Genomic DNA, 72089 nt, shown 5'->3' on the forward strand with positions numbered 1-72089 from the left:
GTGGGCCAATTAACTGCCCAGGCTGAACCTGGAGAAGAAGACAGGGAGCAGGGATTTAAATAGAACAGGCTCAGCTGGGCAGGAACAGATGAAGCCCAAATAAGCCAGGAAGCTGACAACAGAAGGGGCTGAAGGGAGAGTCTTCAGTCATTCCCTGGGAGAAGAGAAGGGTGTCTGGGGCTAGTGGCAAGTAGCCTACAATTACTCCCTGGGAGGAAGAAGTGTGGCTTGGCAAGCCCAGAGAAGGGAGAAAGTTAGAGAGTTAGGCAAGGTGCAGGGGGAAAGGTATGGGGTAAGTCAAACCTTGCCTGCCAATAAGAGGTACCCTGAGCTGGGACCCTGAGTAGAGGGTGGGCCTGGGTCCCCCTACCAGCTTCTGATGAAGTAGTGCTGGTGGGGCAGTGAGCAGGAAGACTGCCTGTGCTCATTCGCCAAGAAGGACTTTGGAAGTGGAGAACACATATGGTGACCTGGCCAGAGGGCCAAATCACAAAGAGGCAGCTACAGTTCCTGGAGCAAGAAAGTCCGTGGGATGATGGAAGGGACAATGCCAGAAGAAGCCACAATGCCTGGCTGGAGCTAATCCCCAGGATGGCCAAGAGAAGGTAACACCAGTGATGCGTGAACCCTGTGACAGACATACAGCAAATACTATGTAGTGTTAATCAGACTCTAAGGCGAGGTGTGTGTAACGGACATGCCATAGATCCAATGTTATATAGCAAACCTTCCTCTTTTATATGCATTTACATATACATACATTACATACATATACATTGCATTACTACATATTACATCATATTCTTAAGGATTCAATGGGTTACTTAACCAATCTTTGTACAACATGTGCCAGTTCCTAGACTATATATACCTAATCTACTCTCTGTCTCACTACATTTCAGGTTCAGCTCATCCACTGTAAGTGGTACCAGGGTGTTCCCCCTTATCTCAGCTAGTACAGCATAGCACAGACATCTTGTCTCTAACTAGATGATCCAGTTACCACCTTAATCCTTTCTCCAAAAAATTCCGAGAAATGAGGCCTCTTCCATATCCATTTACTCATGTCAAGCAAGCCCTAAAATGTCAAAAAAGCCTACAACCACAACCTTAGCTAAGTTGTTCCAATGGTTTATTTCTCTCACTGTTAATTCATACCTTATTTCCTGTCTGAATTTGTCTATCTTCCACTTCCAACCACTGGATCTTATACCTTTTTCTGCTAGATTGAAAAGCTGATTATCAATTTTTTTGTTCTTCATGTAGCTACTAATCAGCTGTGATAAAATCACCTTTTACCTTTCTCTTTGATAAGTTAAACACATTGAGCTCCTTCAGTCTATCATTATAAGGCATGTTTTCCAATCAGTCTTGTGGCTCTTTTCTGAACTCTTTCCAATTTATTAGCTTCTTTCTTGAATTGTAGATATCAGAACTGGACACTTGATTCTAGCCGTGGTCACACCTGTGCCAAATACAGAGGTAATACAACTTCCCCACTCTTACTCAAGATTCCGCTTTTTGTACATGAAAGGATCATATTAGTCCTCAATTAGTTGCTCTTCATTAAGGGTCCTGTCCTTTGGAATATACTCCCCCATCTAAAATATCCCTCATTCACTGATGTTCACGGACACAGGAATGAGGGATATTTTTGATGGGTGATGTTTACTGTGGATTGGCTTTTATTTGAGGTCTGTTATACATAGTGTAGATGCACCTGTCTCTCTTCTATGTATATAATTGTTCTGGAAATAATCTTTAGTGGTGTCAAAAGTGTAAGATATGTGGCTCTTTTGGTTTGGTTTTAAATATCTACATGAATACAAACAAACTTCTGTTGTGCCACTGCTACACAGAAAACAGATGGGAAAATTCAGTGGTGTAAATTAAATGTCTGGGGTGAGTCAGAAAATAGGTGCAAGCAGAGAAGTAATTTAATGTGGACAGGTTTGGCCTAATCTTGAGAAGTGCTGAACACCCAGACATTAATTACATTCAACAGATGATGTGTGTGCTCAATACCTCTGAAATTCAAACCCTAGGTATGCAATAGAAGTGTAACAAGATAAGTAGGGATGAAAGTGAGTGGCAACAGGAAAAGCAAATAATAGAAGAGTGGAAGATATGGTGGGGACAGGGATGAGCTTTTTTACACTTCTCCTTCCCATTAGTTCATTTTCCTACACTGTTCCCCAGTATTACATAGTTTCCATTTCATTTTATATATTCACTGAATTCCAAACCAGTATATGTGCCACTGCCTTATCACTTACATGCAAGTTATACCCATGTATGAATATTACATCACCATTTAGCTCACCTCTGAATTCGATCCAGAAATTTGCACAGCAGTTTCACCTGCTTACGCCACAATTAATTTGACCTAGCTAGTGACTTTCATTCCAAGATGAAATGCAGGCACTTTCCTAAGATTTCTGCTACATAGACTTTTCTGGAACAAAATGAATTAGGCTCCCTTGTTTACCCACCTTTGTTATCCTGCTAGGCATTACTGGGATCATATTTCCTTAGATAAAACCTAAAGCTGCTTTGCAAAACATGGCTTCCAGAAACATCATTTGAGTGCAGTATATGGCCTGGGGTAGAGTTCAGGAATAAATGAATATTCTGCACAAATCTTTCAAAGATGTCTGCCATCATTCAGTTAAAGCCAGGAATTCTTCTTGTGACCTCTCTTTGACCCAGTCAGATAAATGCTAGAGTCGACAGCATAGGTCAAAATAAGTTATGCACTCACGGACTATGCCAGGCAAATAACACCATTGTATGCCAATCTATCCTGGATCTGTAAAACTGTAAATCTTTTTTTTTTGTTCATTTCATTTAAAAATTGCAGATGTACAAAAAGAAATAAGATAGGAAGAAAGTGTCAAGCAGAATGAATGCTGACAACCCTGTCTAACTGGTTAGTGCCTTTAAGAATTGCTTCATGTGCCACTAAAAGAAAAGAACTAACTCAGTCTTTTGGGAAGAGGCTTATGGTGTGTTGTCCAACAGTTACTTGGATTTTTCTAGGCAGTACTCAATAAAGGTTTGCAACCTGTGAGGCTGCAACCTCTGTCAAATTTATTTACATTTAATAGAAGCCTTGAGAGCCCTCGAAGATGGAGGCAAACACATCTTCATATTGACAAATGCTAAATACACCATGTGTGAGCATTCTATGTTTACAATGAGCCTTAGTCCTTGGGAGAAATGTGAGTTACGTTAACTGGAAAGAGAACATAATAAATAGTCAATTAAATGAATACAGAATAACCCGTCAACAAAGCTAGGAGAGCTGGTTTCCTTCTTTAGAAATAAAGATCTGGATACTTGATTTAAATCACATTTCATTATATCACGTATGTGGGGTTCCAATACGTCATAGTGACATATGATGAGATGCAAGATACAGAACCTGATGCAACAAGGTAACTGCTCAAATCTGCTTTACCTCCTTTGGATATGCAGCATATGTCCTTTGGTAGGGCATTTGTGTAGCCCTATGGAGATAGTGTAGCAGTACATATTGCAGCTCCCTTTAAATCAGTGAGCCTACCTCTAAATTTATAACCCAGGAAATGCATTTGAGAGAATGTATGCCATCTAGAATTATATAAACTGATTAGCTAATATTTGGTCAAGATTTCTGACAGATGGTTGACCAACTGAAAGGTGAAGATATATTACGGTAGATGCACAGTATATATTGTGACTATACATATATTGGATCCATGTTACACAAACATGGATAACTCAGTTTTTTTACAAAGGTATTAATTTACTGTACCAGGCCTGCTCCAAAGTCCATTCAACTCATCCATTATCAAGATTGATTTCAATGTCCTTTGGCTCAGGCCCAATTTGAGCTCACTTTTTATATATGTTGTTTTTCAGTGCTTTGTATATAATTTGATTTCTTTCTATTTATAGTCATTAAGCTCTGCCAGGGACTCACTGAGCGATCTTAGGCAAGTAATGTCATCTCTCTGACTCTGATTTCCCATTTGTAAAGGGCAAGGGAGAGAGATTACAACTCTTGTGAGGATGTATTATTTGTACAGTGCTTTGAATATTTGAATAATTTATTACATATTCAATTGCTGTACTACATTTTGGGGGTCCTCATTCAATTTTTACTCAATCCTTAGTTCTATATACTTATGTGGACCAAGAAAAATAAATGTCAGTGAACTTGGGATAAGGCACATTATTTAGCATTTATAACATGGCATAGTTAAGCATCTCAGGATAAATCCCAAGAGTTGCTGGGAACCTGCTTTCCCATGGACTTTAACAGGAAGTGCAAGAGCTCAGCTTCTTTCAGTCTATGGCTGTCTCTTTGTTTGTAGGAAATGACAAAACAATTTAAAAGATCAGGAAAATAGTTTAGAAAGTCAGAATTAAAGACCTATCATTTGACTCAAAACTACTTGGTGTGAAATACCCATTTGTTTAGAGGACCTTTCTACAGCAATCCTGGAGGTAAATATTCCCATTTCTCATTAACCTGACAAAGTCTGTGGCCCTGGGGGATGGTATAGCTTAATTTTGTTTCCTTTCAAGACAGCATATACAAGCAAAAATGTAACATCAACCTGCTGTTGATGAAGAACATTCATCAATGTAACAATAGCAATAGGTATATTAGTTTCAACTAAGCTGTATTAGTGACTGACATACTAAAATATATTAAACGTTCATTTTAGAGTTTACACTTGCATATTCAGTCTATGGCTCCAGTTCTCAATATATTCACCTCTATTCTTTGTTTTTGCTGCCCATAATTTTCACTCTTCAAAGTCAAACCCCTTCCCTATTCTTATCACTGAAAGCAGAATTTAAAAAATAGGAGACAGCACAGATTTTCAAATATTGATAGAAGAAACCAGCTGTGGTTAAAGGGAGTCAGAATGTGCAGAAATGTAGATGAGAACAGCTGCAAAACTTGGACCTGGATTTCTAATAACAATTTAAGGTTTTTTGGAGCTGTCTAGAAAAAAAGCAACATTACTGAAATTAGCAAGCAGACAGTGTTCCAGAAAGAAGCAGCCATGCTCAAGGCAAGTAGAAAGCTCATGGTCAAAGAAGCAAATTGGCCAAATAATGAATAAAAGGAATATAAGTATTTATAATTACTTGCAGGATTAGGTTCTCTTCAGTGCTATTTGTCCAGTTATCAACTAATTTTTGCATCCATGTCCTTGTTAAATGTTATATAATAGCAATAATACTTCTGTGGCTGAAATAATCTTGAGTCAAGATTTTTATTCTCACCAATACCTTTACTCAAAACTGCTTTGTAAGGAGTCCCTCTGATTGTTGCACTTATAACAGTAATCTAAAATTCAACCTGTATCTCTTCAGAGAGATGTCCAGAAACTTAAGATGCTTTGATTAAAAATTACAATAGAAGAGGAATATATAATACCCTTTCAAATAGGATATATAACAAGTTGCATAAAATAAATTGCATTAAAATTATTGAGTGGATATGAATGGCCCTACAATGGAGAAATAGGCTTTTAGAGATTGAAATAATAGGAAATGCAGAACAGGTGAAGTTAAGGAAAATTCTAAAGAAAACCTTGGGTTGGTTCTTATTTTAACTGAAAATGAGACAGTTATTAAGAGAGAAATCATTTGAGTCAAATTCAGACATAGCATAAACAGGTCAGTTCCACTCATGTCACTGGAATTTAATTTGCTTTCACTAGGTCTGAATTTTTACACTACAGTAAAGTGAAACCATCTATTTAATGAACAAATCTTGCCAGACAAACTTGATTGCTTTTTTTTAAAAGAATGCAAAGATTATTAATAGATTAAGGGAATTCAGCAATCACACTATATTTGGATTTTAGTAAAACATTTGCTCTTGTCCTACAAACTCTTAATTGGAAAAATTAATTCAAATCAGTTTGGAGAGTAACACCGTGATGTGGTCTGAAAAGAAACGACAAAGAAAAAGTAATTACATATAGAAACATCTAGAGAAATAATCCAAAAGACACACTGGAAACAACATAGTTGGAAGCCGCTTGACATGCAGTAATGCTTCCTGGGGCTCTGAGGCAATAGTGAACAGTATATTAGCCTGATTTTATAATGTGATATGGCTGTAAAAAAGGCCTATTTTCAGCATTAGATTTAAAGACCTCACATAACACTGCATAGTTGTAATAATCCTTGTCTATATGTCTCTATTGTGACTGGATCCGATATTATTACATTGGTTTTGGGGTTCCACGCTATCAGAAAGATATTGACAAATTTGAAGGGAGATCAGAGAAAAGCAACAAAAATGTGTAGAGCACTGGAGGGAATCAGTTGAGGAAAGACTAAAAGAGCTAAACACACGTAGCTTGCTAAGGGAAAATTAATACAGTGGGGGCACAGATGGGGGAAAGGTAGGCTAACAATCTACAACCATTTAAAGTATTATTTAGCATTCTGCACAAGGGCAGAATGAGAAATAGGATGAAATTAAGAGACTATTTAAAGAAAAATTGTAGATGTCCTGACAAGGAGACTTACTAGGCTGTGCTATAGCTTCCCAAGACAACTGGTAGATGCTCATCACTTGAGACTAAAATTAAATCTACAGTGCACAAAACATTAATAATTATATTGTGGGGAATAATAATATAGTGTCTAATAGGTATCTCATCACTAGCTCCTATGAATCCTATGGAAACAAAACTAGGTTACCACAATTGAACTTTTTTCTAAGAGTAAAGAAAAGTTTCATTAATTTTTTGTCTAAAGTTTTGTGTGAGTTGTATAGAAGACAAGTATATAGAATTCAAAGACAGTAGGTTGGATTCAGCTTCCATTGACTTCAGTGCAGCCATTCCAGATTTGCACCAACATAATTTGTATCCAAATCTGGTGTAATTTGGATGTGTGTATTGTAAAAGTGTATCAGAAATGGTGGAATAAAGAAACTTTATGCAGGACTTATATCTGCTAGAAACCTGCTATATTGTAATTACAGATTTAATAAAATCCACTTATGGACAACCATTTATTTTGTAGATCTTTGTTGTTGGTTTTGGGTTGTTTTCTCAGTTGAGATAAATCCTGCAGGAGTGTAATGGAATAAATATGGGATCCATTTCTGATATAATACAGTGCTAGCAAAGTAGGATCATATCACCGGGTGGTGGAAGCCACTTTTTTCCCCTTATACTGAATGCAGGAATGAACTACTGCAATAAATCATCTTTTCTCAGTGTAGCAAGACCAATATATATATGAAGTCAAATGCATCATAGCGAATGCCACACAAAATACGGCTTCTACCCCATGAGACACAAGTGCTGTATATTTTGCCATTTTCAATCCAACTTTGTATCATTCTAAATTTGTGATGTGTAAACATATTTGATTAAGATCTCAGCAGTTTGTTGACGTTAAAAAAGTTAGATTCACAAGCCTCTTTGCCTTAATGAATTAGTTTATTTCAAATAATCATAATTTAATTTAGAAAACAGAAGTGAGTTCTTCTGAACAATCCTTGCTTCTTGATACATTATCTGGGGGCCAAATTCTGATTCCCCAACTTCAGTTTAGTAGTACATTTCTTTACAAATAATCTTTAACTACAATGGAGCTACCTGTAGAGGAGGCCATCAGTGTGAATACTCGCCAATCCCAAACTTGGAAAAAACATGAGTCAGGTCCCAAAAACTCAGGAGATTGACTTAAATAGTGCAAGATTGTTTTAAAAAAACAAAAAAATTAGAATTCTTTTTATTTGCCTACTCATTTATGAGCTTCCAGGATGCACTGTGATAACATATTCCAGCTATTCTCTGCGACCATGAGGACAAGGAATTTGCTTTTTTATTTAAATGGAAGCTGATATTTCCATATATTCATGCAATTTCAGAAGCTTCGGCTTCAAGGAAAACTTCATCTACTGTAAGATTCATGATACTGTTGTGGTAGTTTGAAACACTGCTTCCAGAATCTGACCCAAAGTGATTAAATATTCAACAAAGCAAATGTAAACTTTTTATTCTGTTGCATGAATATCTGAACACAATTTATTATATTAATCTCTCTCATGTTCTTGTAATCTCATGTTCTTGTAATCTGCTACCCTCTTTATAGTGTACATTACAAACAAGTTTGATTATTTTGGGTGAGATTTTCAAATGTGTTCAGCCTTTTGCTAATAGAAAACAGAGCTAGGTAATACTGATCATATTTGCAAATCCTACCCTTCAACTATATTTGCTGTTTACATTCCATAGTAACTCATAAGACAAGTTCAAACAAAATTTGTTAAAACTAATTTATTTCCATCATTGTTCATTACCTTTAGGAATTGCAAGATCACTGTCATTTCAGGGAAAACATCTTAGATATACTCATCAGATGATTTCTACTGGTATGATTAAAAGCAAAGATGCAGTCCTCAACAAGTGTGCATTTATTGGTTATCTTTGTCCCTAACAAAGCAATAATAGAATCATAGTCCTGTAGAGCTGGAAAGGATCCAGAGAGGTCATCAAATCCAGCCCCATGCACTGAGGATAAAGTAAATCTAGACCATCCCTGACAAGTGTTTGTCCAACATATTCTTAAAAACCTCCAGTGATGTCCAACCCTTTCCAGAGCTTAACTACCTGATATATTAATTTGAAAGTTTTTCCTAATATCTAACCTGAATCTGCAAATTAAGCCCATTACAATCGTTGGACATACAGAACAATTGATCCCCATTCTCTTTATAACAGACCTTAACATATTTGAGGACTGTTATTAGGTCTCTCCTCAATTTCTTTTCACAAGACTAAACATGCCTAGTTTTTTTAACCTTTCCTCATAGGTCAGGTTTCCTAAATCTCTTATCATTTTTGTTGCTCTCCTCTGGACTCTCTCCAATTTGTCCCCATATTTCCTAAACTGTGGCATCCAGAATTGGACACAGTACTCCAGCTGTGGCCTCATCAGTGCTGTGAAGAGTGGAACAATTACTTCCCATGTGTCACACACAACATTCCTGTTAATACATCCCAGAATATTAGCTTTTTTTTGCAACTGCATTACATTGTTGATTCATATTCAACTTGTGATCCACTATACGTCCCAGATCCTTTTCAGCAATACTATCACATATTCAGTTACTCCCCATTTGGTTTTTCCTTCCTCAGGGGCGGCTCTATGTATTTTGCTGCCCCAAGCACGGCAGTCCGGCTGCTTTCGGTGGCATGCCTGTGGGAGGTCCACTGGTAATGCGGATTCGGCAGCTTGCCTGCGGGAGGTCCACCGGTCCTGCACCTTCATTGTACCCGCCGCCAAATTACTACCGAAGTCGTGGGACCGGCAGACCTCCCACAGGCATGCCGCTGAAGGCAGCCTGACTGCCGCCCTCACGGCGACCGGCAGGCCGCCCCCCTCCCCGCAGCTTGCCGCCCCAGGCACACACTTGGTGCACTGGTGCCTGGAGCCGCCCCTGCCTTCCTACATGTAGTACTTGTCTCTATTGAATTTCATCTTGTTGAATTCAGACTTATTCTCTAATTTTTCAAGGTCATTTTGAATATTACTCGTCCTCCAGAGTGCTTGCAACCCTTCCCAGCTTGATGTCAGATGCAGATTTGATAAACAGACTCTCTACTCCATTATCCAAGTCATTAATGAAAATATTGAATATACCAGACCCAGGAGTGACCACAGAATACCCCAGTAGATATGCACTCCCCATTTGACACCAACCATTGATAACTATTATTTGAGAGCAGACTTTCAACCAGTTATGCACCCATCTTATAATAATTTCATCTAGTATTTTCCTAGTTTCCTTCTGAGAACGTCATGTGGGATGGTGTCAAAAACCTCACTAAAATTAAAATATGTCATGTCTACTGCTTCCTCCTATCCACTAGGCTGTAATCCTGTTAACAAAGGACATACGGCTGGTTTAGCATGATCTGTTCTTGACAAATCCGTGTTGGCTGTTCCTTATAACCTTATTCTCCTCTAGGTTTAAATGATTTTTTTGATGATTTGGTCCAGTATCTTTTCAGGTATTGAAGTTAGGCTGACTAGTCTACAATGCCTTAGTCCTATTTGTTCCTTTTTTTAAAGATAGGTACTATGTTTGCCCTTTTCCAGTCCTCTGGGACCTCATCATGCTACATGAGTTCTTGAAGATAATTGCTAATGGTTCTGAGATAACTTCAGCTAATTCCTTAAATATCCTAGATTAATTTAATCAGTCTCTGCTGACTCCAATACATCTAACTTATGTAAGTATTCTTTAACTTGTTCTTTTCCTATTTTAACTTGCATTCCTTACCCCCTTGTTAATATTTCGAGTATTTGGTCATCTTCTTTTAGTGAAAACTGAAGCAAATTAGGTGTTAAAGACTGAAGCATTCTTGATGTCATCAGTTATTAGCGCTCCTTCCCTGCTAAGTAGAGGATCTACACTGTCCTTCATCTTTCTCTATATCAGCCCCATTATATCATTTGTATATAATGATTAAATACCTTTTGAACCCTATACATAGTGGACCTTTCAGTTGGCTGTCAGTGGTCTCATAATCCTCATATTTACTGTTTACAAAGTCTATTAACATAATATACAAAAGTAAGGAAAGCAGATACATCATTTAATTTTTAAAACAAGAATAAGACACTCCAACTATGGTATTTTAAATAAGTTGTTGCATTATTCCAGATATTAAAATAATAATTCTTTTTGCCTGAAGTATGCTATAATCAGACAGAAATCTATCATATCGTATTGCTTAACTATAGAATGATCATTGAAAAGTTTACCCTTGCATACTTTAACTTATCCTCATCATTTTGCACTGTAAGTACATGTTTTGTTGCTACCAAGGGAAAGACATTTTTTATATTTCCTTTTTCAAAATAGCTATTAGGAGACAATGATGGTGGGTAATGGTCTATATAGTATTTCCTATACAAGTTTTTAGTTCAAATCCACCCCAGAATGGTGGTGATTGAAAGGTGTTCCAGTTCCTGGCTCTTTGTGATTCTTTCCTCTCCATAAATGTGGATCAAAACCTGTGTTTGTGGCTCTCACTCTGGTATATTTCATAATCAGGACACTGAAGACATTAAAATAAAAAGGTAGAAGGAAGTAATCTGTGATTTCCATTCCTTCAACTCAGCAGAATGATCAGTAATCCCTTGTCCAGTCTCTTATAAGAAGAACATCTTGTAATAAAATCTCTTCAGATGTGAAAAAATTCAAGTGCTGTTTGCTTTCAAACTCTCACTAGTTCCACCTGCTGTAGTTTATCTTATTCACATATTTCATCCTATACTTTGTGTAATCATTGATTCATTATTCACCCACTGACATTACTTGATGCTTTGCGATTTATTACAAAGTTTCCTTGGTCTAAATAGTTCTGAAGGACTTAAGTAGTTACATCATTGTGTTAAATTCCCTCCGCTCATTTTTGTTGGGAGAGGTGGCATTAGGAATTTTGGCAACCTAAGCAGAGTTCAGCTGAGTAGCATTGAGAGAAAGTCTAAATATTCTTGAAAAAGAGTATTATTAAGATTTTTTAATTTCTACAAAATGAATTACTATTCTTAGTTCTTCAAGTTTGATCTTTTGTATAACCTGCAAACATTGATCTTACAAACAAGACATGTGAGTTCAGTGGGACTACTCATATGCGTAGTTACCCATATGTATAGGTAGGAGTAGAGCTTACAGTGCTTTTTTTGGGTGGACGTACTATGTTGCCTCAGGTAACTAACTTAACTTTTCTGTCCCTCTATTTACCAATCTGCAAAATGGGTAAAATACTTGTCAACTTCCAGGCATGTTTGGGACTTAACTAATAATTGTAAGTGTCTTCAAGTCTTAGGAGCAATCAAAATTTAAAATAGTTGTTGTTTTTTCTTAAGTCCACTTAGAAGGTAGTATTCTATGAACTTTTTTTACTTTCTGAAAATTTTTAAACCTGAACCATAACAAGAACTGTCCACATTAAATGCCAGCACCCCTGTATTATTCTTCCACTGCATATATTAATTGAGCCTTTATAAATTGTTCAATCAAACATGACTTATAGTAACTCTTAATAGGAGCAGCTAACTGAAAAAACTAGATTTCTTTTAGAGAAATAGCAAAATGTTCTGTGTATACTTGCTAAATGGCTAGTTCATGGCTCCTAACAGACATTAAAGATCACAGTTCATATTCTGTTATATCCACTTTAATCAAGAACCAAAATCCAATTATTAGAGGTGAATTGGCTGATGTACACCTCTGGATTGAAAGGATAATAACCAGGGAAAGAGAATAAGCTTGAAAAACACGATGTTGGGGAGACTTGGAGGGAAATACTGGGGAGATTTGGCAAACTTTCTGCATCAAAGTAAATAGTGTACAGCTACCATGAGTGGGGCAGTTCTATAAAACAATGTGGAGACTGTGCATTTTAAAAGTTGTATGCAGTGTTGTTGTTGCCATATTGGTCGTGGGATATTAGAGAAACAAGGTGGATGAGGCTGGACCAACTCTCCTGGTCCAATAAAAGATATTACCTCAGTCACCTTGTCTCTCATTTTAAACATTGACAGAAATTGTCAATTGTCTTAAATAGATTAGAAAGGAAATTTAAATAAAAAGGATTGTTTGAGAAGATTACTATAGTTCACATTACAACCTAATGTGCCAACACTGGTCACAATGCTGCATCTACCAATAAGGGAATTTGGGGCCACTAAACACATTTTTCACCCACTCATATGTGGCGTGATAACAAAACCTACTGTACTAAGCAGACTTGTATTAATTCATTGTACAAGTTTCCATGGCTGCAGGCCACCTGGGGATTCCACCTAGTGCTAGAAAAAACTACCTGGTGGCCAGTTCTCCAAGTTTTGCCATGGTAACTGGTACTGTTATAGTTCAGGCCTGTACTCCCTTGCAGTCAGATTTGGTGCATCTGGTGAGGCCTACCTTGATTTCCCTCACCCAGAGGTATAAACAAGTCCAAACAAACTCCAGGTTTTAAGAATCACCCTCCCCTGGAAGTCTTATTTATTTACAAGAAGATTGCTCACAAAGCACAAACAAAACCCTCCGTTTCCCAGCTGAGAACTCAGTCAGACCTAGTCTGTTTGCCCCCAGCCAAGTCTGCTATTTGCATCTGTTCAAGCTCCTTCTAGGAGCTCATCCTCCGCTTAACTCAGGATCACAGAATCTGTCTAACTCTGGCTGTCTGGTTACTTCCCTCCTCCACAGCTTCCTTTCTCTTCTGGAGTCTCTCTAACTGAGCTGCCATGAGCTTTTTATTAGTCCCAGGTGCTTCCTTGCTTAATTGGCTAACAATTAAACACCTACCTATTCCCATGTGCAGTTTACAGGATCGTCATGGCCAATTAGGCCCTAATTCTCCATGAAAGGCTACTGGCCCCACCACAGGACCAGTAGTGAAATGGAGGATCTGGCTTGTAGAGTTTTCAGTAAATGGATTTCTATGTAACTCCTTAAGGTGGATATATAGCTATATATGTGGAGGTGATATGTAACTAATAAATTGTATTTATCACATGGTCCTCCTACTAATTAAATCTCTGCCCCATATCTGCCCTTGTTTGGACATCTTTCAACACTCCCTACTACTACACAGCTTTAACCAGCTGCCTTGTGTTTAAAGCAAATGTGAGCACCTTTGAGGCTGAAGGCAGACATGGAGAGTCCAATATATATGGACATTAGCTTTGCCCTTTTCACTCAGGTCAAAATTTAAACTTGCGTGCAGCAAAAGCTGATGATACTGGCTGGCCTTTAACTCACCTACCTTTATGAATGAACCAGTTTTAGGTACTCTCTCAAGTCTTCATGCTTCCCTGTGTTTTATATATTTTTTCAATTCACATCTAGTGGTGGGGGGATAGAGTTTTTGCTTTTGGGGAGTGAAAGCAACTAGGGCTCAAAAACAGCCATTTAATAACCTCTCTCCTCCACACTTCCTCTTTCATCTCCCTAATATTTTCTCTTCTCTTCATATCCTTTTTCCCTCTCCTTTTGTTTTTTAATCCTACTCTTCCTTTCCCCACTTTTTTCTTCTTTTCATCTATCTACCTAACCTATCTGACCCTCATTACTGTCATATCTGAGTGCCGCACAATCTTTAATGTATATATCTTTGCATTTATCCTATACTTATCCTTCTACCTTTCTCTTTTAACTTCCCTTCCCTTTCTCTTTCCAATTTACTCTCTCATGCTTAAATTCCATTGATTGTACTCTGATGTTTTTCTCAGATATATACTCGTTTTCTGGCCTTTGGAGCTAACCAGTGGAAGGTACCATAAGTCTCAGCACCTATAGGGCAAAATGCAAAACTTACTTTTAGCATTTCAGAGATGATGCCTCAAAAATCAAAGCCTAAAGTTCAACCCCTGCTGACTGAATGAGAGATAAATCTATCTTCCTGTGCTTGCTTTAATAGATGTCTTACATACTCAAATTCCACAGTAATGGGTGCTGGTATAAGACCCAAGATACAACACCATTGTATCTGAAATGGTGGTGTATATATACTGTGCTTTATACATAAAACAGCCCTTAAGCGCTTCCAATCTATGGGGAAATAATTAAAATACATTATACATCACAAAATAATTACAAACATAAGTGGGTAAATAGCATTTGTATGGATATAAACTTTGGGAGCTTGGTAAAATAAATGGACTTTGTGAAGGGGGAAGGAGTTTTGTGAACAAGAAGTCAGAGACTACATAAGAAGAGGAATGAAAAAAGGTGCCAAACAGAGTGTAGGAAGCACAAAAAGGAACAGTTAAGAGAGGTGTAAAAGAAGAAAGGCAATGATAAGGAGGGAAATCAGAAATGTGAACAGTGATGCGACATGGAGCTAAAAGGTTGAGGCTAAAAGATACATGCAAGAACTACCAGTAAACATGTCACAACATAGTGTTTCTGGGCATATTAACCAGTTAGGGCTTGTCTACACATAAATGTTAATCCAAAATAAGACAGGATGTGATTTAAAGCAGATTTCTTTTGGAAGTGGATTAAACTAATTCAGAATAAGGCACAGGTCTACACTGGGGGAGGGGATTGATCTAAGATACGCAACTTCAGCTACATGAATAGCGTAGCTGAAGTCGAAGTACCTTAGATCAAATTACTTACTGTCCTCATGGCGCGGGATCGACGTCTGCGGCTCCCCATGTTGACTCCGCTACCGCAGTTCGCGTTGATGGAGTTCCGGAGTCAACAGGAGCGCGTTCGGGGATCGATATATCGCGTCTAGATGAGACGCGATATATCGATCCCCGAGAAATCGATTGCTGCCTGCCGATCCGGCAGGCAGTGAAGATGTACCCTTACTCTGGAATAAGGGCATCCATACATGGAGTTATTCAGAAATAGCTTTTCCAGAAAAACTCCCCACGCAGACAAGCTCTTAATGTTTCAGATACTGCCCTATCATTCTCAAATACACACCACGTATCAATTCAGGGACACAGCCTGTGTAGGTTTATTAAATAAATTACAATTACAACTATTTTACATGAAATTATGAGTCACATGTTTAGTATTCTTCATGTACCAAATTTTCCAAAATTGGCCTCTGTTTTGCAATTATAACTTTGCATGTCCACTTCACTAGTGCTAAGGCTGTGAATTTACTCTTGCACAAGCCATCACTTATGCATCTGTGATGACCATCAACTTTGCCAACACACAAGAGACTGAACTGGCAACCTCCAAAGCTAAAAACCTGAGTGAGTCTCTACTGCTTGAACTAAAGAACCAAGCTGTCTAGCTGACAGTTGTCCCAGACCCATATCCTCTGTGGATTGGGCACAGAAAGGAACATAAAATATACCAGTAGGTTACTCATACATGCAGATGTTAGTGATCAAAAGTGCATAGGCAGCAAAGAGTCCTGTGGCACCTTATAGACTAACAGACGTTTTGCAGCATGAGCTTTCGTGGGTGAATACCCGCTTCTTAAGATGCAAGTCAGGTCTTGCATCTTAAGAAGCGGGTATTCACCCACGAAAGCTCATGCTGCAAAACATCTGTTAGTCTATAAGGTGCCACAGGACTCTTTGCTGCTTCTACAGAACCAGACTAACCCGGCTACCCCTCTGATACAAAAGTGCATAGTTGTAGGTACACAGTTGGATGCTGAGTTGACCTTGAAAACTTGGAAATATATTTCTATTGTTATAGCAAGTATTAGAACGGAACTCAAAAGAGTTAATCAGATTTACTTGTTACATATTTTCTGTGATATGCCAAAAAGTGTGGCTACTCATTAACTATCTCACTCTAATATTTTTTGGTAATATTTTTTGTTCATACTAAACAAAATAATCTTTCAGTTTGGGGAGGGCAAACACAAAAAAGTCTGAACAAAGTGGACTAATTTCCTACTTCCAAACAGAAATAAAATGAATACCTCCCTTACTCTTCAAGATAGGGTAAGCTCAAATATAATAAAATGTCCTTGCTCCATTGTGTGGCCTAAATATTGGATTATAGACAGAATCTTCAGCACCTGTTCAACATTCAGTACAATACATATGATTATCTGTTCTGTATACTCAACTGTATCCAATTACAAGGTATGTCACTCATCCCATACAAATCTGCTGCACTCCCTATTTATTATGGTAAATTACTGACATCAGAAATGCTATATCATAAAACTAATGGTATAGAAAATTGATGTTAAAGAACTGAATCTTATGTTTTGAGCTTTCACCTATAAAACAGCATGTACCTTATTTTCATATAGAATCATGGAATATTAGCGTTAGAAGGGACCTCAGGAGGTCATCTAGTCCAACCCCCTGCGCAAAACAGGACCAATCCCCAAATAGATTTTTGCCCCAGATCCCTAAATGGCCCCCTGAGGGATTGAACTCGCAGTCCTGGGTTTAGCGGGCTAATTCTCAAACCATTTTGGAGCTGATCCTGCTGTTTTCAGACTAGCCAGGATATATGTGTACAGAAACAATCCTGCATGTAGTACTAAACCCAAAACCAGATATACAATTACTTCAGCAGGCTTCCTTGGCAATGGATGATGTGCACTCTTACTTCAGTGCAATGAGCACCTAACTGTAGTCCTAGAGGATGGGCTTATGTTAAGAGGCAGAACATGTACTGGAGAAGAGGAGATTTTGGTGGTAATGGAAGTGAATGATCCACTTGCACTGGATCAGTCATACATGCTGACAATGTGCTCTATATGGGCTTCATCTTAAATTATTCAGAAACTACATTTGATGCAGAATTCAGCAGCCTGTCTCTTAAAATTGATAGAATACTGTAGGAGAATGTAATGAACTGACTTCTTGAGCTATCAAGGATCACTAGAAGTTAGCATCAAGGGTCTGCAGGGCAGGGAATAATAACTGATATGTTAACAGGAGTTTTCTGTTCTTAGCAAGTCAACCCAAGTCAGTATTTAATTTATATGTAAAGTATAGTGAATACATTGGATATATGCACTCGATTTTCAAAATGAAACATGCAGAATTAGACAACAATGGCAATTTACATGGGAATATATTCAATTTTGTCTGCACTTATGTTAAGTGCCTGCTCAAATGAGATAAACAATAGTTGCACATTTTGGCAAATATAGGTGCACATATTAATTTTGAAACTTAGGTCCTGACTCTATATAACCTATATCTAAAAAACATTGTCAGATTAGCATATATAGAATGTAGCCCAGTGGGCTAGCATACCTCTATTATATTCACTGCTTTTCATTATAATCTGCTTTATTATATTCAGCAGTAATGCAAGGAACCTACAGGCTTGTATCCTGTAAGACATTGGCTTCAGCAGTTAGCATGAGGCCTGAGGCCTGCGAACTTTGACAGAGATAAATGTAAGGCAACCCATAAGTGTTGGAGAACTGGAAGTAGAATTGTAAGAGAGAATTTTGTACATAATGACATCAGCCAACCACAGAAACATAAACTAACACCAGCTTCTAGAAGGTTGGGACAAAACATTTGACTGCAAGAGTGCCATGGCAACAAATTGTTATATATGATAATGAGTTGAAATCATAAATAGCTAACCTCTAGAAGAAGGACATCTTAACATTAATTGGGGGAGGAAATACAAATAAGGAAGAGTGGAGAAACCCCCACCGAATATTAGACATGATAACGTCAGTATAACACATTATAAAAGTGGCATCCCAGACTGTGGGCAGTAAGAGAGAGAAAGATGTGGCCCTTGGGAAGGGCCAGAATGATGGCCACTGGTGAAGATGAGGAAGGTGATGGTGATGAGGAAGATAATGGCTAACACTTCAGGTTGTTCTGCAAGGGATGGTGTGAGTATGGATGTTCAGCTGTATTTTCTGTATTATCTCTATCTACCTTACTGAGTTAGAATGTGTGTGACTTTGCTAAATGAATTAATAAATTATTTATGTGTAAATATAGAAGAGTTCCTATAGTGTGAATGTTGCATCTGTTCACACTGGGCTTCCCAACTGTATAATAATTTTAATATTACTGGGCCTGATCTTGGGACAAGAAACCATCAACCCAGGGGTGAAAGTAACTTAAAGGACTTGCCGGTATGCTGGAGTCCTCAGTGGGGTGTGGCCTCAGCCGGAAGATGCGAGGCCTCAACTAGAAGAGGTGAGGCCTTTCAAGATTTAAAGGCCCTGGGGCTCTGGCTGTGGCTGGGAGCCCCAGGGCCTTTAAATCACCCTGGAGCTACCAGCTGCAGAGGCGGCTGGGAGCCCCGAGGCCCAGGGGCGAATTAAAGGGCCCGGGGCTCTGGCCACTGCAAGGAGCCCTGGGCCCTTTAAATCCCCACCAGAGCCTGGCTGCCAGGGCCCTGGGACTCTCCCAGCCGGGCTCGGGTGGGGATTTAAAGGGCTTGGTGCTCTTGCCACTGTGAGCTGGGACTTTTAAATTGCCTCCGGAGCCCTGCTGCTGCTGGGGTAGCAGTAGCAGGGCTCCGGCAGCGATGTAAAGGGCCAGAGGCTCCGGCCACTGCGGGGAGCCCCAGGCCCTTTAAAGCGCCACTGGAGCTCTGTCAGTAGGGCTCAGGCAGCACTTTAAAGGAGCTCTGGGACCTTTAAATCCCTGCCCAAGCCTGGTTGTTGGAGTTCTGGCAGTGATTTAAAGGGCCCAGGGCTCCCCACAGAGGCTGGAGCCCTAGGCCCTTTAAATCACCACCAGAGAAGCCAGTCCAGTCCAGCACGGCATACTGGCTCTTGCCAGTACGTTGTATCGGACCGGACCAGCTTACTTTCACCTCTGCATCAACCTTTAAAGTGATAACTGGGGATTCTTATTCATAATTTATAGATCAGGCTACAAGATGTGATCATACAGATTATATTTTGTACTCCTTAATCAGGCAGGGCTTCCAATTTACTTCAATGGGAGCTTTGCCTGAGTGAAGACTGCAGGAACAGGCACTTAATATTGAAAAGATTCAGCAAGCTAAGTTTTAAAGTTTGAACTCACTTTTGTTAAAAGGCATGTATTAAAAATGTTCAAGAGGTCTGTAAAATGAGATATTACCATTTAACTCCAAATAGTAATTACAGATGACAGTGATAATATTTTAATAGATGCTATATAAGATCTTGGGGAGTTTCAAAGGCATTAAGTGAAAACTTTTCAGTCATAGGTAGCAAATATTTAAATACTTCCATTGCATAATTTTGAAGAATGAGTCAACATCCCACTACTATATTAGTGAAATCTATAGCACAGATTTACAATTTTCATTTTGATTTTTATTAATGAGGCCTCGTCTACACCCTCTCTTTCTCAGGGGTGTGAAAAATCCACACTCTTGAGAGATATAGTTATACCAACAAAAGCCCCAGTATAGACAGTGCTAGGTCAACAGAAGAATTCTTTCATCAACCTAACTACTGCCTCTCGAAAAGGTGGATTACCTATGCCAACAGGAGAACCCCTCCCATCGGCATTTCTAGTGTCTACACCAGGCCTGCACAACTTGTAAAGCGGTGAGGGCCATATTACTCCAAAGAAAACAGCTGAACGCCCCGGCCCCGCCAACCCCCCCTCTTCCCGGCCCCCCCCGACCCCCCCGAAACACTCCCCTCTCAATGCCACCCGCCCCGCAGAAACAAACCCTCCTTCCCCAGCCCCCCGCTCCGAAACAGCAGTATTGAACCTTGGTAATATGTTATAGCGGGTCCCTACGGTAGTATAATTAAGGTAAAAGAAAAATGTCTTTTTGCTAGAAGTAGAATAAGATCTTCCCCCCACTTTGTAATCAATTGCCCTGATGAATGAATGAGGTATGAATGAGGAAGGCGTGGAAGGCAGCACCTCCAGACAGCTGCAACCCTTGGGAGCCAGACCAGATCAGTAGAACAGGTCAGCCACTGACTCGCTGCTCATCTCCTCAGCCTCCCCTTCCCCACCGCCGGCTCACCTGCCACTGCCCGCCCGCTCGCCTCCTCAGCCTCCATCTCACCTGCCCCCACCACTGCCCGACTGCTCGTCTCTTTAGCCCTCTCTCCCCCGCTGCCGGCTCACCTGCCCCACCCCCGCCACTGCCTGCGCACTCACCTCCTCAGCCCCCCACCCCCCGGCTCGCCTATTCACCCCCCGTTACTGCCCGCCCGTTCGCCTCCTCAGCCGCCTGCTCACCTGCCACTCCGCCATTGCCCGCCCACTTCCTCAGCCCCTCTCCCTCACCCGCCACTTGCCTACTCAACTGTGGGCCACACAGTGAGCCCATGCGGGCTGCATGCAGCCCCCGGGCCGCATGTTGTGCAGGCCTGGTCTACACTGAAGCACTACATTACCTTAATGATGGATGGATAGAGAGATTAAAGAATATCACCTTCATATTTCCATCTGGACATACTGTCTCAATAACTCAGCTTTTCTGAAATGTATGTGGCTTTATTCCAAAACACAATATGTATAGGACACATAATGTCCTATACATTATTTAAAAATTATCAACAAATATAAATTGGTGAAATGCACCATTTAGTCCAAGAGTTACCAAAAAAGTATGTAGTCCTGTCTCCAGCACCCAGATACCCAGTTCCCAATGGGATCCAAATTCCAAAAAAATCTGTTTTACTCTGTATAAAGCTTACACAGGATAAACTCATAAATTATCTGCCCTCTATAACACTGATAGAGAGCTATGCACAGCTGTTTGCTCCCCCAGATATTAATTATTTACTCTGGGTTAATTAATAAGCAAAAAAGTGATTTTATGAAGTATAAAAAGTAGGATTTCAGTGGTTCCAAGTAATAACAGACAGAACAAAGTAAGTTACTAATCAAAATAAAACAAAACACACAAGTCTACGGCTAATATAGTAGGAAACTGAATACAGGTAAATCTCACCTTCAGAGATATTCCAATAAGCCTCTTTCACAGACTAGATTCCTTCCTACTCTGGGCCCAATCCTTTTCAGACCAATGTTGTGGCTTATGGCCTGAGTCCAGCAATCACTCACACCCCCGTAATTACAATCCTTTGTTCCAGTGTCTTTCAGACATCTCTTTGGGGTGGAGAGGCCATCTCTTGAGCCAGATGAAGACAAAATGGAGAGGCTTCAAGGGCCTTTTATATTTTTCTCTGTGGGCAGAAACCCCTTTGTTCTTCTGTGCAAAGTCACAGCAACAAGATGCCATTTGTAGCCACCTGGGCAAATCACATGTCCACGAATGATTCAGCTTTTTGCAGGCCAATGCCATTGTTTACATGCTAGTTTGAACATTCCCAGGAAAGCTCAGATGTGGATTGGCATCTCCCAAAGTCCACTGTCAGTTAAGTGTTTCTTGATTGGGCACTTACTGAGAATAGTTCTTTCTCAAGAAGCTGACCAAATGTTTCACTGAGGCTACTTAGAATCAAACACATTGAGATACAAGTACATAACCAATATTCATAACTTCAAATACAAAAATGATACACACATACAGACAGCATAATCATAACCAGCAAATTACAACCTTTCTATAGACACCTTACTTGTCCTCCTTTGTAAAAGATTCCTTGCAACTATAGGACCTTGATTGCAACAATCATAGAATCATAGACTTTAAGGTCGGAAGGGACCATTATGATCGTCTGGTTTGACCTTCATAACGCAGGCCACAGAATCTCACCCACCCACTCCTGTATCAAACCCCTAACCTATGTCTGAGCTAATGAAGTCCTCAAATTGTGATTTAAAGACTTCAAGGTGCAGAGAATCCTCCAGCAAGTGACCCTTGCCCCACGCAGCAGAGGAAGGTGAAAAACCCCAGGGCCTGTGCCAATCTACCCTGGAGGAAAATTCCTTCCAGACCCCAAATGTGGCAATCAGCTAAACCCTGAGCATGTGGGCAAGACTCATCAGCCAGTAACCAAGAAAGAATTCTCTGTAGTAACTCAGATCCCACCCCATCTAACATCCCATCACAGGCCATTGGGCATATTTACCACTAATAGTCAAAGATCAATTAATTGCCAAAATTAGGCTAGCCCATCATACCATCCCCTCCATATACTTATCAAGTTTAGTCTTGAAGCCAGATATGTCTTTTGCCCCCACTGCTCCCTTTGGAAGGCTGTTCCAGAACTTCACTCCTCCGATGGTTAGAAACCTTCATCTAATTTCAAGTTTAAACTTCCTGATGGCCAGTTTATATCCATTTGTTCTTGTGTCCACATTGGTACTGAGCATAAATAATTCCTCTCCCTCCCTGGTATTTATTCCCCTGATATATTTATAGAGAGCAATCATATCTCCCTCAGCCTTCTTTTGGTTAGGTTAAAAAAGCCAAGCTCTTTGAGTCTCCTTTCATAAGACAGGCTTTCCATTCCTCGGATCACCCTAGTAGCCCTTCTCTGTACCTGTTCCAGTTTGAATTCATCCTTCTTAAACATGGAAGACCAGAACTGCACAAAGTATGCCAGATGAGGTCTCACCAGTGCCTTGTATAATGGTATTAACACCTCCTTATCTCTACTAGAAATACCTCACCTGATGCATCCCAAGACAGCATTAGCTTTTTTCACACCCATATCATATTGGCAGCTCATAGTCATTCTGTCATGAACCAATACTCCGAGTCCTTCTCCTCCTCTGTTACTTCCAAATGATGCATCCCCAGTTGATTACAAAAATTCTTGTTATTAATCCCTAAATGCATGACCTTGCACTTATCACTATTAAATTTCATCCTATTACTATTACTCCAGTTTACAAGGTCATCCAGATCTTCCTGTATGATATCCCGGTCCTTCTCTGTATTGGCAATACCTCCCAGCTTTGTGTCATCCACAAACTTTATTAGCACATTCCCACTTTTTGTGCCAAGGTCAGTAATAAAAAGATTAAATAAGATTGGTCCCAAAACCGATCCCTGAGAAACTTCACTAGTAACCTCCCTCCAGCCTGACAGTTCACCTTTCAGTATGACCCATTGTAGTCTCCTCTTTAACCAGTTCCTTATCCACCTTTCAATTTTCATATTGACCCCCATCTTTTCCAATTTAGCTAATAATTCCCCATGTGGAACCGTATCAAATGCCTTACTGAAATTGAGGTAAATTAGATCCACTGTGTTTCCCTTGTCTAAAAGATCTCTTACTGTCTCAAAGAAGGAGACCAGGTTGGTTTGGCACGATCTACCTTTTGTAAAACCATGTTGTATTTTGTCCTGATTGCCATTGACCTCAATGTCCTTAACTACTTTCTCCTTCAAAATTTTTTTTCAAACTAACAGGTCTGTAGTTACCCAGATCACTTTTCCCCCCCTTTCTTAAAAATAGGAACTATGTTAGCAATTCTCCAGTCATCTGGTACAACCCCTTAGTTTACAGATTCATTAAAAATTCTTGCTAATGGTCTTGCAATTTCATGTGCCAGTTCCTTTAATATTCTTGGATGAAGATTATCTGGCCCCCCAGTTTAGTCCCATTAAACTGTTCGAGTTTGGCTTCTACCTCGGATGTGGTAATATCTACCTATATATCCTCATTCCCATTTGTCATCCTACCATTATCCCTAAGCTCCTCATTAGCCTCATTAAAGATTGAGGGAAAATATTTGTTTAGATATTGGGCCATGCCTATATTATCCTTAACCTCCACTCCCTCCTCAGTTTAGCAGTCCCACTTCTTCTTTCTTTGTTTTCTTCTTATTTATATGGCTATAGAACCTTTTACTATTGGTTTTAATTCCCTTTGCAAGGGAAAACTCTACATGGCTTTTGGCCTTTCTCACTTTCTCCCTATGTGTGCTGACCTCAATAAGATAGCTTTCCTTGATGATCCCTCCCATCTTCCACTCCTTGTAGGCTTTCTGCTTTTTAAAATCACCTCTCTGAGATGCTTGCTCATCCAGCTTGGTCTACAACTCCTGCCTATGATTTTTTTCCCTTTCTTAGGATGCAGGCTTCTAATAGTTTCTGCAACTTTGACATGAAGTAATTCCAGGCCTCCTCTGCCTTTAGATCCACAAGTTCTTCAGTCCAATCCACTTCCCTAATTAATTTCCTTATTTTTTTAAAGTTAGCCCTTTTGAAATTAAAAAACCCTAGTCATAGATCTATTTTTGTTTATCCTTCCATTTAGTTTGAACTGATTTAGCTCATGATCGCTCGAACCAAGGTTGTCCCCTACAACCATTTCTTCTATGAGGTCCTCACTACTTACCAAAACCAAATCTAAAATGCCATCCCCTCTTGTTGGTTCAGCAACTAGTTGGTAAAGGAATCCATCAGGTATCACATCCAGGAAAATCTGAGCCCTATTATTATTACTAGCACTTGTCCTCCAGTCTATATCTTGGAAGTTAAAGTCTCCCATGATCACACAATTCCCATTAGTATTTACTTCATTAAAAACATTATTTAATCTATACGGTCACAGTTCATGTCAATAACATCACACATAGTATTATAACGTTGCTGCTCTTGGTCTATTGTTATGGTGCTCTCACTCTGTCCTAACTATAGTATAAAAAGATGTCTTCATTAGGAAATGAACTGAGATCTTTCACATAGGCCAACACCAGTTTTAGCCTTGTTTGAATAGCGACCTAGAGGTGACGCCATCATTCTAATTATAATGGAAACATCACACAAACAAATATTTCACGCCCAATACAACAATCAGGCCACCACTGCTGTAATCACTGCTTCACTGTGGCTGGTGAAGTACAGCAAGAAGCAACTGGGGCCATTACTGATCTAAACTGTTAAAGTTTCCATTTGTAAAGTTCATATATCCTCCTTCCTGAAGCATGGAATGATCCATTTGGTTCTCAACTGACTGACAGTTGATGCCAACCATTTAACAAATTACCACACCGTCTCCATCTTCCTGTACCTAGACAAAGTATCAAAAACATGGCTACAACCACACTCCACCAGCATCTAACCGTCACCTTCTGGCCTGGTCTTAATCCTGGACCTCATACAATCAGGACTGAAACCAGGCTACAAGACAAAAATAACTCTGTTACTGCTTGTGGATGATGTTATCATAACAATGAACCAAAGTCAAACCAGAATACTCATCCTGCTGCTTACCCACCCTAAGTGACCTGGATTGTATGATTAGCATAGCTAAAACTGACTCAAAAAATCTCTTCTAGTGGTGTGCAGCTGTTCTTCATCTTCAAACGCTGTCATATGGGGAGTCCTACAAGGTTCAGCTTTGTCTCCTTTCCTTTTCTACAAGTCCATGATGAAGCCCTTGGGAAAAATCTTTTGTGTGGGCCCCTCTGTGACCAATATGCTGACAGCCAGTTTAATATCACTGTGATGAAGTGAAGGAACTGCCCGCTGTCAAGGAAGGGGCAAGAGCCTTTGGGCCTAGTTAGTCTCACCCCATTATACCTACAGCCAATGCCAGGCCCAAAGGGAGGGAGAAAAAGAGAGAGTCTGACTCAGTTTGGGACTGACTAGTGGAGAGGCAGGAGCTAGCTGCCTTCCTACCTCAGGGGAAGGATCATTAGCCTGCCAGCCCAGGAAGCCACCAGAAATAAATACCATCTCCCGGGCTAATGGAGATTGTGGAAAAAACTTAGGAGCACCTGGCCTAAGAGATAACTGGGTGACCAAAGCACAGAGGCCTTGTGGGGTTTAAACCACATCAAACTTTTGGTTGCCCCGCCCCGAGGAATCTGGGACCACCGCAGAATGCTGCCCAAAATCCACAAGGGGGTACTTCTAGAGACAAGCCACCGCAGTGACTTGGATTATAGAGGCCACACCCCAAACTGAAGGAACTGGTAGGAAGTAGCCCAGGGCAGTGTACGTAGACTCCCTACTGGGATGTCCCCTATTCAGGGTTTGACTCACACAGGTCCCTGGGCTGGGACCTGGTGGAGTTCAAAGGCCCCTCCTATCCCATTATCTTAAAGACTGAGGCACCCCAACCAGCGAAGCAAGGGGCCAGAAATCAAGTGTTCCAACCAATAGGCCACCCAGCCCTCCAAGTCCCCTGTTACAGTCACATTGTCAATAGATGCAACCAATGCTTTCACAATACCTGTAAGATATGAAAACCAGGTTGATAAATAGTTGACTGAAGCTTAACAGTAGGAACTGCTGCTGCCAGTAGGAAGACATAAATGACTTGAAGGACATGTATCATGACTAATTGAAACCTCCATCAAAGGTGTCCACCCAAATAATCATCAAAATAGACTGAAACCTCAGAGTATTACCAGACTGGACCCCTACTCCTTGAAAAGCAAGTAGTGACAGTAAACAAGATTTTTTCCTCTTTTGTATGGCTGGGAGACTACATCATTTCATCTCAGACCTGAACCTAGAAAGCAGGATCCCCATGTTTATCAAGCAAGGACTGGAGTACTCTGTACTTCTGCTATGTGGAACTATCAATCAAGGGCCATCAGAAACTCCACTAGTTTGTCCAATATAAAGTAAGTCCACTTATTTAAGGGGATTAATCAGGGACACTGTACCACATCAAAGCTCAACACCCTGCACAAGCTTCCCATTAGCTCCTAGGTTCATTGTAAAGTCCTGTTCCTTTAGTCTTGAAAACCCTAATTGACTGGGACCAGAGTACTTCAGCACTCGGATCTCTATTTAAGACCTTCCAAAACCATTTCACTAATAAGAGACATTGAAGCTCAGAGACCATAATGAGGCTTTTGCAAGAGGGAAGCAAAGGTTTTTTGATCCTTGGCCATAAACTCTGGAACAATTTTGTCAATACTATGAGAATATGTACTACGTAGAGACTCTGGTCAAACCCCAGGTCTTTGCCAAAGCCTACCCACAATAACCAAATCTTGGATGGAACATCCAAACCCAAGCTATCAAAACCTAGGAAAGAGAGAACAGAGACCACTTTGGTTTTGAGTCATAAGCTTCTTTGGTGTACTTCAGCATTTAAGTGCTACACTCAGTGGCACTCCCTAAATGCCATAAAAGACATTGCATTGTTTTACAAAACAAGTCCTGTCCCCTAAGCTATCTGTTCATATTGGACATTTATTTCAGTGATAAACCCATTGTATATCTGTGAAAAGTATGGCTTCCCATTCCTTTTTATTGCTACCATTTGGTGATTCATTGTTTATAATTGCTCCCTTGGCAGACTGTACTGATAGATGGATTTCAGCTAAGCTGCTTGTAGCACCCAACAACATGAAATCTACTGGACACAAACTATGATAGCAGACTTATTAAAACTCTGCTGCTATAGGTAAATACTGCCCAGGCCATTCTGTCACATTCACAGGCAACTGTGTATGGTCATATTCTTGATAAGCCAATGTAATCTCTTTGGGTAAATTATGAGTCCAATCCTCTCGTGCGTAGCTCAGCAGGCCTTTTGTCTCTTGACTCTAAAAAGGAAACATATAACAGTTCTGTAGATTTAGTCCCACGGAAAAAAATATTTTTTATGATGAAAAGCACCATAAAGCCCTTAAAGAGCTGTTGTAAATATTGTCCTTGCCAATAAACTTGAGTAATGTACCTGTAGTTAAATTGCATTAGTTTTATTTATTTTCTACACATTGTAACATGCATGGAGGAGGAATATATTCTTCCTTTCTGAAAGTTCACCTTCATTCTCTTTATTAGAACAGGTGTTATAACTTAAAAATAGGCAACATGTTGTTGAAGCTTGTGATGACAATGATTTATGCCATCAGCCATTTTCTAGGATTAAAAATAATATGCTAAACTATTGATAAAAAATCAGCAAAAAGGGCCATTAGAAATATTTTTTATGTTTTGACAGGACATTTCCTTGAGATGAATTATTTTCATGTTTAAGAGAATCCTCTTGATTTACTTTCTTATATATTACTGAACCAAGGGACTCTTGGCATAGACTTAAGGCTGATTACAAACAAAACAAACAAACAAACAAAAAAAACCACAAACAAAAAAAACCACCTTTGAAGATAATGCTCTTGTTTTTAATGCCTGCTATTTAACATTGGCTTTGATACATCAATGTTTATTTTAGGATTACAAAATTATGTCAGCCTTTAAGGGCTAGCAGAGATTCTGAAACAGCAAATATAACTTTACCAAAAGAAACAAACAAACAAAAAATCTGATTCAAAGGACATGAAAATTCTATTAGGGATTTTTTTTAAAGTGGGGGAGAAGGCTGACGGCTGAGACGAGTCATATGCTAAAATTCCATTTATGTGGAGATGTTCTACTAATCTTTTTTTTACATTGTTCAAATTGACATAATTATACAATTGAAGGCCCATCTCTAGTTATTAGGAAGCTTAGTTAAATTTACCATTTGCATTAAGGCTCATCATAAACAGTTGCCAAACCCTAGAATATTCTGGCATAATATTAATGTCATATTTCAAAATTGCAAAAAGTGTTACTTTGAGTCGAAAGCTAAATGGCCAAAACCACATTAAAAAAGAGATTTTTAAAATAACCTGGATACTTTTGCTTCATGATTTAAAATTAGACAGGAACAAAATGTAATCCTTTAAAATAAATATCAAGCAGCTGTAGAAGGAGTTCTGCCTTTTTTTAAAAGCAGCTACTTCAGATTCCCAATTCTATAGCACTCAGTTGTGAGGAGGTGGAAGATGATAGATTGTTGTAAATTGTGCACAGCTTCTTATATCTCTGTCTACATTTTTAAGGTTCTAAACAATTACTCAGTTTCTGACTCCTGGCTGCCTGCAGTCTATTACTTCCTAATCCAAACCATGACTATGCAGCAGGAGAGTAGAACATGTTGATGCATGTAGAACATGGTGATGCACACACAGTTTCTTCTCCTCCAGTCTTTACAGGATGGGATTATGATTTCTGGAGGAATAGAAGAACAAGCATACGACATGAGTGTGATAAAAATGAAGAATGGTGTCCATCCTACATACTGGGTGGGCCACAGATCTGTGTACTCCAAATACTGAAGTGCTATCCTTGTTTTCTGAAAAAGATAATTGTTATGTGGACGGTAGGAGTGGCAGTTACATAATAGTTCCAAAGTAGACTATTATATAGCTTGTTGTCTACCTTTTCAAATGCTTAATCTTTGTTTCTTCCCTTCCTATATTTTCTATCAGCTGGGTACTAATGTGTTTTCCTTTTTCCCCTCCCTCTCCCCATCTCTATTGTTTACTACCATTTGTTTCATTTAATCTCATCTTCCCTTGGCTCTGCCAGCTAATAGCTGGCATTTATAGTGCTGGAGCTCTCTTCATTCTGGAATCAATTGATATCATTGGCCACTATGTAACAAAAACTACAGCCAAGATAAAGTGGATAGATATGATTGGATGATGTTGTCCAGAAAGGCACGTAAATTATTATAGCTCTTTGTTTAGTGTACAACTGCAGCAGTGCCAATTTCTTTTCCTGGCCATGAACTATGGCCTTTAGGGAACTGCACAGGTAAGAACAAATGTCCATCTGTGCCAATAAAGTCATTTAAAGGTCCAAAGAGATAAGATGAGACTTATGTAAAATAGATTAATAATGAGTGAAAGAAAATAAATACAGATTCTCTCCAAACTGTACTCTCCAGATATAAAAACAAGGAATACCTGGAGAAAATACTCTTTTTCTTCATGTAAGGCCTGAAATGGAGTGTGTGCTGAAGCCATGTTGAAAAGATGATTTTCTGTGAACTTAATAATGTTCGATCTCTTCCAGGACTATATACCTACATTTCTTATCTTTCACTGAACAAAGGCCTGCTATCAAAGAGCTAGTGAGAGACCAGGTCATAGGTACTGTGAATGTTGTATCCTCCAAGGGCTCTGCTCCTCTTTCCCCTCTAGGACCCATTATTATTCCACGGTTTCCCAGATTCCTTTTCATTACACAAAGTAGCATCCACTTTTTCAAAAGCTACTAGAAAACTAGGATTTTTGTCTTATTAAAGCATTATTAAATCACTTACTGTCTGTTTTTCCTCTTATAGTAAAAGTCTATTTTAATTCTTTCTGAGTTACTGTACCATTACCTATAGAGGATGGGCTGTTACGAATCAAGCTGGTACAGATAAGCGCAACTTTTACAATCATGCCTTAGATAATCCTTTTCAGCAGGGATACACCAAGATGTAAGCTATGATGGACCAGTATCCATCAAGATTTCTGTGGGTATGCAGAGTTAGCTTTAATTTCTTCAATTGTTGTATTGATTGCCAGATGCTGGGAATGAATGACTGGGGGTGGTGATTGATGATTACCTTTTCTGTTCATTCCCTCTGGGACACCTGCCAGTGGGCACTGTTGGAATACAGGATATTGAGCTAGACAGACGATTGGTCTGACCCAGTATGGCCATTCTTATGTTCTCATGAGAGGTCCAGAGGACCCCACTAGTGGAGATTGCTGAAGGGTTACACTGATTCAATGTATCTTTCACCTTAGCCATGCCTCACCCCAGCTAGCAGCACACACCTTTGAGTTGCATCTATGTTCCACAGCTGCAGTTTCCGGAGTGGACTTTCTGCCTCAAAGCTTCTGTCCCTTGAGTTCTGCCAGTAGAAATCCCAGCTGAATTTGGCCCACAAAGCCATGGGAATTGAAAAAATTGGCTGTGTGACATCACAAAATTCTGCCATTCATCTTAATGTCTTTTTAAATATTCCCTAACCAAAGGAATCCGCCTTAATTTGTTGGTTGTTTTTACTTTATTTTATTTGCTTTCACATTTGTGAAATGATGTAAAAAAATCCATTAGTTCTACTCCCAAGTCAATGAACTAACATTTCAACATTACCCTGCCATTATTTCCCAAAAGGTACTCTAATAAATTCAGACTGTGTCTCTGTAGCATCACATATCATGTTCCATAGTTTTTCTTTATGAATTGGCATCAGTTGAGTGTTTCTGCATTAAGGGACAACATGTCCTGCATTATTCTGTCATAATAGCCTGTTATGTGATGGGCATGTTGTGAAAGATGATGCCAAAGGCTAAGTGCCGAATAGAAATCAGAGAAGTGTGTTTTAGGCAAAAAAATGTACACCCATGCAGTATCTTACTGCAGTTAAGGGACATTTGTTTTATTAATCATATTTTAATGGCTCTAAGTGGGAACAAAAGGTGTAGGAATGACAGCCCTAGCAACTGAAGTCTTGTTAGTTCACAAAATAGGAACATCAAAGGCAATATCAATGCAAACTTCTCCAGACAGATGTTCCATGATGTCACAACCCAGATGTGGCTTTAGCATATGAGTCGTTCTGATTCTTTGCCTAGTTAGTGTTTGACACATGTCCCCCTGCAATGAATAGGAGCCTACTATGGTTGTGTTTCTGTCCTTTGAACTGAATTGTCCTTATTGACAATGAACTAAACTGAGCCTCACCAACAGGTTTCACAGAGTACAGAAAAAAAAGCTTGGCATCATTAGCATCATTGGTTTCAAAAGCAAACATACAGATAATTAAAATTATTTTAAAAGCCCATTTTATGTTTCTAGTCAGGTACAATAGCTACAGAGCTATTGCATAGCTACATGACACATTAGTATTAAGTATGATTGAATGGCAATCTGTTGGTACAATCCAAAACTCCCATTGATTTGAATGGAAGCAGAATTAAGTCTTATGGCTGGAAAATGTATTTTTAAATGTTGTCACGCCTTTAAGACCACCTGGACCATATCTGTCTGTCAGGGTTTTACAAAGTCCCAGAACCCCTCCATACCTGCTTCTGGGTTGGATTGGCTATCCTCGGGATTGGTTAAACTGCTGTGGAGTCAGCACAGCGGGTAACAGAGTTATGATGCCTCTTACACTTGTATAGGATGTCAGGACTTGGCATGTGACCTTTACTACTGATTGCAATACCACTAGCATGTGATGCAGAAAGAAAATTCAGCAAGCATACAAATAAAGATGTTTCTCATTTTTATGCTTTTCTTTCCACCCAAGTAAGGTAACTAGTGATTCCTCGAAAGGACTTGAAAAGCAAATAACTGTACAGCATTGTGAAGACAAAAAAGTCTAGTTTTATTATTTATGCCACAGTATCGATCTCTTCTGTCCTATTTAAATTTATTTTTATATATCAATCATCACTTTATATCAACCCTTCAATACGCTGTACATATGCATGTATGTGTCTATTTGTGTATGTGTATTTACAGGATTATTTTTAATTGTTTTAGGGTAAAGATATGTATTCTGTTCAGACAATTGGATGTTTGCATTTATTGTTCCTTAAAGTGTCTCAATTCCTGGGAGGTACTTAACAAACACCTGGAGGGCTTAACTTTCTTTAAAAAATAATCTTGAGGAAACAGCTGCAAGTACATTTAGAGATCTTTGTGCAATGGCCTCAACTAGGACTCATAGACTCATAGACTTTAAGGTCAGAAGGGACCATTATGATCATCTAGTCTGACCTCCTGCACAACGCAGGCCACAGAATCTCACCCACCCACTCCTGTAACAAACCCCTCACCTATGTCTGAGTTATTGAAGTCCTCCAATCTAGGATGCTTGCCATAATAATATTGTACCTTTATGACTGTCAAACAAACCCCTGGCCACCAAAGCTGTGGCAGTTGTCAGTATGTGACATGCTGCGGCCTCTCAGAACTTTAGGGAAGCCGAGAGAGGGCTTTCAGCTTCTAAATCAGTGGTTCTCAAAGGCCGTCCGCCACTTGTTCAGGGAAAGCCCCTGGTGGGCTGGCTTGTTTACCTGCCGCGTCCGCAGGCTCAGCCGATCGCGGCTCCCGCTGGCCGCAGCTCGCTGCTCCAGGCCAATGGGGGCTGCAGGAAGTGGCGCGGGCCAAGGGATGTGCTGGCTGCCCTTCCCGCAGCCCCCATTGGCCTGGAACAGCGAACCGCGGCCAGTGGGAGCCGCAATCGGCCGAACCTGAGGACGCGGCAGGCAAACAAACCGGCCCGGCCTGCCAGGGGCTTTCCCTGAACAAGCGGCGGACCAGCTCAGAGAACCACTGTTCTAAATGATAGGCCCCTGTCACCTGAACAAAAGGAGACTGCCAGCTGCTGCGGGTACAGAGTTCCAATGGAAGCGTACAGAGTCCACTATGAGTAGCACCCTATCTAATTCATGGCCGTGAAATCTGGTCTCCCCTGATGAAATCTGGTCTTTTATGTGCTTTTACCCTGTACTATACAGATTTTGCAGGGAAAACAGCGTTTCTCAAATTGGGGGTCCTGATCCAAAAGGAAGTTGCCGGGGGGGGGTCACAAGGCCATTCTAAGGGGGTGGCAGTATTGCCACCCTTACCCCTGCGCCGCTGCTGGCGGCCAATCTGCATTCAGAGCTGGGCAGCTGGAGAGCGGTGGCTGTTGGCCAGGTGCCCAGCTCTGAAGGCAGTGCCCTGCCAGCAGCAGCGCAGAAGTAAGGGAGGCAATACCAGTAATAATAATTTGTTGACAGAAAATCTATAACACATATTAGGCCGGTTTCAGTTCCACCACTTAAAAAAAATGAACAAACAAAAATCCCACTCTTGTTCCTTTCTCAGCTGGAGTCACGCAGACAAGAACAAAACTCCAAGAGCTGAGTTTGTCTTAAAGACTTTCCTCATAAGAATTTACAAACAAAAGGTTTAAGATTTAGCATCCATCCAAACTAAGCTTTACTAGTTCTATAAACAGTATCGATTTCCCTCAGATTCCTTAAATATTTAATTCAAATGTTATTTGTCCTGTGAAAATTAAGTGTCAGAGTTGATCCGTATTTTCAGTTTATAATACTGAAGTCCATAGGTTAATATACTAAGCAAACTACAAACTCTGAACTTTTTATTTGTTTTGTAAATGATAGAAAAGGCAGCTATTTAATTTTTACATCACGTTGCTGTAGCAAATCACAACACAATAATTTTTGTTCTTGGTAGAATCTAAATTAGTAGCTCTGCATTGCAGCAATATTCAATAGAATGTTTATATTGCATTCTGAGCCTGAAATAAAAGCCTAGGGTATGATTTCAATGTCTTCATTTAATTGCACAACTCGAGAACCCTGCAGAAAAAAACAACCAAATTCTCTAAGCCTTTCCAGTAGCAAGTTACTAGGGCACAAAGAAAGGGTTCTTCTCCTGAGAGAGATCCAACAGAAATATGAATATGTAAAAGTACATTTCCAAAATATAAAGTAGTTTGGAGGTTTAAGTCCATGAATTTAATGGATCAACCACTGTTTTTATTTAATTTAGAACAGGATACATATTAGCAGTATTCTATGTAGGCTGAATTTGCATTGTCATCCAGAAGAAAAAAGACACAGTAAACAGATAGGTCTCGCCTTCTCCAGACACTGAGCTATTATTTAATTAAATACTGTTTATGATTCCATATACTGGATTTATAGAGCTTTGCTGGGCGCTGTGGTGGAGTAATCACATGTTAAATTTATCATGGTTTGATTTATCTGAGGTATACATGCACAGTGGCTATTTGATGCTCTTATCCTCTTGCAGTGCCATGTAACCTTGGTACGACATATGGACATATATAGCTTTAATTTTGCCAATAGACACTAGCAGGGTGCAGTAAAAACAAACAGAACAAAAATATACTGGATTGATTTTCAATGGCCATGTGTTTTAGATACCATTTTTTAAAAATAATTTTGTATTTGTATGTCAGTGGTGCCTGGTGCTCCAGCTGAGACTGGGCCCTCATTTTTCTAGGTACTGTCTATAAGAAGAGATGGTCCATAACTCAAAGACTTTGCAATCTAAATAGACAGGACAGGTAAACGGGTGCAAGGAAAGAAGGATTGTTATCCCCATTCCTCCCTGCAAGGTATCAAATGATGGACTCAGACATGATAAACATAATAAAATAACTCCAATAAAATTGTCTTCAGACTTGATTGTTCCTACTGCATGTCTCCTTAGAGAGCACTTGAAGTTATTACAGTCTAAAAGAAGGCAACATGTTCACACACAAAGTTGTTCTACTTCCAAGGAAGTAAATGGCAAAAAGCTTCCATAGAGACAACTGGGCTCCAAACTGTCCACAGCAAAAGTCATTGTTAGCTTTACATAACTTGTCACAGTCACTGGGGGAGCTGTTCCTGAGACTCCTTTTTGTCCCTCTCAAGTGCACCCCCTCAGGTGACAGGCCTGGCTCCAGCACCACTTGCAAGGGTGGCACTATGAGGTTCAACCCCTCCTAGAGAGGCCCTTTGGGCCACACACACACCATTTCCCCAGCTGTTAACATGACAGACCTTCATGAGTTTGCACCTGAAAGCCCTTTTCCAAGAGCCCATGACAATGGCTGATTAAAATGACTCAGAAACAGCTGCTTCAAAACAAAGTATTATTTATTAGAGCTGGTTAGTAATGAAACTTTGGTTGGAACATGCCGATTTGTTGAAACCAAATCTTTCCATGGAAACATACTGGTTTTAACAAAAAAAAAATGTTGTTTCTGAGGCCCAGGATGGAATTGCTGGTCAGAGAGAGAGAGACCCCAAAATAGCTAACAGTCCCTTGAATCAGTGAAAGCAGTGACGTGAACTTGGCTCTCCTGTATGCAAGATAAGTGACCTGACCAGTGGGCTATTGGCTATTATTCTGGCATGGTGTGCTCTCTCTCATACAGTCACTCATTTCTGAGAGTGAGGCTGTGTTTGGCATGTGCTGTGTGCACTGGTTGCGTTTCTGATAGTTTGGTTTTAGGGGTGTTGTTGTTTCCCCCCTTTTTTCCATGCAGGGTGGTGAGGGAGTTACTCCATGGGGTCCACTTCAGATGGTTTGACCCACAAGCATGGGGTTTGGTGTGTACCTGCTGTCTCTTGCACTGTGGAGGATGTGCTTCTGAGCACAAATAAAGTTGTTGACTGTGCCAATAGAAACTCTGCCTCTCAAACAAGTAAATCTAAACCAGTTTCCCTGGTATAGGCCAAGGAAACTCTTTGTGAATTATTTGTACAGGAGGGACTCTGGATCAAGGAGTCTTTTGTTCAAGTTTTTCCTTGGTTTCTTTCTTCTGCTAAAGTAGTTTTTTCCGATGTCTCCATTTCCTTCACAAGGAGACTCTGGTGTCTGAGCTCTCCCATTATGGGAAGGTAGTTTCTTCTGTTGGGATGATTCTGTTTGGCTGAAAGAATGTGAATGGGAGTCACGTTAGGTCATTCCAGCACCAGGTTTATTTGGTTCTAACTAACCCTGACCATCCCGTTAACTTGGTTGTAAAGCACGACATAGATGGGCCAGATTATACAGTATTTGCTACCTCTGAAAACTTGCAATGTTTCCTGTATGATGAACCTTGCTCTTGCTGCAGTGATGTTGCTGGGTCCCAGCCTGGGGCTGCACTACCTACCCCTCTTTGGAAAATAAATATGCCAGCTGCTCCCACTGGATCTCTCTCCTTCAAGACTGATGAGAATGTTGCAATGGTGGCTCAATGTTCTTCTGAGCTGGGGAGTCTGAGGGAGAATAAGGGGACGATGATGCTCTCTGACTCCTCACTGGTTCCTGATGTCTCAGCCAGTCAGCTATAAAGGAAGGGTGGGTACAGTGTGAAGGAGATTAGTGACTTTTTGGATAGCACCACAAGGGAAATGGGAACTATTTCTTGATTTATGGTGCTTTCTTCACTCTGCTGCCCTTGTCTTGAGAGATACCTGGGTTGATTGTAGGAAACATTTCCATCTCAAAAAGTGGTTGAGGCAGCATGCAGGGAATGTTCAAGATATATAGGCCTCCCCCTGGCTCATTTTGTTCAAAATACTTCCATTTTTCATTGTTTCTCTCTGCTGCTTGGCTTTCTCCTGCTAGTCTCTATGGTGCTGCTCAACTTTGGCTCTCTAAGTATTAATGGATGCCAAGATGGTCATAAAACAGCACAACTCTGAATTTCTCAGACAAAAACAGGCTGATTTTGCAAGAGACACACTCAGACACTGATGATTGGGGAACCAATTGAAAGTATGGGAAGCTTTCTTGAGCCATGGCTCCAACGTCATTGCTGGTGTAGCTGTTCTCTTTTCCCTAGATGTAGGGGTACAGAATCTTTTCTGTGAAGAAGGGCCTGCCCCTCCAGATGGAAATATGTATTGGCAACATTGTTTTTAATCTCTTTACTGTGTTTGCCCCTACTCTGGGATGAGATCATATTTCCTTTCTACAGACACTTGTCCTTGGCTGTTACCCTGACACTACTATTGTCCTGAGAGGGAATTTCAATTGCATTATAGATTATGTTTTAGACAGGAACCATGAGGATCCACACCCTCAGTTAGGCAGGGAACTGTATAGTCTCCTGCAGACTTTTGGGCTAGTATATATTTGGAGATTCTCTCACCCCACCATCAGGCAGTACTCTTGTCTGACAGCTACTCCCAACCAGGTCTCGGGCTAGATTGGATCACTTTTATACCCTGAAGGCTTATGTGAATATGTTTGTTCAGTCTTCCATTTCTCCCACTCATTTGTCTGATCATTACTATATTTCTGTCAGTGTATCTCTCCTTCTTTCTGCCTGTGCTTCCAACTGGCACTTCAATGCCATATTATTACAGGACTTGAATTTCACCCAGAAATTTCCTGTGTTTTGGGAGTTTTGGTGGCAGCACAAGCCCTGGTATGAGTCCCTGAGACGGTGGTAGGATGTCAGAAAGGTTGAGATCCAACTGTTCTGCCAGCAGTATACCAGGTCTTCCATGTGGTCTTTGCATCAGGCCATGAGTGCCCTGGAACAAGACATCTTGGGCCTTTGTGGCAATCCTGTGAAAAACCCAGTGCAGACTCAGAAAACCTTAACTGCAAAGTGCTGGCTCCTGAGATGTTTGTTGGAAGAGAAGGTACAAAGAGCCCTAGTTTGGGCCCATTTTACTCAGCTGCATGAAACTGACATTCCCACAAAGTTCCTTTTTGGGTTGGAGAGAGAGTCTATGAACTGTCAGCAGATTTTTTTTTTTACCTACTGCTGCTGGATGGCCATCTGATAGCTGACCCTCCTGAGATCTGGAAAGCAGCTGTTTCTTTTTACAGAATTCTGTTTTACCTGTTTTTAATGCCTAAAGATTAATGAAGGGCTTAGCCACCACTTCCCAGTCTCCAGAGGCATTTGTCGGGGATGTGCTGTGTCTGGAATGCTGCATGCTCTTAGTTCGGAACCATTTCTGTACATCCTCAGAAGCTGTCAGACTGGCCTTTCTGTTTCAGGAGAGCTGGATGCTTTCCCAGTTTGTCTGATGGCAGATGCCAATGATATCTCAGTTTTTCTCATGTCTGACAGTGATGTGCAGGTACTTTGTATGAGCAGGTGTCTTCTCTGCCCTCATTAACTGGGCTAAGAGCAATTCGATCTTACTGAGCTCCTGGCAGTGTAGTGGTCCCACCTTCGTTACCCCAACAGTTGCAGTGGGGCACCTCTGGGATTGTGGTATTGGGAAGGGTCTTTTTTGGATCTGAACAAATATATGCCAAGGAACTGAGAGGGAGCTGAGGCGAAGATGCAAGGCCACCTGCAGAAGTGGCATCTAGCTCCTTCCTGGACTCCATTTTCAGGGACAAGTTCTAATCACCAACAACCTTATGGCATCAATGGTGTGGCAGTGGCTAGTGTGTCTGGACACCCCCCAACACACCCTTTTGGACCTCGGATTCATTTTTTTAATAGTCACCGCTGGTTGCACCCTGCTTTGCTGTTCTTGCCATTAGATGGAGAGGTCTGTAGCTCATTGGTTTATTCAGCAAAGTGGTGGCCTTTCACCTCCGGTCTGCTCAGTGGTTGTCATTCTCTGATTCCCTGATGGCCTGGGAACTCATTGCCTTCTCTCTTCCATCATGCTGTGGGGAGAGGAGTTTTGACTCTCACCTATTTTTGTGGGCACAGAGTCTAGATTTGCCTCCATTTGATAATGGTCTTTTTAATGCCTGGCAACTTCTGTGAAGTGTGCAACTGGTCCAGGCATTTTCTAGTTTATGGATCTTGGAAGAGAAGCTGGTTTTTAACCCACTTTTCCTGCTTTAACTCAGGCTGGATTGACCAAGCTGTCTCACCTGATTGTTCTTAGATGGCCAAGCTAGAAGTCAGTGACAGCTCTTGTTGTTCAGACCAGGATCCGATTTCTGAGTATTTTGGATAAGGTCTTCTCTGAATTCCAGGCAGCACTTCCTCAGCAGGCTGTTCAGAAACTTTGCAGAAAGTTTTTGCAGGGCTTGTTCTTCCAAGGGGGAATCCAGGTAGATGATTGTCCTAGAAGGGTTTGGTGAATGTTCCTTTTGAAACCATGACCAAGAAGTAGCTGTATGGTGGTATGTGTGTCAAGGTATGGCATTAAGCCACCCTTTAGGATCTCCAGGATATAGCCTGGAGGATGCCTCTGCCTCTGGGTGACTCTGTGTCCCCAGCCTGGGTGACATTGTACAAACCTACCCTTCCCAATCAATCCTGTGACTTGCAGTGGAGGGTCCTGCACAGGATTGCAGGAACCAATCATTTTGTGCACCATATGACCCTGGGGTGTCTGTGCAGTGCCGCTTTTGTTCAGCTTCATACACAGTGTTTCATTTTTCCCCTACATCGCTCCCATTTCATTCCTCTTTGTGGTTTTTTGCAGCAGCTTTTCAGCCATTTGGGACTGGTTTTCTCCAAGCCCCTGCTTGTATCCTGTATCAAGTGAGATACAGTGCTTGCATTCAGACAGTTTCCTGCCTGACTAACTTTTTGCTCAGTCATGTAAAACTAGCCATTTTGAAATATCATCAGAACAGTATGGCCAGGGTAGAGCAGTGTAATGTTCTAGAGGTGTTCTGAGCACTGATTTTGTGGTCAAGCTGCAGATTGACTGCACTTTTTATAAATTGACTTACAACCTGGACACTTTTCGGTTGACTTGGTGTTCTAACAATATTTTGAGTGAACTTGGTGATGACGATGCTTTCGTGATCCATGCTTAATGTTTGCTTAAGACAAGTTTCGCTTTATTTAATTCATCTTTTTGTGTATATACTGTAATGTTATAATTAATAGCTTTTACCGCGATTTTATGTGAATAAAGGTGTTTCATCTCTCGGTCTCCTTCTCTCAGGATTGTGGGAGTCAGGCTGAGAAAGGGTGTGCTTTGATGTTCTCTGTTTCTTTCTGTGAGGAAAATGAGATTTGGGGGGGGTGTTGTGTGTGTCTGTATAGTTTTATGGTTTGTTGTGGGTTTAATTTCAGGATTTCTTTTGTTTTAGCAGGCTTTTGTCTCTCTCTCTGGGCTGGGCTGGCCACCCCAGGGGGACAGAGACCTCAGTTTATTGTGGGTTCTGAGGGTTTGACCTATGGCCATGGATTGTGGATTTTACCTCCCGACTGCCTCTGTGGAGGAGCATGTTCTAGCAGTAGGGAAGTTGATTGGGTTTAAAAATGTGATGTATGCCTCCCACATGAGCAAGGCTGTTGTTGTGTGTGTTACCATACTTAGCCTTGTTGAGCAGTTGGTTGTGGAACAGACTGTTGGGGGTGTTTTTTTCCCTGCAGTGTCTCTCTCAAGAATGGTTTCAGAGTAGCAGCCATGTTAGTCTGTATCCGCAAAAAGAACCAGAGTACTTGTGGAACCTTAGAGACTAAAAAAATTATTTGAGCATAAGCTTTCGTGGGCTACAGCCCACTTCATCAGAAGCACAGAATGGAAAATATAGTAAGAAGATATATATAAAAATAGAGAACATGAAAATGTGGAAGTGCCCACTACTGCTCTAGAAGATCTTCTAGTACATGATGAAGATTTTAATCTTCTTTTTCTCATACATGAATAGAAGTTACATTTCAGCCCTAGTTATTTTGTAAGCAGTGTTAGGTTTTGTTGTATTGATTTTATTTTGTCTATTACTTGTATTACTAAAGCAGTATAAATCTCACATTCATGCACTAACTATAGCCTCATACAAATGATTAGCTAAGTATTGACTAACCATAGCAACAAGGGGGCATATGCTAGTATCTGTTAGTAAATATTAACCCTTTTAGTCCTTTTCTTTTTGTATATTTGATTCATTTATATATCAACTATTCATTAGAATCTTCAGGATAGTAACGAAGGCTACATTGAATTCTATGGCAAGAACACTGCTCCTTGACTGGTAAGTAACCCTATTCAGGAATTCTGTGTGTTAGACTGTTTCTAGTAATCCATGGCATGTCCATGTGTATAAAACTTGAGATTCTTGGGAATCATCCCCTTAAAATTATTACATATCTATTTCTACCTAGTTAGCTAGCTATATAATGCTTACATAAGCACATATAAACCCAGAAAACTGACAAGGAATAATTGTTACAGCACATAGGGAAGAATGACTATGGGGAAGATATTATCTTGAAAAATTCTTAGTCCTCTCATCTGTAAATAATTATGCCTCCACACATAAATCAGGTAATGAGAATGTACAGAAATGACATCAGAACATATGCTTCTTTTGCCAAAGAGGGTCTCTTTGTTTGAAAATCCTATATAATGACACTGGTATTGGAACTTAGTTGCGGAATGAAACTGAGCATCTCTCCAGTTGCAGTGAAAAAGAGGCACAGAGCCAGCTCTTTATTGTACTTCAAAGGATGGTAATGTAGCTATTCTTTCTGTATAGTGCAGTACTAATCTCTGATTGATAATCAGAAGCGGATATCCTAAAGCTATAGTAATATTCTAATATACTAAAACTATAGTAAGCAGTCTGTCATTCGACTATCTTGAGTCATCATTAACTCTGACACGCAACATATCCTAAATTCAGATTTGGGAAGCATACTATCAGATTAGCTAAAGCCAGGCATTAACTTCCTCATTCTTTCCCCAAGGACCACTGGGATTCCCTATGATAGCACCTTAACCTTGCAATAGTTTCATTTCCTGTTGGTTTACCTCTTATGACAGCTTTTGAATTAATTCTATGCCTCCAGTAAGGATATTATCACACGGGTATACTGAGCTGCTTATGATATCTATAAAAAAATCCACTCAATTCTCATTCTCCACATAGTTGCACACTATTTTCTTCAAATGTAATTGACAGGAGGCAGATGGAAAGTTTGACGCTATAGTAAGCAGTCTGTTTTAGGTAGAGGGAAACAAAGAATAGTAAGTCAAAAATTCAAATTAGAGTAATTCACTAACATCCTACAAGTCAAATGTAGCTTCTCCTGTCTTTAAACTTTGCAGAGACTCTCCGTTTCCTTCAAAATAAATCTGGCAATTTTCAGGCCAAGCCAAAGTGATGGTGCTTTATAAGTCTTTATAATGGAAGCTGGTTGCAACTTTAACTAAATAAAATATCACCCTGGTAAAACACAAACATATAAAAACAAATGAGGTCCACTTTTAAAAAGGGAAGGTAATAAATATAAGGAACAAGGGGGTAATTTAGTAAACATGCTGAGGGAGAGAGAGAGCAGGAAAGCTTTAAATGCCTTTTTAAAAATCAAGGACACACAACTGAGATGGATTTCAGGACCGACTGCAACTCAGTAGTCTGCTAACTTCAAACACAATGGTGGTAGTATTGAGATGTACATGGGGTGTGAATGTAGATACCTCGAGGAATAAGTTTCAAATATAGGTATGGCCAACACTATTAATTTAGGTGATCAAAAAAAAAACGGGAGAAAGAACTGAAAGCAAGTTTTCCTCTTCAAAGTATAGAGAGGAAATGTGAAGAGTACACAACAAGCACACTAGGAACCAGTGACCAATGGTTGCTACTAATTTCTGAAGAGGCAGCAAGTAAGAGAGCAGCCCAACAGCAGCCCAGCTAAGAGTGCTGTGAAGAGAAAATTAAAATAGCTTTTCTGGCTACAAGGAACATATTGCTGTGCAAGGTCTTCCCATAAAAGAGAGACTAGAAACAAAATAATACTTTGTATGACTTACAATAGAAGGGCAAAAGGAAAAGCCATGCCACAGTTCTGAATCTGACTCCCTCCCAAATGGATAAATGTCTCCAATAAATGGAGATGCAAAGAAAGAGCAGACTTTCTAATCTAGCTTCCTTCTATCTAAAAGCAAGGCACCTGCCTCCAAGGTTGAAGATAAGCTAGCCCCACCATTATTCAAGCTTTCCTCTAGCACAGAAGCCTGCAGGGTATATGAGGCAATTGACAGAGCTGTGTCTCTTTTTTTAGCATATTGATGAGACCCTACTCTGAATTGAAAAAAAAAATCTAGTCTAAAGTCCCATATCCCTGTTAGTTCTCTCTGTTTGGTGTCTTACAGAAGATTAAATTCCTAGGTCAACATGGTTTGGAGCAAAATTCTTTCCTAATTCTAAATTTGGCAGTCAGTTTCTCTGAACCCTTTTCAGCAAATATGAAATACTACACATCCATGGGGTTTCATGTAGGATAAATCAGGATAGCTTGTGGCCAACTGCTATAAAAGTAAAGATCACATCTGTTGCATCGCATCATCTTTAGGGTCATAACTGCCCATGCTGGTTAGCTTGCTTCTGATTGGTTCTTTAAAAACAGTTCTTTTAGAAACTGTTCATGCTTTCATAAACAATTGTTTTTATGTGGAAAGCAAACAACAGCATTTTGAATCTAGTACAATGAAAACCCTCAGATCTCCAGAAGCATCTGTAATAACATGGGGAGAGAGTGACGCTACAAGTTCTAGATGATCCATGCAGGGATTCTAACCAGGGTTTTGGGTTGTGTGAGAGATGGAGGGTGTTAGGGTAACAGAGAGAAACTGATTTCTCTTGCTGAAAGGTTTTATATGTATTTGTTTTGCTCAATTTTAAGTTATCTAGAGTAAAAGTGGTCCTTGTGTAGGTAAAGCAAAACTGTGCAAATTCAGATTAAATATGTGAGCTATATAAAGCAAATTCAAAGACTTTTTTCTTCCCATTAAGTAGCATTTTCTAGGAAGTTGTGACTGCATTGATTTTTCCCGTATGAAAACACTAACACATAGTGAACTACAGTCTAAATCCCTAATTTACATTTCTGGAGGGAGGGTACAACTGCAGACTCCTTGAACTGTATGTCAATCTTTCAATTAGTGATAATCCTCAACCAGCTGGGGCTGTAGAAAGCAACATCTGGTACCTACTATAGAGAAGAAAGGGATGTTTCATGGACATAACTAACTTCCTAAATTATAGTTTCCCTATGCAGAAACCTTCAGAGAAATTCAAGTCCATATTTGTATTTCATCTTTTTACTGTAACAGATAAAGCAGTTGAACAACCATCCACAGTGAAGTGGCTGCCTTTCACAGAATTTAAGGGAACTGAAGTAAGTCCATTCAGGATACTGACCCAGTTATTATATTACTGCATGATGTTGCTTTTATCACATTGATCATTCTGTTTTATTTGTATAATTATAATTTCAAAGCAATATTCCAAAATTTCTTTTTAAATTGTTATTCTGTAAGATTATAAACAATGTGTTAGTAAAATGTTTTATTTTAATATCCTATAGTAAGAAGACAGTCTTATTAATGTGGTGATATTAGAAAACACAAAGCAAGGAATAATCCAAATATATGAAAAAGGCGCACAAAATAATAGCGCACAATAGCATTGTTTTCAGTTGAATATGAAAGTCAAGTGAAACTTCTATATGTGTATATCAGAATGTCTCAGCAGATGAAATAGTTCTCTGCTACCATATAAGAGATCCTCTCTGGAAGCATATCTGGCCTGCTTTTTCTCAGCAGCCAAAGGTATTATGAATTATATGTGACCTACAAAAAGAAGTGTTAGGAGAAGGATGCTAAAAACCGAGAGGACCAAGATCACAATGTTTGGTGGATTTGAGTAATAAAAAGAATTAACTTTGGAAAATAACAACACACTGGTGTCATAACACTCCCATTTTGTTTGTTGTTACCACTAAATTCTTCACTCAGCTGACATTTACATGAGCCATAACTCCAGACATCATAGAAACAGAACATGGAAAGGATGAAAGTTAACAATTGCCTGCTCCCTGCCTTCCCTTATTTTGACATATGGTCAGATGCTTCTCTAAATTAAGACACAGTGTCTCTCTTTTATCCAAATTTGTCCCTTCATATGTCTGAAGCACTACAAGATTGCTTCTTCGGCTCATCCAAGGCACTTTAAAAAATAGGAATCAGGACTTAGCTCATGCTGATTTTTGTCACTGAAATATGTCTTTTAATATGATCAAGCCATTATACTTTAATACATTTCTCAGAAAGGAAAGCATTTGATTTGAACTTTGGCATCGCCTATGAAGGCTCACCTAATTTAGTTTGTTTAATATGGAGCAATGGTGAACCAGGGTGACCATAATTCAGCAATAGATGAAAGGCCCTTTATGATCTTTTTTTCTAGGTTAGTCAATAAGCTATTTGAAGCAGCGTATAGGCAACCATTGGGAAAAGAGGTAGAAGCCATGATTGGCAAAATAAATTTTCTTGCTGAAAAATGTAAACCTTGTTGATTATATTTACATAGGTCCATTTCAGGTGGCAGAGAAGAAATCAAGTCAGTGGAGTGCTTGTCAAACAATAAAGACTGATGAGGGGTTACCCATGATACCTTATCTTGTCAAAAATCCTGAGAGTTATATTATCAATATTAATTCAGAAGCTTCTTTGATTGCCTCACCATTTGCTGGGCTGCTCATAATTCAGAGCGTTTTTAACTGGGTTCAGGCAAAACCATTCTTGTTTAAATCTATCCAGTTCAGAGGCATTTACATTTTTAAATGTGCCAATACCATTGCCTCTGTCACCTGTAAAATACTGAATGCTTACTTAAGGCTCAGCTCTTCAAAAACTGATTCACAAGAGCATTCCATTTGTGTGAGTAATGGCTATAGGATTAGATCCAAAGATTCCATATAAAGAAGAAGTTAAGAGGACATATGGGACCAAACTCAGGCTAGGTCTACACTAGGGAGGGGGGTCGACCTAAGATAAGCAGCTTCACCTATGTGAATAGCGTAGCTGAAGTCGGCGTATCTTAGGTGGATTTACCTGGTCGTGAGGACGGTGGCGAGTAGACTGCTGCCGCTCCCCCATCGACTCCACTTCTGCCTCTTGCCACGGTGGAGTTCTGGAGTCAACGGCAGAGTGATCAGGGATTGATTTTATCATGTCTACACTAGACGTAATAAATCAATCCCCAATAGATTGATCACTACCCGTCGATCTGGCGGGTAGTGTAGATGTACCCTCATTCTCTCTAGCCAGTTAATCTCCTATGTAAATGAATCAGTTTATGTCAGGAAAGCAGGATATGAAGCAATTTAATAGAATGTGTCTGGAATAGCTATTTACCTTTGTTGCAGCAGTTGTAGGGGGGAAAAAAGTCATAAAATCTAACAGTAAAATTTCCTTTCATCCCCAGAATCATATTTCAGTCAAAATCTCTAAAATTGCTTCTCTTAAAATTAGAATTGATTGATTGGCCTTGCAGCAGCAATGTAGTTCATACAATAATCATAATCTATGGCAAAATATTGTAATAGCATTTTTCATCCAAGGATCTTCTTTTATAAATCTCAATTATTTAAGCACACTCTGAGGCAGGACAGGTAGGTGTTATTAATTTTACAGATGAATAAACTGAGGCACAATGAGTTGAAGTGAGTTGTCCAAGTTCACAGAACAAGTCAGTGGACTTTGGATCAGACAGTGATTAAGGAAAACATTTAAGTTCATGCTCAGTTTTAAGCACCTGAGTATTTTGACTTCATTGGGACTACTTGTGCTTAAAAGTTAAGCATTTGCTGAACCAAGACCTTAGAATGTCTAATAGGAAGATTTTTACAAAATGTGCTGGCTGCCGCTTCCCACAGCTCCCATTGGCCAGGAACGGTGAACCGCGGCCACTAGGAGTTGTGGGCAGCCCTGCCTTTGGATGGTCAATGTAAACAAACTGTCTCGCAGCCCACCAGCGGATTACCCTGATGGGCCGCATGCAGCCCGCAGGCTGCAGGTTGCCCATCACTGCTATAAAGACACAGTGGGAGAAAGTCTCTACCCCAAAGAGTTTACAGTTTAAATATATAAGGCATACAAAGGGCCAGAGGGGAAATGGAGCCAAAGAGAGGCGAAGTGACTTTCCCAAGGCCACATCACAGGTCAGTAGAAGAGTAAGGAATAGGACCCACATGTTCCGTTGCTCTATCCACTAATCATTGATGACTCCTTTGCAAACTTTTTAATTATATATTTTTTTAATATCTTGGCAGGTGTTTACAAACCTGGGATAATGTGGGTGGAATACCATTGGTTTCAATGGTATTGCACCAGATCTGAATTTGGCCTAATGAGTTTATCAGCAATACAAAACAAAAGACACACATACCTTTTAAATTGTAGCCTGAGCAAGCTTTTTGCAGTTCATTCTGTCTTCCAAGATGCTCGTGCATCAGTCAGATAGTGTAATATTACTGGGCAATGTAAATGAAACAGAGCTATAATTAGGTTTTCCTCAAATACAATAAATGAACAATATCATATGCTGCCTGAGGGTTATAATCTCTAGCACTTCTACCATTGCTCAAAATCAAGAAAAGTATTATCTGCAGCCTTATATTTGTGCTTCCTTCCAGGGGAGAGGAGATTGTGAGTATGCCTATAAGGATAGGGGCATTCAATTAGTCAAATAAAAGAAAAATCCTGTGAACAATGTATTTCTAGGATGAAGAAAAAGGGGGAAAATATCCAGCAGTTCTCTGCACCAGTTTAGGAATCTGGCTGAGCTGATACTTATGACAACCAGCCTCAAAGTACTAAAATTATATTAAAACAGATTCAATTTTTTTTAAACAGTAAAGAGCTGCGATAAAGTTCCCATGGTTATCATGGTAATCAAGCAGAAACTCTGGCTTCTACATCACTGTCAAGATGTGCCATCTGTTTGGCTGAGGTCAGCTTTTGCAGAAGTGTGTTACCTGATTCCATGTCCTAAAATCTGTAAGTTTTCTTTTTCACTCCCAATCTGTTTGAAAAGTACTGTGGCCAGAAGTGTCTCTGCTGTAACTCTTAAGCATTGTGAATTCACTTCTTTGTGACTGAATGGCAGAACTCAAATCCTGTGAGTAGTGAGCAGTGGAAACCTCTCCCTTATGTGTGCTCCCTCTCCTCCCCTTGGCTTAACCCTTTCGATAGTTTCTTTCAGGCATGAGCCAGGTGGGGCAAACTTATTTTGTCTATAATGATACATAACTGCCCCCTCCTTTTGCCCCTAGTGCCTGGGCTACAGGGAGAGAGAGATTTAGGAGCTAGCTATGCAGATTTTACACCTGCAATGGACCCCAGCAAGATACTTGTGAGTGACTCTTCTCCCTTTGCACTGTGTGAGTGGCACAAAAAGTGGAATAGTGCAGTATCCATCCCAAAGTACTGATTGTGTTTCTTTGATGTGTTTTTAAATGAAATGTGCAGCCCTTAATCTGAAAAGTTTGGACACCACTTCTGTGCACCTTTCTACATAGATTGGAATTTTGGATCAGCATGTATATCTAGCTAGGGTAATCTGTGGTTTAAATATCCATAGAATAAGTTATATCAAGAGCTCCTATATCAGGGCGGGCAAACCTTTTGGCCTGAGGGCCACATTGGGTTTCCAAAATTGTATAGAGGGCCAGTTAGGAGAGGCTGTGTCTCCCCAAACAGCCAGGTGTGACCCGATCCCTGCTTCCTATCCGATCCCCCTGCTTCTCACCCCCTGACGGCTCCCCCGGGACTCCTTCCCCATCCAACCCCCCTGTTCCCTGTCCCCTGATGCCCCCCTGGGACTTCTGACCCATCAACCCCTGCCCATTTACTGTCGCCCCCCCCCTGGTACTCCTGCCCCATCCACCACTCCTGACTGCCCCCTGCTGCCCCATCCAACCCCCCTCTCATTCCTTACTGCCCCCCCAGGCCCCTGTCCCATCCAACCCCCTTGTTCCCCGCCTTCTGACCGCCCTGACCCCTATTCTCACCCCCGCCCCCTGACCACCACCCCCAAAATCCCCTGCCCTCTATCCACCCCCCACCCCGCTCCCTGTCCCCTTACCATGCAGCACAGAGCACCAGCGGCTGGCGGCACTACAGCTGTGCCGCCCAAAGCACCAGCTCAGGCCACAGCTCTGCAACTCTGCTGCCGAGCCGTCCAGAGTGTTGTGCCAATGGGGCGGCGCGCTGAGGCTGCGGGGGTGGGGGAACAGCAGAGGAGGGGCCCGGGGCTAGCTTCCTGGGCCAGGAGCTCAGCGACCTGGCAGGAGGGTCCCGTGGGCCAGATGTGGCCTGCGGGCCATAGTTTGCCCACTCCTGTCCTATATGATCCTTCATTCATTCCCTGCTCTCTTACATTCTGGGCTGGTATTTGCTGTGCTGCATTCAGTACTCAAGTTGCTGCTCTGCTAGAATTCTAGAAAGTTTCCTTATTTTTAGTTTTTGCAATATTCATCTGAACTTTACCTACTTGACCTTTACAATTGGAATGATCTGACCCTCTCTTGCAGTGAGTTTAGCAGAGAGACACTCCATGTTACCATCCTTATTGAGGGTAGTTTTTCTTGTAAGTATTTCCAGCACCTTACAGGAAACGGTCTTCTCCTCTGGAGGATGAACATAAGTTGACACTTCAAATATGTTGGCCCTGATTGTCTGTTCTAGTGGAGCAGGCTCAAGAACCAGGTAGGAGGCAAAGATAGCTTTGTGCCACCCACGTGTTTCTTCATATCCTGGGGCTGTCCTGTCCTCCCCACAATGTAGATCAGTTTATGGGCTGCTTTAACTTATCTTCAGCTGCAACAGCCATAGGGGCCATTCCAGCAGCAGAGACTAGCCAGAACATTCCAGCAATGCTTCCTTGACCCCACCAGTACAGGTGGAGCTGGCTCTAAACCAGCCAGGGGAGCCTATGCTACAAGTATGCCCAGGCAGGGGACATTTGCTGCCTTTATGGCCACTTTTCATCACTGGGTCAGCGATCACATGACAACCGAAAAACCAGCCCTTTGCTCTTCCCCTTTCCCTTAGGAATGATTGCTTCTAAAAGTGTCCCAGTCTCGTGAGGAATACGAGAAGAAAACATAACAGGTGTTGGGATTCCTTTCCCTACTAGAAGAGACGGAAATGCAGCTGCAGGCAGTTGTAAATGGCCACCTTAGGAATGCAATTGTCCATCTCTGCCAAATTTCTTGGGGCCAGCCACCTGCACTAGTAAGCAGACAGGCTGGGGTAATCATAAGAGAAGCGGCTGGTTGCTGTAGTATCACTACATTCTGGTATTTTTAGTGCCTTAGCTAGGACTAGGGTATCTTACCCACACACACAATTCCTTCCCCCCTAGGAGCTAACAATTTGACTAGCCAAGGTGCAGACAAAGAGGAAAGGGAGTAAGGGTACAATGCAAGATAATTTTCACATTAAGATTTACTGAACTCCACACTCGCCTGCCAATAGTTTATGGCCACTGACTATTTTGTCTCTATTGTTTTGTTTTAACTCCATCTACTTTCCCCTTTTCATTCCTTAAACGCTGCTTATTTTCTCTCCTTAACCTCTGGCCTATTTTCATGTTATTTTCCTATTTTCAGTTTCTAACCCTTGCTGATCTTTTAATTTTTACGTTTGTTTTAATTCCAGCCTGTTTTCTCTTCTTTCGTTTCTAACCCTAACACTTTTAAATTCAGTCTCTTGCCTATTTTTACTTTCATGTTGTTGTTTGAATTCTAGCCTAATACGAATGCTTTCTATCCCTCCGCCTCGCTGCCACCCATCCAACTCCCACTTTTGACCCTATGTATTTGGTATAAAATAGATTATCCAATCATTCTTTCAGATACACCACTGCAGAGCCAAGCTCATATAGTCAATTTGCCGCTGCATGGGTTCCCAGAACATGGCAGCCCTTTCTCCCCAACTGAAACCGGGAACAGTCTGAACTACTACTGTGATGTTTGTTTTTCAGGCTCCTACATGGTATAGTGTTGAATTCAGTGATGCTGATCTGATTTGAGATTCCTGGGATATCTTACAATTTTATAGGTGCACAACACAGGTTCCCCCACCCTTCTTTAAGGAAATCTCCACCCACAAACAAATACAAGAGTTTGAGACACATTGTCTTATTCTCCATCTATTTTGGAATTAAAACGCCACCAGATAGTGTGGAATGGCAGCTGGGTGATAAAGCTCACCTTCTGATTCCTAGGTCTTGCAATCACTTGACACTCAGATGTATTTGAAATTTAAGAGACCAGTCAAATGGCCCCCAGACTTGTCTGAACCAGCCCTGCACTGAAAAATTCACTAACATAAAATCACCAATGTTAAGTGTTAACTTCATTGACGGGCTTTACTATACAGGTCATATTGTGTCTCACACAATAGGTTTTACCTGGAATTGCCAAAAGTCGCTGTAAGTTAACCATGGAATTTCTTGCTTCACTTTCAACAGACAAAACCAGCCCTGAGGCTTTTTTTTTGGTTGTTAAAGAATAGGAGCTGGAATAGGGATCATCCTGCCACAGGACATTCTTTAGAAACCTAGGAGAGGTGGAGCATTAAGGTTATATTGAAATTTGTGAGGGAAGGGAAAGAATATCTAAATTACAATGAAATAAGATAAAAATGTAAAGAGCGACCATGTTTATTTTTTTGGTTGAAATTTTTCTGATGGCAGTTTTCCGGAAAATGCTGATTCTACAGAATTCACAGGTTGCCTATGAAGGTGTTAATTCCATCACAAGACAGGCAATTGGGATGGCTAGCTGCAAGGCCTGCCTACCTCCCTGTTTTCCTGCTAGCCACCTGCCTATCCACCAGGGATATAGGGCACTGACCAGTGCATAAGCTGGAGAGCTCCTTGGCAGGTGCTGAAAGAGAGAGTTCCATTTTGCTGGAAATCCAGCAATGTTGACATTTCATTCCGATGCAGAATAAAATGAAACATTGACAACCCGGAATTCCCCAGAAAATGGAAATTCCTTTTACTGCCAGCTCTGGTAATTGATTCACATGTTTGATTCAACTATGCTGGATTGGCAATTGTGGATTCTTAAGAATGAAGAAGCACCTTACTGGAAGTGTTTGCATAACAATTGTCTGACTAGTCTTAACTTTTCAAATTGGTCTTCACAGATTCTCACTGGCAAAGTCAGAAGAGATTTTAGATAGGCCTATAATGAGATATTAATCATTGACTCTATTCTCAGCAAATTTAGCTACAACCCAAGCCATAAGAGTACTAATGAACCCTAATGTGGCCTCATGAAAAATCATAATGATGATAGTCTGGAATATGGGACCAGTATGTGTGCCAAGCAGATTGAATTTTTTAACAACATATTTTGAACTCATTGGGGGGAAGGAAAGAACCTGCATTTTTACACAATACATTACCTTGAATAGTTCCAATTTCAGTCTAATCATGCTGCCCTAAATTTTTCACTTTGCTTGAATAATGAAAAAAGGTGATATAAAAATTGTATGAAACTAGCATGCCCCAGGACAGGTTCTGTTGGATGTAATTACATATGCTTCAACAGCTGGAGCAATGTGCTGAGAGAAAGGCTTTTAAGGTGACAAAAGTTAATTGCACAGGTTTTAGGGCAGAAGAAAATGGGGTGGGGCAGGGGGAGGGAAGGACGCCGTCCCTGGGAGGCTCTTTTCTGAAATGGGAGAGAGCAAGGATACTGTTAAATTATAAATGGACCCAAAAGTGGTAAATAGGGGAAAGACTTTATCATTTAGAGGAAATAAAAAGGAGAATCTTACTAGGTGGAAAGTAATGTGTCCCTAGAAAGCCTGTCAGGTATAAAGTTCTTTATGATGTACTGCATATAAAATAGGAGAGCCGCCCATAAAGCAGCCCATGATATTTCCCCAGTGACATTGGTCTAGAAGGCAGCACAGTAAGAAATAGTAATTTTTTCTGTGATACTAATAATGACAGTATCACAGATCTGTAGTGCAGGGCTATGGAATGCATTCAGTCTCCTTTTCCAGCTGGAATGCACAAAGCTTTTTGAAAGGTCCCTCTGGGTGGCATTTCTCTAATGAATGGAGAGCTTGCTTTCCCAAGCTGTGTCAAATTGTCACAAAAAATTCAAAAGGTCTGCGCGTGCATATAAGTGCTTCATTGAAAAGTGAAGTTTCAAAAAGGACCAAATTAATTGTTTCATCAGGCACTACAGTACATATGCTACAGTAGCTTTGTATAACAGCTCTTAAAGCAAAGCCCATCCTAGCTCCTGGCTGGACATGTTCATCTCTTATTGCTTAAAGATATTTGGGATGAGGTTGGCCTCTCCTGCAAAGAACTGGAGATGCCTATACACAGATGCAAGCGAGTTATCTTAAGTGCCTATACACAAATGCAAGAAGCCTGGGAAACAAGCAGGGAGAACTGGAAGTCCTGGCACAGTCAAGGAACTATGATGTGATTGGAATAACAGAGACTTGGTGGGACTAGAAGGTGGATAGAAAGCTGGCTAGATCATCGGGCTCAACAGGTAGTGCTCAATAGCTCCAAGTCTAGTTGGCTGCAGTATCAAGCGGAGTGCCCCAAGGGTCAGTCCTGGGGCCGGTTTTGTTCAATATCTTCATTAACGATCTCAATGGTGTGGATTGCACCCTCAGCAAGTTTGCAGATGACACTAAATTGGGAGCAGAGGTAGATACAGTGGAAGGTAGGGATAGAATACAGACAAATTAGAGGATTGGGCCAAAATAAATCTGATGATGTTCAACAAGGACAGGTGCAGAGTCCTGCACTTAGGATGGAAGAATCCCATGCACTGCTACAGACGAGGAAATGAACGGCTAGGCAGCAGTTCTGCAGAAAAGGATCTAGGGGTTACAGTGGACGAGAAGCTGGATATGAGTCAACCGTGTGCCCTTGTTGCCAAGAAGGCTACCAGCATTTTGGGCTGTATAAGTAGGAGCACTGCCAGCAGATTGAGGGATGTGATCATTCCCCTCTATTCAGCGTTGGTGAGACCTCATCTGGAGTACTGTGTCCAGTTTTGGGCCCCACACTACAAGAAGGATATGGAAAAATTGGAAAGAGTCCAGTGAAGGGCAACAAAAATGATTAGGGGGCTGGATTTATGAGAGACTGAGGGAACTGGGATTATTTAGTCTGCAGAAGAGAAGAATGAGGGGGGGATTTGATAGCTGCTTTCAACTACCTGAAAGGGGGTTCCAAAGAGGATGGATCAGACAGTTCTCAGTGGCAGCAGATCATGTAGGGTGACCAGATGTTCCAATTTTATAGGGACAGTCCCGATATTTGGGGCTTTTTTTTATATGGGCTCCTATTACCCCCTACCCCCTGTCCCTATTTTTCACACTTGCTATCTGGTCACTCTAAATAGATGACAGTACAAGGAGTAATGGTCTCAAGTTTCAGTGAGGGAGGTTTAGGTTGGATATTAAGAAAAACTTTTTCACTAGGAGGGTGGTGAAGCACTGGAATGCGTTATCTAGGGAGTGGTGGAATCTCCTTCCTTAGAGGGTTTTACGGTCAGGCTTGACTAAGCCCTGGCTGGGATGATTTAGTTGGGGATTGGTCCTGCTTTGAACAGGGGGTTGGACTAGATGACCTCCTGAGGTCCCTTCCAACCCTGATAGTCTATGATTCTATGCTGTGATTTTTTTTAATAAGCCTGATCTCTTGAATTATAGTCCTTGCTCAAGGGTATTGCTACCAGTACATTAATTGCTACTAATAAATTAATTATATGGCATTGAACTACTTAAAATAGAGGCACACTCAGAGTGAAGGATTATTGTTGAATTTTAATGCTGAATTCAAATATATCAGTTTTATTGCTTATTCTTTCCTGTTCTACAGCCACTTGATTTTGATTAGCTAGAATCATGTTGTAGAAACTCCTGCAATCTGCTTAGAAAGACAGCAGTATTTCACACAACAGAATGTAAACACCAATACTCAGTCCATTGATCGTTATACCTGTCGGTGATTTGCAGTTCTTTAATTTTATTTCATATGAAATCTCTTAATACTTAACCATTCTCTCTAGGGTGCCAAGAATTAGCTTTTTCAAGGCTAACATAGTACTAGTTTCTTTCCCAGCTTTAACTTAATCCTTATTCTTCATTACAAGATTTATTTACAGTAACATGGGTAATCTGATTTCCTCATTAGCGTACACAGGAGCTAATAAACACAGCTGTTCATAAAGGTACAATTCAACTCACTCCTTAATTATCTTAAGAAAATTGCTCATTTTTTCTAGCTGAGCAAAACTTCTTGTTTCACTGACAAATGTTTCATTTGTGCCAAGTTGTGTGACATTTGAGTTTTTTTCTTAAAGCGTCAGCACCTGGAGTCATGTGGATATGAGAGAATTTCAGCTTCCATTTCAACAAAGTACAATTTAGTCTTTGTGGTAGAGGAATAAAGCTTAAAAATATAATTCAGGTGGATTTTAAAGGTTAAAAAAAAGATAGTAAAAGAAAAGAACTCAAAATTTATTTGAAATAACTCTTAGGATTTCTAAGCCAGTCTCATGATTTTGGGGGGCCAATTTAGGATTTTGGAACACTTACAACTGGCAGCTTTAATCATGCAATGAACATTTCATAATTTCCATTCTTCTTCTGCATTTTTTAAATGCGAAAAATCAGCATTGTCATTGGCAAATGCTGTTTTACATATTTTAAAGCATTGCAAATTTTTAAACCAAATATAGATTATTGTGATGGGGTGTTCACCCCACCATAGCCTGGAAAGGGTTAAGTAACTGGATAAGCCGCAACTGAGGGAGAGTTAGGCCTTGTCTACACTATGAGGGGAGATCGAGCTAAGTTACGCAACTTCAGCTACGTAATAACATAGCTGAAGTCGACATACTTAGATCTACTTACTGTGGGGTCCACACTACACAATGTTGACTGGAGACACTCTCCCGTTGATTCCCCTTGCGCTTCTCATTCAGGTGGAGTACAGTAATCGATGGGAGAGTGATTGGTGGTCGATTTAGGACCCACCACGTGTCGAACCCCCGGTAAGTGTAGACAAGGCCCTAGGCTTCATAGGCAATCCCTAATTGAGGATGGAGTGCAGCTGAGCAGAATGGACTGGTATAAGGCCAGAAAAGGAGCTTCAGTCCTTCTCTGGGCTTAGAAAAGGAAAGGAGGAAACTAGGGAGAGGGTAGAAAGCCCTGGGATCCTAGATGTGATGGAACGGTTTACCCAGAAGGGTGGTGAATGAAAGTTTAATAGAGGGTGGAGTAGGGAAAGGCTCAGGGAAATGACAGCAAGGTTTGAGATGGTGCAGACTTGGGTCACTGACTGTAGAAACCCTGGGCTGGAATCTGGAGTATTGGACATGCCTGGGTTACCATACCAGTTACTGGTGGAAGTGGCATAGCTTTGACTTAGAAAACTGCTGAGAACAATACCTAGATAGGTAGGCTGATAAAACTTTGATACCCTGGAAGGAGGAAAATGCACAGTGACCTAGCAGGATGGCCAAGCCATGAAGACAGCTACAACTCCTGGAGCATAAGAGGGGCCTGTGCAGCAGTCCTCCCCCTGGGGATATGGTCCCTCGATAGCAGCGAATGCAGGTCGCTCTCTCTCCAATCGCCACCATTCTGTGTTGAAGAAACTTCCTTTTAAGCCCCCCCCCCCCGCCGCCCTCCAACTGGAGCATGCCCACTAGGTCTGCCAAGGCAGGGCATTCCAGGCCTAGAGTTGTGCCTGCACCCCTATTTCTCCCATGTGGGGTTTATCCACCCCATCATAGTGATCCATGCCCATGTGTTTATCTTTGCAGAATCAGGGTCTTAATCCCCAAACCAACTGGTCTCCATGTGGGATATATATCATGGTCAAAGTAAACACAAAGTATGAAATGTCTGCCAAATCCATCTAAATAAATCTAGGCCTGGGACTGTCTGTGTTGGGGGGAATAAGAAAACATTTTTACCCTGTTGATAGAGCCTGCAGATAAAGACAAACCTTTTTTTTTTTTTTGGAAGGACCACATTCTGTGGAAGAAGAAATTTGACCAGTATAGGTTAGACAATATTGGCTACTAATGAATTATAACCACACAATTTGACACACATTACCAGAACAATTACTAAAGAACAAGGGGACAGTTTTGCAAACACTAACCAGTGTAGTGCATGGTGCTATTATAATGAATACTTCCATAACCTCAGGTCTCTATGGCCCTGATTCAGGAAAGCAGATATACAGTGGTCTAAATCCCACTGAACTTCAAGTTAGGCTTAAGTGGTTTTGTTGCATCAGGGTCCAAACCAGGTTTTGGGGTGTTTACGGGACTGAGCCTTGGTATTGTAGGATAAGTAGCACTTGTCTTACAGAAATGACTTTCCTCTGCTGCTAAGAACGTTATGGGTATGCCATTGTTTATTTGAATGGAGGTGGGAAGGCGTTGTTGGAAGCTCTTTAGCTAACACAAGGAGACATGAATTAACAAAAAAGAGGGTATTTTGATAAATGTGTGATTGTAAATTTTAAATCCTTTCCCTTAAGTTAATCAAAAATCTATTCTTTTCCATACACCAAAACAAAAAATCATTGATGGCAATAGTACCAATTGTTAGACTGCTCTTTTTAAAACACTGCTTGTCTGTGTGACAGTTGCAGGGTAACTGTGCCTATATTCCTTTTCTGTGTTCCCTCGAGAGCACCCACTTCTGGCTTCAGACTCCCAGCCATAACCTCTCTTGGATGGAGACCAGAGTCTCTCTCCCTCCTGACTGTGGGCTTTCAGGCTGCACAGCTCCCTGCCATACACTGTGATAGTCCCAGAAAGCCAGTCCTCCTAACCGTTGGTGCCTGTGCATTGCTTTCTCTGAAGTGTATGAATAGTGTAATGCCACTGGTTACAAGTTACCACACAGCTCTTTCTTAGCAAGATAAATGCATCACAAAGAAAACATATAAAAGTTCCTACATGCTTAATAAACATACCAGAAATTTCCCATCTTCAACATGGGGAAACTGGAAGGCTAATGTCCGTCCAACCCTTGAGTAGGAATTGGAGTCCCCATAGAATGAAAGGTCCTTTCTGTTTGCTGAATCAAAAGAAAGACCCTGAGTCTGTTTAACTCAGCCTTTATATATCCCTAGTTCTTTTTTGTCTCTTGGTCTATGGAAACCCCTGTTTGAACAAGTATTTTCTAACCACCCCAGAGAGTAGGACCTCTCTGGAGTAGGTTACAGTCTTAACAACTTACCTTAATCACTCCCCGCTGTCTTTTGTTGCTGGAGTAATGATAACCTTCCCCCATGGAGTAGAACACAATCAAACATCTGTTAATTTAATACAATGATCCCCAAAATACTGCATGGGGTTGCAATATCTGTCATACTTTGCATATTCAATTTCATTATATTGTGCAAAGTGCAGTAAATGGGTGGTGGTACTTAGAAGTGGTTATAAAAGGGGGGTTTCCATGAAAACTTGAATATTGAATATTTCAAATGAGATATGGTACTGTAGTGACTTGTGGGAATTACGGTTTGTGCTTCATACTCCTATTCTCTTCTATAGTCTGAGCTCCTTGATTGAACAACATTTCCCATGTATACATTCTTCCTTCTTAGTGAGGGGAAGTGATGCATCATGGGAGTACCTGGCTATGGTGTATCATGAAGATGAAGTCCAGCTGGGGAGCTTGGCACATAAATGAGATGGACACATGAAAAGTACCCAAACTACAACTTCTGAAGCATCACTGCAGCACATCCAAATCAACATATTTTAGGGGGGTTGACCAAAATATTTTGTTTGTAACTTAAATATTTTGGTTTTTAGGCATCTAAGTGTTTTGACCCCAAAAAACAAAACAAAACATGAAGTTGTCTGCAGAAAGCCTTTTCATGACAAACTGTTTCAGTGGAAAATTTTCAACCAACGCTAGTGATGCCATAAAACGCACTGACAACATTTTGCCTTTGCAAGTGCAAAAAAGTATGTGTTCAAATCAAGTACATGAAAGTGTGCAATTATCCAATATGTATGTATGAACACCAGTATTGTAGATTCAACAGATGCACATACATCTTGAATGATTGATACTTTGCCCAGTCCTTTGAAATTTTTCAACCATAAAATGCATTTCATGTGGTGAAAAATGTTACAAACTTCACTGAAATCAAATGCTAAGAAAGAAAAGTTAATTAAAATAATTCATGAGTCAATGGCATCATTAGAAAGTCAGACTAACAAGTTACCCCTCAGTAAATGATATCATGACCATAATAAAAAGAATGTTAGACTCTCGTTTTTTTCATTCATTATTAAATGTGTCTTAAATAAGAGGTACATACAAGTTAGCCTTCAATTTTAATTAGAGGTGTTGCAGTTGCCATGTCAACTTCACTACATTTGCTCTCTGATTCATTTATTTTATTTCCCCTCCCAGTTCTTAAATTAAAGATTGTATTGTTGTGAAATTTTGAGTCACTGATGATGATGATGGGGGGATTCATTCAGTTCACCTTTTGTTTGTATGCAGACCTATGTTTGTACCATCTGAAGAAGTGTAACACAAATGGGCAAGTGACTAAACACAATGAAAATAAAGAAGAATAATTCCCAACAGAAGAGCACTGCTTATTAAGGTCTACTGCTTATTATGACAACACAGTTAATCAGCAACTTGAAGTCAGTGTGATGCTATGCAAAAAACGCAGGGACATAGTGGAATGTCTCTCTTCACTGACAAACACAAAAAATGACAACCCCCCTGGGCAGAATGTCCCTAATGAACACAGTGTTGACATTAAAATGTGACAGGATGACAGACAGAATGGTATGAAAAGCTTGAAACATTCTTGCTGCATAAGACATTGTGAAAGTAATGTATGAATAATCCAGAGAGAGGACTGATAGATAAAAGAGTTACCATCATTCATCTTTGTCAGTGCTTATTGTAATATACATTTTAATTCATTCCTACCTGCTTTAACATTCATATTTAGAAGGCATTGCATCCATATCAAGGATATTGATTGTCAACAGCTTCACAAAGGAAGTCTTACCTAAGTTATGCACTATGCAAAGAAATGCTTTACTGAGGGAACACATTCAAGTTGGTGATTTAGGCTTCTAAAAAATACTAATTTACTAGAATTTCATGAGAAGTTTACAGTATTATATTTTTTGGAATTTTAGCTTTTACAATGCAAGCAAGACAGAAACAGGCATTATCCATCACATTTTCATTGCACCTCTTCAAATATTTGTTTTACCATACACAGAAAGCAACCATGTTTGTCTGGCAAAGTCTTTGCTTTTAGCGTAAGGGAAACAAAGCAAGAAAGGACAAAATCACAGTCTCTGTAAGAGACCAAGTTTTGTGTCTCCTGTGTACCATGCAGAATCAACTCTGTCTCATAGTATGGCAGCTGACAAACAGGCTCATTAGAAATATCAAGGTGCAATACAGAGAAAAGAAAGCTACAACAGTGACATAGTTGCATTCACTTTGTATGTGAATGATCCCAGGAGTTCTGTTAGGAACTGGTGGGCATTGAGACATTAGACATTCTCCCTCTCCTTTTAATAAAGATGAGATACTGGATATTGTATTTTCCTATATGCTTATAATTAATTAAGGCTCCGATTTAGTCACAGGTATTTTTATTAGAAGTAGAGGGGTGGGACCATCAGACAGAGCCATAGAGGTGTGCCTATGGCACTGGATTTCCGTAAGCGGACCCAGGTTGTTTCCAAGTCAGAACTATACCATAAGCTCCTGGGGTAGGGACTGTCTCCTTTTATGATTGTGCCATGCCAAATACACACTCAATATGTTATTAAATATTTATGTTGATGTAGCGCACAGAAGTTTCAATTAGAACTGGGGCCTCATTGTGCTAGGTCCTGTGCAAACACATAGGAAGGCCTGATTCCTGCTCCAAAGTATTTTCAGTATAAGATCTTACACTGAAATGAAACTGGGCTCAGCACTCCTGTTCCAGTCCAGGTGCTCCTAGTTGGGTCAATTAAGAGAAAAGGGCAACAGCTAGGAGCTATCAAAGGCATATAGTACATCCTAAGAAACAAAGGTGCTGATTTTCTATTTGTATGTGAACTAAGAGTGTTTACAGTAAGCACCACTGTTAAGGTGACAGCGTGACTTAGAACCTACTGTACTGAAATGTCTGCAGGACTATACAAACCAAAAGCATAGGATTATTTATGTTTCACAAACATCTATCATTTTCACAGTGAACCCCAATTTCCCCAAGACAGCAGAAGGATAAGAGGTTCAGTTGTATGATATCTTCTATAATAACAAGCACGTGCCACTGATTTCTCTATCCTGAATTTAAGAATGTTCATTTTAGAGGAAATCATTTATATTATGCTGATTTCAGGAAGTTCATCCTGTGGAGGAGTTGCATAATTAAATGATTTTCAGTCATTCTTGTGCTAAAATGCCCATAGCTTTACATTTATTTAGAGTATTGTAAAAAGGTTTATTAAACTGGTATTGAGGGTAAATTACTAACTCCAAATGTAATAATTGTATAGCTTTCTTTTTTTAATGACACAGGATTGTAAGCATTCTGGTATCTATATGAGGTCAAGTATCTGTATGCTTTTCTGAAGAAAGCAAACCTATGAAAACATTTAATGAAATTCCAGCAAGAATTTTTTTTAATGAATTTATCATACAGATCTTGCAATATGCTTACCTTTTTGTTCTACCTCTGGTACTTATATGTCCCCCTTTATCACAAAGGATTTTAGCACCTTAAAATCTTTAAACATACTTATCCTCACAAAACCCCTATGAGGTACGTCTAGCCCCATTTTGCAGATGGGGAACTGAGGCACAGAGAGCCTAAGGACCAAATCCAAACTGGTATTTTGGTGCCTAACTACCATTGAAATCAGGCACCTGAATCCCTTTGAGATTCTGGGCCTGAGTGATTTGCTCAAAGTCACACAGAAAGCCTGTGGTGGAACAGGGAATTAAACTGAGGTCTATAAAGTCCCTCCTCAACAACTGGACCTCTTTTTTGTTCATGGTAATGCCACATACTTGATGTTGAATAGTTTTCAGGGGTGCTCTGTAACAGAATCAATGTTTGTAAAGGACACTGAAACCCTTAGAAAGAGGGTTCTATATTAGCAACCTCCTAGACCAAGATTTCCCAAGTAGAAGCCTAAAGTTAGGCCTCTAAATTCATATATAAGCACCTAAATAAATGTCCTGATTTTCACAAGTTCTGAGCATCTAGCAGCAACCATTGACTTTAATATGACTTATTGGGTACTCAGCTTTTATGATCAAACCATTTATATAGGTGTCTAATATGGATTTAGGAACCTAACATTAAGATCCTTTCTTTGGAACTCTTGGCCCCAGTGGCTAGAGGCAATGAGGTAGGAGATTTTCAAAGGCACAAAGCAGTCAGGCACCTAAATCCCATTGAAAGTCAAAGAGAATTGGACACCTAATTCCTATTTGTACTGTTGAAAATTTCTGTTTTACACAATTATTATCACTTTGCCACACTTATCTGACAGGGAGAGGTAACTTTCACATGGAATGCATTTAAATTCATGTTTATCTAGCTGTCATCTAAATGCACCCATTACCATAAGCACTGTGAATACATAAATAATAATCAGATCTATTGCGTACAAAAAGCACCTAAACTCTACACTTCCCCAGTCACTCCACCCCACTTTAGCTGATGACTGGAGTACATCCTGCCAGTTGGTGGTGGTCTTCCGAGACAATATAGTTGGCCTTTTGGCAGCTCTCTTACTGAGGGGAATGACTGCATGGAGATGAGTTTTGCACTATGACCTACAAATGAGAAGACTCCTTTTGAGAGGACAAGCTGTCACTAGCACCAAAGAAGTAATCTCAAGGACAACAAGCCAGTGTTTGTTCACAATCTTGTTCTCCCGCTATGTGTTTTGGCAGGGGCATGAGATCAAGTTTCTGAGAGGAGAAGTTAGGGGATTCCAAATTCTGAGAGGATAGACCAGAGTGAGTCATAATATATATTTAGCCTGTTCTCTGATAATGAGATAAGTAAAACCTTAGGGCTTACCTGAGCTATTCTGATAGCGTTGTGGAGGTGAAATGCTGACCTATGTTTTACCATATCAAATTGCTGAGCATATTAGGAAAAAGGAAGGAGTCTATGACCCTGTGACTCATGAATTCCACTGTGCCAACTGGCAAGGGGTTTATGAGAATATCCTGTCCTGGTATGCACATTCTGGTTCACCAAATAATGTCAAGTGAGGTCTTAAATGAAAGCCAGGGTCACGCTTGTCATTAATATTATTGTGAAATGTATGCACAGATACTGTATAATAAGTTATGTAGGTAATGCCGAATATTTATCCCTAAAGTCTGTATCAAGGCAGAGTTGACAAACATGTTTTCAGCCAGAAAAAAAGATATTTATTCACCTATCTCTTGCTTGGCATATAAATGAGGCTTTATAAGCCAACACAATGGAAGTCTCATTTACATATAAAGTCAACAGGGGGATTTCAAATCAACAGGGAAACAGCGGGACTCAGGTAAACAAAACAGGATCTCTACCAGGCTTGTATGAAATGCTCCCAAGGACATTTGGGGTGAGCAACTTCTTTAGACAGAAGATTAGCATGTCTCTAGAAATCTCTAGAAAATGTTATGATTTTGTTTTGTATGTAACCCTTGTGTTTCTATTGTCTTTACTCACTTTCTTTTGAATCTTTGAAAATAAACTTATCATTGTTTTTACTATAAATATACCTCTGTGCTGTGGTATTATAAAAGGAGTTAATCTTGAGTTGAATCATTCAAGCTGGTGTGAACACTGTTTCCTTGGGGAAGAAGACCTAGTATAACTATGAGTGTTCTGTGGATAAGGGACTGGACACTATAGGGGAATGCTTCAAAGGGGCTCAGGGTACATCTACTGTTAATTTGCAAGGCAATATAAGGGCTGACATAGCCCAGAGGAGATTGTTTGGGTGGGTTACAGACAGGTAGTGTCAGGAAACTGACACCCACTTAAACGCAAGCAATTCTCCCTCTCACTGGTGACAAGGTGAGGAACAATGTAATTTAGCATCCTGGGTACCCCATGAACCATCATAGGACTACAAGTACATACCTACCTCACTTCAAGGAAGGGAGCAGAGAAGACAAGAGAGGAAGGAGCTGGTGGATCAGAGCAACCATGGGAGGGGGGAAAGCAAACCCTTTCCTGCATGCTGGGTATATTTTGCGGGGTATATCTTATGGAGTAGTACACTTCACTTTTTGGGGACTCTTGGTACATAGTAGTTTGGTCTTTGAGATATCTGAATGAACAAATTGATATTTTTAAGTCCTCTCAACTCTTGTTTCTCCTTCATTTCACCACTTCTGTGGTGGCCAGGGACACTGGAAACTTTTAAACCAGGATCCTTCTACCCTTATATTAAGTTTTATCTTACTCTTGAGCAGGCCAGCCACATGCATAAAAAGAAAATAAAGATATCCTGTAAGTGATTTCATTTAGTGTGCAGATCCTAGCAAAAATCCAGTGTGGAGATGATAGTGGCATGCCAGGCCACCATCTAGCTCCACTAATAGAGGGGTAGTAGAATTAGATACTGGCATCTCCAAAACTGATTGCATCTTTGGGAGACTTTTGTGCTCATATTTTGTTGTTAATAATTTCTTCATCATTTTTTAGCAGTGATAGGACAACTAACATAGTGAACATCAGTGTAAATGGGGTAGGATCTCAGGCTAAAATAAGCAACAAACGAGTTACAAATTACTTAGACAATGTGGATGTCTTCAAGTCAGTAGGTCCTGATTAAATACACTCTAGAATACTTAAGAAACTGGCTGAAGAGATTTTTGATCCATTAGATGTTATCTTTAAGAGCTCATGGAGGATGGGAAAGACACCAGAGGACTTCAAAAGGGCAAATATAGTACCTATATATAAAAAAGGGAATAAGGACAACCCAGGGAATTATAGACAGTCAGCTTAACTTCGCTACAAAGAAAGACAATGGAGCACATAATCAAACAATCAATTTGTAAGCACCTAGAAGAAAATAAAGTAATAAGTCCATATGGATTTGTCAAGAACAAATCATGTCAAGCCAATCTAACATCCTTCTTTGACAGGGTAATAAGCCTTGTGGATGGGGCGGAAGCACTAGATGTCATGTTTCCACTTTAGTAAGGCTTTTGATTCTGTCTCACATGACCATCTCATAAACAAACTAGAGAATTACAACCTAGAGAAACTTACTATACTGGCTGGAAAACCATACTCAGAGAGTAGCTATCAATGGTTCACAATCGAGCTAGAAGGACATATCAAGTGGGGTCACACAGGGATCTGTCCTAGGTCTGGTTCTATTCAATATCTTCATAAACTATTTGGAAAATGGCATAGAGCGTACACTTATGAAGTTTGTGGATTATACCAAGGTGGGAGAAGTTGCAAGCATGTTGGAGGACAGGAATAGAATTCAAAATTCTCTTAATAAACTGGAGAAATGCTCAGAATTAAATAGGATGAAATTCAATGAGGACAAATGCAAAGTACTAGACTTGGGAAGGAATAATCAATTGCACAAATACAAAATGGGAAATGACTGCATAGGAAGGAGTACTGCATAAAAAATGTAGGGGTTATAGTGGATCACAATCTAAATATGAGTCAATGTAATACTGTTGACAAAAGAATGAACATCATTCTGGGATGTATTAGCAGGAGCATTGTAAGCAAGACACAAGAAGTAATTATTTCACTTTACTCAGAACTGATAAAGCTTCAGTTGGAGTATTGTGTCCAGTTCCGGGCACAACACCACACAGGAAAGATATGGACAAATTGGAAGAAGTCCAGAGGAAAGGAACAAAAGTGATTAAAGGTCTAGAAAACATGACCAATAAGGAAAGATTGAAAAAAATGGGTTTGTTAGTTGGGAGAAGAAAAGACTGAGGGGAGACATGCTAACAATCTTCAAGTACATAAAAGATTGTTATAAAGAGGAAGGTGATAAATTATTCTCCTTAACCACTGAGGACAGGACAAGAACTAATGGGCTTAAATTGCACCAAGGGAGATTTAGTTTAGACATTAGGAAAAACTTCCTACCTGTAAGATATCAGAGGGGTAACCGTGTTAGTCTGGATCTGTAAAAAGTGACAAAGAGTCCTGTGGCACCTTGTAGACTAACAGACGTATTGGAGCATAAGCTGACAAAGTGGGTATTCACCTACGAAAGCTTATGCTCCAATACGTCTGTTAGTCTTTAAGTTGCCACCAGACTCTTTGTCGCTTTCTACCTGTAAGGGTAATTTAGCACTGGAACAAATTACCTAGGGAGGTTGTAGAATCTCTAACACTGGAGGTTTTTAAGAACAGGTTAGACAAGTGGTTCTCAACCCACCCAGAGACCCCTCCACAGAGTGGAGCCAGGAGCGGACCCTAGGATTGCCAACTTTCTATTTGCAGAAAACCCAAAACCCTTGCCCCATCCCTTCTTCGAGGCCATACCCCCCCACACTCACTCGAGCTCCCCTCCCTCCATCGCTCGCTCTCCCCCACCCTCACTCGCTAGCCCATTTTCACTAGGCTGGGGCACAGGGTTGAGGTATGGGGGGGTGAGGGCTCCAGCTGGGGGTGTGGGCTCTGGAGTGGGGCTGGGGTTTGGGGTGCAGGAGGGGGCTTAGGGCTGGGGCAGAGGGTTGAGGCATGGGAGAGGGTTTGGAGTGCGGGCTCCAGGCAATGCTTACCTCAGGCGGCTCCCGGGAAGCAGCGACATCTCCCTCTGGCTCCTAAGTGTAAGTGTAGTGCGACCATGTGGCTCTGCGTGCTGCCTGCGCCTGCAGGTATCACCCCCTCAGCTCCCAATGGTTGTGGTTCCTGGCCAATGGGAGCTGCTGAGCTGGCAGTGGGGGTGGGGACAGTGTGCAGAGTTCCTATGGCTGTCCCTCTGCCTAGGATCCAGAAGAAGATGCCAGCAGCTTCCCGGGCATTGTGCAGAGCTTAGTAGGGAGCCTGCAAGTGCTGCCAACCAGATTTTTAATGGCTGGTCAGAAGTGCTGACCGGAGCCTCCAGGGTCTCTTTTCGACCTGGAGCCCTGGGGGCCATGCGGGGGCTGGTGCAGCAGGAACCTCAGACCCACCTGTGTGGGGCCAGGAGGCAGCCCCGACCTGCTGGATCCAGCTGTGTGGGGCCGGGTGGCTGGGCAGCTAGCCAGCAGCCCCAGACCCCCACCATGCAGGGCCGTGTGGCAGTCCTGCCCCCCGCCATTCAGGGCAGGCCGGCGACACTGACCCTGGCCTCTGTGGGGCCAGGCAGTAACCCTGGACCTCAGACCCCCACCATGCAGGGCTAAGGGGGGCCGGCTGGCAGCCCCGTATGCCGAACCCTGTGGGGCCAGCTGGCATCCCCGGACCTCCTTGGGGCTGGCCAGCAGCCCTGGACTCCTGCTGAGTTGTGCTGGGCAGCCTGACCCTGCAGTGCCAGGCAGCTGCACACCCGGACCTCGCTGTGTGGCCCGATGGCCTTTAGCACACAGCTGGGCTGCAGCTGTCTGCTAACTGGGCTACATGCAGCCCGCAGGTTGAGAACTGCTAGGTAAGACAAAAACCTGTCAGGGATGGTCTAGATAATACTTAGTTCTGTCTCAGTGCAGGGGACTGGACTAGATGACCTATCAAGTTCCCTTGCAGTCCTACATTTCTATGATCTGTTTCAAAAAGGGGCCATTTACTTAACCCTTGTGGGCCATTAACTTACACCATGCAGCACAAGATTTGATTGTCTTTATCTCAGCTTGTAGAATACCATATGCTCATAAACATATCCAGACCTTTTTTATTTGAACTGATGACTTTCTGTGGTTAATTCCACAGTTTAATTATATGATGTGAAGAAATATTCCATTATATGTACTTAAAATTTATTGTGCATTTGATTTAATTGAGTGCTTGATCCTATAGAGTACGGGTACTAAGTGTTGTGCATAAAAATGCAAGTTAGAAACTGATGGGCATGGTAATACATGTTGGAAAACCTGACCCTACATCTTTTGTAGCTTGGCTGCCACATTTGTGCTACATAAAGGCATGAGGAATACCTACGAAGGGAATGTGTACCTAAGTATATTATTGTATGAGGCTATAGCTGAAGCCTATGTCTCATCTACCAAATCCATTCTCTGCCTACACCCTATTATTTGTTTACTTTATGCACATGTGAATGAGGAAGTGGTGCCAAGAGAGCTTAGGACTTCTCTTTATTTACCAAAGAAGACTATGCCTAACATATAACCTTCCTGGTTTGGGCTAGTTATTATCACACCAGTTGGAAAAGTAACCTTAGGCACCTTGCTGCTCACCTCACAAGAACTTGAAAGATCAAAGCTAAAGGGAACAAACAACTTTATACTTATTACTAACATATGCTTGTCAGAATCTGATAAACAGACCCTCACTAGTCCCTAATGAACACAACCTCTAGACTCCTTCCACTTTTTCTTTATTCTCCCTTTAAAAAGCATTCATCATGTTTAAACTTCCTTTCCAATCAAACCTTCTAGAGCAGGGGTGGGGAACCTATGGCCCAGGGGCCAGATCAGGCCCACTGCTTAATTTAATCCAGCCTGTGGCAAGTCTCCATGCCATGGGCAAGAAGCCCCGAGCCTCAGCGCCCTGCCACGGGGCTGGAGCTGTGAACACCGGCTCGCCTCACTGCAGGGGGACGCTAGGGTTACCAGGCCATTAAATGTCTGGTCGGCTCCACACAGCTCCTGGAAGAGGCCAGCATGTCCCTGTGGCCCCTAGGTGCAGGGGCAATCAGGAAAGCTCCTCATACTGCCCCCACCCTCAGCACTGGCTCCGCAGCTCCCATTGGTCGGGAACCGTGGCCAATGGGAGCTGTGGGGGCGGCACCTGTGGGGGTGGCACCTGCAGGCATAGGCAGCGTGCACTACGCAGAGCCATCTGGCCATACCTTTGCCTGGGGCCAGACATGCTGGCTACTTCTGGGAGCAGCGTGGAGCTAGGGCAGGCAGGGAGCCTGCCTTAGCCCAGTTGCACTGCCAACCGGGAGCTGCCTGAGGTAAGCGCTGCCTGGCCAGACCCTGCACGCTGAACCCCCTGTCCCAGGTCAGAACCTACTCCCGCACCCAAATTCTCTCCCAGAGCCCACTTCCCCACCTTCACCACAACATCCTGCCACAGTCTTAGCTCCTCTACCCAAACTCCCTCACGGATCCCATGACCCAAACCTTCTCCCTCACCCCAACCCCCTGCCCCAGCCTTGAGCACGCTCCCGCACTCCAAATCTCTTGGCCTCACCCTGGAGCCCCCTCCTGCACCACTTGAGATGGCTGTCTCAAGATTACTCATTCACAAGGCTGTAAATAAAGTAATTTAGATTTTCATCATATTGTCCAAAAAGGACATAATAATGGAATCTCCTGCTTGCACCTTCCAAGTTTTAGGAAGCTCTGCTAATTGTTTTTTCCTTCCTTTTCAAAATATGTAAATGCTCACTATCTTTGAAAGGCTTGGTAGAAGTGCAATTGAAGGCAGGGTTTGAAAGAGCAGGAGGCGGGAAAAAGAGAGAGGGTCATTACAGAATGAGACTGTCCTAAACATAGGAGGCAGCATGAAAGCAGGTGTGAAGCTGAGTGCTACATTATAGAGATCATTACAGCTAAACAATAATAAAAGTGTCAGTGAAGTTGAGAGACTGAAATGTTTAGATATTGCCACAGAAATAGATGTTTACTGTGCATTCATTTGGGTATTTTGTTTGAATTTATAGGGGGTCTATAAAACTATACATATGTTTAATACCTTTGTCAGTGCTCATGAAAGCTAACTTCTGTGGTTACTTAGCATCATTATGCTAAGTCATGGTGTTTGTTAAAACTTCACAGGAAACAATGCCAACAAGAAAAATAACCTGTCACTATTGTATTTGATCATAAAAAGAAATGCCACTGGCTGAGATTCATCCCTGGAGTAATTCCCAGGATGAATTTGGCCTATTTTGTCTAAATGTGCTGCACAATGCAAAGCATGTGGTACAGTCTGTCAGGACAGTTCAGAATACACTGTGTCACATGACATGATGTTACCAGATGTAATTCAACATAATGCTTTGCAGTGTATCAAATATTAAGAGACTGAATTCATTATTAAATATAGATACGCTTATACTTTACAGCACCTACTTTCCCAGATGCAAATAAACATGTATTCCTAAATTGTGTAAGCTCTGAAGTACTTTAAGGTCTTTTGGTCTCTTTTCTTACCAGAAAACAACTCACATTGTAGGGCGATTCAGAGTTTTTGTTTTTCCTAAATTTTATCCAGATTAGTGTTGACACTTAAACCTTCATTTTCTAAAGCTTATATCTGTCTTTAAACACTTGTATGGAAGATGTGGCTTATATGATTTATAGACAACTTACCCTCCCCCCCAAAAAAGCCTGTCTAAAGTTAGGTTCTCAAATCCATATTTAGGGACTTCAGTAAGTGGCCTGATTTTCAAAAGCACTGAGCAACAGTAGTTCTGACTGAAGTCAGTGGGAACTGTTGAGTGGGTGGCACTCTTGAAAGTCAGGTCATTTGTTTTGGTACCTCAATATAAGTAACAACATTTTTTTTTAAACTGACTTATTTATAGATTTCGGTCTTCCAAACTTTGCTAGGCTTTTAAGTTAACATATGAAGAGTTGAATGAAAATCATGATCTGTCTTCTGCTATTCAGATTGCTTAAACACTGTTTTCTCACTGAGTTTAAGTACCTGATATATGTATCACCTGTCCCTTAAAATCAGGGGTACCACAGGGGAATTGGAACAGGGAGGGAGAGGGCAAAGAATATGGCACAAAGAAACAGTTTGATAATACATAAGAATCAAGTCCTGAGGTATTTGTAGTCTCTTGTGCCATGTTTAAGTACAGTGTGCTACTGCCTTGCCTTATTGAGTGAATCGACAACAAATGCCTAATCCATTGACCACGGGCATTTTGTATTCATTATACTCTGATTTGATGATTTGAAAGCAAATTAATTTGGTGCTCAAACTGCACCAACTAGAAACAGACTCTGAACAAGCTTTTCAGGCCTCCCTATTAGCCAGTCCCTTGACTTTTCTTGACCACAATTTGCAAATCCAGTCAGCTCTGGGGATGATTTAGCAGGTGCAAAGGATCTGGCTTTGGAATAGTAAGGATTTAGTCAGGGCCCCAATCCTGCAAATGTTTACTCACATGGACTTCAGTGAGGCTGCTCAGACTGACAAAATAAAGCATGTGCCTATTTGCAGAATCAGACCCTAGATAGATACTCTTTTTATACACATACATAACTTGGCTCAATCTTTGAAGTTTGGCAGCTCATTAACAGTTTGCTAATATAGAGATTTCTTAGTGATTTGAAAAGACTAGTCTCCAATGTGCAAAAGAAGCATTTCTAAGACATATGCTGTCTTGTTTAGCCTTTTCATTCCTTACGTCAATTGTTTACCATTTTAATAACACTGTGTTGGTATATGTATAGGCTCCAGTTCATGAAAATATGTGTGTGCTTAATTTTAGGCCATAGGAGTTTTAATCTCATTTTTCATTAATGCAATAGACACATGCAAAAAAATAAAATAAAAATCTGCTGGTCTTACTCAAGTAGTATCACTA

General features: G+C 40.8%; 1 long non-coding RNA gene across 2 annotated transcripts; it reads left to right on the forward strand.

Moving 5' to 3' along the window:
- Nucleotides 1–18071: 18071 nt before the first annotated feature.
- LOC120398803 lies at nucleotides 18072–60209 on the forward strand. Of its 2 annotated transcripts, none has more exons than XR_005594718.1 (5): nucleotides 18072–18356; nucleotides 41480–41542; nucleotides 44629–44693; nucleotides 48214–48357; nucleotides 59905–60209. It is a non-coding gene; the product is annotated as an uncharacterized LOC120398803 (long non-coding RNA). The 2 variants fall into 2 exon arrangements; XR_005594717.1 differs by lacking the exon at nucleotides 59905–60209 and adding an exon at nucleotides 48633–48773.
- Nucleotides 60210–72089: the final 11880 nt, after the last annotated feature.

The sequence above is a fragment of the Mauremys reevesii genome, linkage group 2 (assembly GCF_016161935.1).
Source record: "Mauremys reevesii isolate NIE-2019 linkage group 2, ASM1616193v1, whole genome shotgun sequence".
In the NCBI taxonomy this organism is placed as follows: domain Eukaryota; kingdom Metazoa; phylum Chordata; order Testudines; family Geoemydidae; genus Mauremys; species Mauremys reevesii.